Source organism: Anopheles marshallii, chromosome 2 (genome assembly GCF_943734725.1).
Source record: "Anopheles marshallii chromosome 2, idAnoMarsDA_429_01, whole genome shotgun sequence".
In the NCBI taxonomy this organism is placed as follows: domain Eukaryota; kingdom Metazoa; phylum Arthropoda; class Insecta; order Diptera; family Culicidae; genus Anopheles; species Anopheles marshallii.
Window position 1 is genome coordinate 52,563,187 of NC_071326.1, and position 59,871 is coordinate 52,623,057.

Here is a 59,871-nt window from a genome sequence, read left to right on the forward strand (position 1 = left end):
ATGCAGATGGATGACAACATTGTTCATCCATTAAAACAAAGTAAATACGAAGAAAATTCATTATAAGGGGAATGAGTTTGAAATTACATTTGCTCTTTTAAACATCACATCCACCTGCGCACCAGCGTCGGTTCGGGCGGTGCAGCCACAGCATAAGGGGACAGGGCCCTGCGACTGTGGGCAGATCTGCAGATGACAATTTTATGGCTGGCAGTACCATGGCCTAGCAAAACCGCCCTCGAAAAATGCGCGGTTTGTGCTCGTTGATAAACGTCCGTTGATGGAAAATAAAGGTACCGACGCAACTGACAAGCAGGGAAATAAAACCCCAAATCACTTGCCAAAGCATCAACCAGGCAGGGAGGGCGCTGGGGTATACGTGTACATCTCTATGTGACGTGATTTTACGCTTTTGTGGTTTCACTGACATAACTCCACCGAACCAACCTTACACCAAACTCCTCCTTGTCGTGGGAAAAATTTTCTTATCACTAAATCTCGAAACCTTTGCACGTGCTCAGGTTTGGCACTCGATGGTGCGATACCACCATGGTATGCTGGTCATGGTGTATGATTCTTTCCCACCTTAATACCTGCTGCGGACCACCACGGAGCTCTGAAAAAGGGACTAAATATAACCAACAAAAAAAATGGATAACACACCCACTGTCCCGATCCACAACTAGCACTTATTAAGAGAAGTTTCCAAACCCCGGGCTCTACACATGAGATCCGTTCCTATCCGGGTTTTCCAATTCTATTACGATTTCGGAGCGGCGATAAGCGCGTAGAAATTAAAACACGTTCTTCCGACTCTTTCTTTAGGTGCTGTCTCGTTCCGATCCGTTTTGCACGTACGAGTGTGTGTGTTTTTTTTTGTCACTTGCACTCACCTTCTCTGCTGTTCCATTTGTCCGATTTCACTCAAGCAACGTAGACCGATGTGTAAAAAGAAAATTCCATTTCGTGTTTGCCTTTGCACCGATGCTGTGTGTTTCCGTTTCCGGTTCTGTTTCGACACTTTTCAGCAAGGCCGTTGTTAATCGTCCCTTCCTATGTGTAGGTTTAGGTTCGCGGTAGGCTACAGCTTTGTCAACTCTCGCCATGATTCACACACACACACATCCGGCATCGATATCAAAGTAAGTCCCAGAATCAACCCTCATTGCTCGACGGTGCTACAATGTTTCCATTCTGGGAAACCAAGGCAGATGAAATGCCACAGAAACAAAACAACCGAAGAAATTGAAGCCATCATGATCCGATCGTTACCGTTTGTGCGGATACATTAACGCAGGCAAACATTTCTTCAGTGACATTTTTTGTCGATGTTATACACCCTCCGCAATCTTTTACTCTTGTGGTTGAGCAAAAAAAAACACATACACACACAAAACAATAACATCTACTTTACATATATCCTTTCGCGTGGCAACATTTGCAACGGCGAATGAGTGCGCAAAAGGGGAGCAGAAAGTATAAGAGCTCGATAACATCATAACGACACGATGGAGACGCACAACGAATGCTTCATACGAGGTGCTCACAAGACGTAAGATCATCCCTTGCATACGTGAGCGTATCATTGATAATAGCACATGTGTATTTGAGTGCGGAAAAGAGAAATGTTGCGAATTACCGTACAGTGCCACCACACACACACACCCTAGACATTCACGGCCATTATGAGCACGATTCATCGCGTGGAGATAAAAATGGAGTTTGATTCATAAGCTCCCCCAGGGGTAAATTAATCTTCCGCCGCGAACATTGCCCGGCATTATTGTTGGATTCGTCCGACACGGTACCAGGCGGGCCCGGTTCTAGAACGCTCCAGAATGGATAAAGTTTTCCTTTCGGCGTGGAGAATGCTAAGCCTTTGTTCAATATTGAACCTGCTTCCGGCTTTCACCGTACGAACAAACAAACAAACCAACCCAGGCGCTTTGAACTGCTGGATTTCTTCTGGCGCTACCCCGGTGTGACGCTCCAGCTTACTCGGTGTGCCGTGAAGCTATCCGGGAAATTTCATTCCATTTTTTTTTCATTTTTATTCTCACCATCCACGGGACCCCGAGTGCATTTAACGCCAGCGGAACGCGAAAATGCATAAGCAACCGGGGCGACTCCTTCCTCAACGAGCTCCGACGATCATCCGTGCTTGCGCCCGGTTAAGATCTCGCTCGACCGGCGTTAGAGAGACAAAATGATAGGTCGGTCGGTTGGTTGAAATTTAATTGATTCCCAAAGAAGCCACATGGAATTAATTTACATACTTAATGTGCGCCTCACGAATATGTCGGCTGGAAGAATGAGAAGGCGACTCCTTTCATTCCTGGTTGTACAGACCCCCGTTACCCACCGTTAGCTTCCGATGCTCGAGCCCCGTTCGTGGGTTGGGCGAAAATTTAAACACCCCAAACGCGTCCGGAGCGTAATGAAACGTAACGAGCCGCCGCTTTCAACCGGAAGCGCTCGATCGGGTTTTGGCAGCTACGGAGCAACCTTGTGGACGTGGGTTTATGATGGAGGGAACCACTTGATGAAACAAATGAAAGCTGGTACCTTGGTTTTGCCACAAAAGACCAACTTTCCATTCCTACCTTTTCCAGTAACTAATCTCGAATACCCACTGATGTGCTGCACCCCTTAATACAGGGGAAGATTTGTGGGTAATCATTCGTAGCTAGGTGGTGCCCAAGAGGAAAGGGAAGGAAAGAGGGGGTAGGAGTGTGAGGTAAAGAGCAGGACGCGGTTAAATTTTAACTATTTCTCCCACTCAACTAAACGGTGGTAAGTAATACCGACGTCGTACCCGGTTTCGGTACGACTTCATCCCAATCCCCAACCCAGTCGGGCTAGATTAATCTGCGTGAGGTGATGGACGGCGTCAGCACAGGTGAGCCAGAGGCAGCGGAATTATCCTTTCTCCATATCCATCTACTAATAATGGTTTTCCACCGGAAATTTTCCGCCCGCCGCACCAATGAAACGGTAAAGCAAAGGAAGCTCTAGCACAGGTTGGTTTTGTTACAATACATTCGCCCGACCTTTCCGCACACCCTGTGTACCGCTGCCCCGTACATCATGGCTGCTGCGAACTAACACATGTGTAATTCGTCATAGAGCGCCACACATCTGGGGCGCACCCGGAGTTCTAGCGGAGTGGGTGTAGCATACACCGGCGCGCTTAAACAGAATGGCGGACCGAGTACCGACGTGCGTCATATTCACAGGGCCAACAGGTGCTCAGTGTTGGCTGAAATCGAATCACTCCCAAATGCCAGCAAGGTGTACGTTCTGCGGGGAAAGGATTGTGCGCGCACCCGCACCGGACGGCGTAATGATGATGGTTTTGTGTTTATGCGGAATGAGATGATATTATCTTAAATTTCAATTACTTTCGTTCGCTTGCAAGTTGGCGGCACAGTACGGTTGCGCGGGATGGATGTGCTTATCGCACGTTCGGTCGTACTATTTTAAGAGTTAAATTCCGCGAAACAATCGGCAAGCTGCGTCCCCTGTGCCATTAGTGGCTAGCTGTGTAGCGCCATGGTATTTAAACGCTATGCCAGCGTGTAACTATAGTCCATTTTCATCCCTCTTCACTCTTGGCTGTCATGTGCTAGAAGTTCGGGCAACCGCTGGCAACAATTGGCCGACACTGCCTACCAACACCCTGTGCTGCATTCTTTCTTCTGCACGATGTAATCCCACGATGCGTCACAATAATTAATTTTCCACCTTGCCACCGTTTGGCACTGAACAGTCCGTCGGGTGGCGCTGATTGACATTAGAATGGAATGGTTCACCAGTGGAGCTTCTGGCACAGTGGCACGGAGAATGAAAGACGTTCCCGGCTGGTCGTTCTCCAGACCGGCCGAGGACACTGCTGCTACCTATCAATTTACCCCACAGCACAAACTGTGAAGTCAAGTGCCAGAACCAGACCGCTGGTGGCAAACACCGTTAGTAAACAGTGAACAATAAATTGTATGCAAAGATCCTCGTTTCCACAAAACTTCGTCCCGTCGGGACCGTTTTTCGAGGATAAAAGGACTAACGAGACTGTTTCGCTTGGTTTTTTTCTTCGACCTTCGGTCTATAAGTTATATAATTAAGACTGCCATTTTGCAATGCAAATGGCCTATTAACTGTTCATTTAAGCTAATATTATGGTAGTCAACGAATTAAAAATCGGGTTCGGTACGAAATTCAGCGCTCATGTCCGGTAAGTTGAAACGATTATTGTTTAACATTTACCGATGTTATGTGCATTTCACAAAATGTCCAAATAACGTGTAATAGCAAATGGTATAAATATTGTTTCACTTTCCACCAATCTTATTGGAGAGTCTCAACTAGAACAATTATAAATTAACTAACTAAGTATCTAATTATTTGCCATTAATTCAAATTGCGCGGAGTTTCTCATCAATTTTTTTCAGAGTTTCCAATTAAAGTTATTTTTCAAATGTTTCAAACCAAAATTTTGAAATACAGGTTTATCTCTAAAACCATGTAATAAATACAGATGCCAAGAGTGTACAAATAAGGTATTTCGATAAGATTACTAACCAGGAAAGCAAATATGACGCCCGGAGCAGTTGAAACCGTTTTACGAAGGTATTCAAGAACTCTGTTTCGTAGATTTCCCAAGACAGAATAGAAAAGTCGGTTCCACTTACGATTCAATCGTCAGGAAGCTAAGAGAACATGTTACATGACATCCTTCAGTATCAGTAGGAGATATTTTGGGGTACTTTGTCGAATAATGTTATGCGTGCCAAGGGAGGAATGAACTAGGAGAGTAGCAAATAAAAATAGTCAAAAGCAGCAGGCTGGATTCGGCTTTTAATTGGAAGAGACGCAAGTAACATGACAAACATGTGACCAAATATTGGGGTTTTCTGATTGTGGATGACGAAACATACATCAAACAGGGACCAGAGTGTGATATCGTCACAAAGGGAAAAGATTTTACCGCCAATTGTTCAGTGAATTCAGTGCAAAACACGAAAAATATGAAAGATTGTGATGGAGTAGCAGAATATCTGTGCCTTTGAAAAACTATCAAACTCATTCATTGCAAAAGACTCTCCGAATGATAATATTGACATTGAGCAGCTCAGAACACATTTAATAATTTTTAACATTTTTTTTGTACTGTTCTTGCGTGAAGCGAAAGAGTGGCGCAATGAATCATTTTTGTGCGATCCAAGCTGAATGAACTAAAGTAGATAAGCCTTATCGAAGTATTTTAGACGTTTTTTTTTCTCTGGCGTGCCTTATCCGTATTACTCGGGAAATGACCGTAATTTGATCAGTTAAACATCAATTTATATATTTACGACAATCGTCATTGTTCACGACCTTTTCTCATTCAGGAGAACAACTATTGTTTTCCATGGGGTCATTCCAGATCTCCATCGTCATATTTCACATATTTTCGTGGAATTATTGTCGAAGTTCCCAGCTCAGTATTGCATCCCAGTACAACCAAGCGCAGATAAGGTATCATTTATTGCATGACATTCACGTGATATGTCACTATTTCTTATCACACGTGATGGTACGGTATAAACTGCAGGTTGTTCAGTAACCAAACTCGGCTATGTATATAACCCAGCGTAAAAAATGTATAGTTATTCTCCAATCAATTAGTAAATATACTAATCATCAATATAACCCCCGAAACTGTAATAATATTTCCCCCATCCCCCATTTAAGATTCATTCGTTTATGTATTTTATGCACCAACCACTAACCGAGGAACGAAGTAAAGCCATTTAATATTTATATGCCGTTGGTGGTCTAAGATAAAGTAACATAAATTTGTACTTATCGCCGTACCACACCGATGCGCATACTTTGAATTCATCCTTCAAAATACGTGTCTCAACAAGAATTTGATTAAATACATGTTTTTTACATGTAACTCTTTATTATGCTTATGTTATGATGAGATACACTTGTATGAGATTTACATTGCAAAATTGTGCTAATAAATATGTAAAATCCAATTCTACGCAAAAATAACACAAACGAAGAGATATTTTTTTTAAATCCAGTAGAATAACCAGACCAGTACATCTTGTTCCCCAAGTGAGTTCTTTATTGAAGCAAAGCTAAGCATTTAACCTTATGTTTTGTTAAGATATTCGGTTCAGTCGTCCTTCTGTAAACAATAGTATTAACCTTATATGCTCGTTTACAATTCCGATTCGTTTAAGATAATTCCTCTTTTCTTTGATATTTATTCAATTGTTCAATAATAATGCGAATTACGCAAATTAGCAGCTTTCTAACTGTTTAGACAATCTTCATTTCCAGATCTCTAAAGAGCCTTTGAAAAAGACTTTAATTTGGTGTAACCGCTGTTACAGAAGACTCTACATTTTTACTCTCGTTTGATAACAGATAATTTGTTCAGCGCAAATTGTGTATAACATCTCTTTTTGGATAGAAACGACATTTACAACAAAGTCGTATTAAAGTGTGTGTACTTTTTTAAATATTTGCATCTCCCAGTAATCACCAGATCAAATATAATCAGTTTGCTACTATTTAAGGGATTTATTTTTCCACGGTCCCTTGCGCAACGACAACAATCGCTGGGCACGAGGCGATATGTGTAAACGTAACAGATTGCGCACAAAGCGCGGAGAGCAGGTGCCACGTTGAACGGGGTACCCCGAGTACACAAAACCACCGTGTAACCTCAGGAGTGTTGATCCTCACCTGTCGTTTCGAGAGCATGATTTCCCTAGGACCTGCCCAATCTATGCCAGGTGCACAAACACTCACCTTTCGTTCAGTGTTGTTTTTGGTTGCCCCGGTATGCTTTCATTCCTGGTTGTGGCGTTTCTGCCAAGTGCTGTTGGACAGCTTCGGGAGGACTTAATCGTGGAACACGTTTCAAATCGGACGGTTCGAAACGGTCTGCTGAAATGCCTTTCTTTCCCAATCTTTCCGCACGCTTTTGCACGTGATCGACGAAAGGTTGATTGGATGGTTAGTAAATTGGACACAGACGCGGGCACGTGGATATGTGTGTGTAGGTGTGAAGCGACAAAGCAACAAATTTGCTTCGTTAATTTTGTTTCCCATCGAAAACGGTCGATTAACAGGGACTTCCTAGAATTAGTGCAAAACTTTGAAAGCTTTCCCGTTGAGGTGACCCGAAACGTTGGGGATGTGGTGTTTGTATCGGTGGAAGCCGGGAAAGCGCTGGAAGGGAAACACCCATCTACGGTTTATTTTAGCGTGAAGCTCGCATGAGGCGCACCCATGATGGTAGGAAAGTCAACGACAACAGATGAGACATTTTCTCACAGCATCCAGCATCGCTTGAACGCTTTGAGCAGTGGTGTGGTTTTTGCCCGTCCCGTATGCTATACGGCACACACATGCGCCCCAGCACACAGCCCTACACTGTGTGTGGGGAAAATGGTTTCGGGATTCAGCGTGGGACTGGGTGCGCGTCAGATCGCACGGTTTACCCCAACACATACCGAACAAAAGTTTCGATCTAGAAAGAATTCCTAATGAGGCATACAACACCGCTCGTAAACATCTAGCGGTGACTTTTCAGCAACCCTCGCACAGCTTTTTGGGATAAACTGCGGGAGAACGGCACTGGAATGGTGTGGCCTGAAATTGTTTTACAGCGCAGAGTAACAAGTGTAGAAATTATAAGCTTCGTACCCATAGTCTTTGTCGATGGCAACGGTCTCATTAGTGAACGAAGAAGCCCACCCAGTGCTGTGCAACATAAAGCAAGTTTACGAGAAAGGCATGCTCGTAATGCATGGAAATATTGCACTCCCCTTGCTTCTAATAACAATCTATTCACGCTCAGCGATGAATTATGTATCGTCCCTTACGCTGCTGCAGGGTTCTCTGGAGGAGGGCGACGTTGACTGGATGAATTCGAGAGCTAGTCGTATAATTGATTCATACACCCGGCTCTGCGCAGTAACGTAAACCGACAGGAATTGTCGCTCCTTGGAGTCGTCCGAAACCCCCCAGTGACACTCGAGATGAGAAGATCCAGGATCCTCGGGTAGGGGAGCCTTGTGCCGTCAGCACCGCCAATGATTGCAACGTGGCATTGATGGATCCACACTGCCGAAGAACACGTGTTCTGCCTTGTATATTATGGACGAAATATTAATGCCGGAGAGAGCTTTTATCTGGAATGTGCTATGCCCAGGATTGCTATCTTGCATCCATTGAATACCCGGCCTGTGTGTGTTCAGCTCTTGTGTCCGCAAGAAAGAAACTAGCGGAAGCTGAGCTATTATTCATTACGATTCATTCCACTCAAGCGGCGGATTCGACCCATCCGCTGTTTGGCTCCGCTCTGCTTCGTAATGCTAACTCTAATCGCTTCGGTTCCGTTTTGCCGTCCCGGCGCGATGTCGGACGGTGAAGCTGCGAGGCTCTACGTTTTCGGCTGCTACAGGCCACCATGTATGGGTGGGCCAGACCAGGGCCCAGGAAAAATTAACCTAGTGTGGAACAAATAAATGCCGCTGCTAAATCGCCTCACCGTTGTTGCGTCCTGCTCCGTTGCGTTCCGCTTACGTGCAAGAGCTAAATGTTCCCAAAACAGAGAAAAGAACTTTAACTAAAGTTGTTGAACTTTGCGACCATTTCCCAAAGCCCCCCCCTCCAACACCGTTTATCGGTTCGAAGGCAAGCGAGTAAAGTGGTTAGTGTTTGTCCAGCAGCTCGAAAAGAAGGACGGAAATTATCGATCCGTCCCCGCGCACTAATGGACAATGGCGCTCTTGTTTAGCCGGCAAGAGCCCGCACAGGGGCCGATAAAGCTGTTAGCTGCGGGTCAAACCGCAAAACTATTCAACTTCGTTGATCGCAAATTAGAAATGATTACCCCAAATTTGGACCACTTTCCCCCGGGGTGGTAATGTGGGCGTTAGTTCCGGGTTTTCCTTCTCCCCCACCCCCCGCACAGGAGCATCCAGTTGTCAAACGTACTACCACGAACCATTCCGAAGCCATAACCGTCCGCAGTCTTGTAGATCTTAGGAAGTTTGGTTTAATAAAAGCCTAGAGCCAGGGCAATTCTCGAACACGACTGTCGAATCAGACCACTAACTCAATTTTCAGTCCGCACCACACCGCCAAGTGCAATCTACGTTTTGCTTTCCCGCATGAGGAGCTTTTCGGGAAACGTTCTACGGTTTCCTAGATCCCTCACAGTTAAACCGTTTTATACTTTTAAGTTTATACGCTCTCTCTCTTTCTTTCTCTCATTTAACTCCCTGCCTCATTTAACTTACTGGTTCGAAAGCAAATATTAGCAAACGTACAACCTGCTCGTAGTCCGAAATGGTCAAAATTTCCCGAAGGAACATAACCTTAAATACTTTTTCCTTAAAATTTTTTTTCTTGTCTTTTCTTTTATTAACTTTCATTTCTAAGGATTTCTTTATTTCGTTTGAAATTCCTTCATTTGCTCTTGCTACTCTCCATTCCATTCCCTTCTTCTTTGTCACTTTCTTTTCTCCTTCCTTCCCATTAGACACTCTAAACATTGTTCGCATACTTGTTGTAATGTTTGCTTACGTCACGCGCTAGAGTGTTTCGAAGACACAGGACGCGAGATCCGATGCTGTTGCTACTATTTGTGGCCTCGTTTTGATTTGGCAAACACTGCTGCCCAGAACCCCAAATTCTCATCTCAGTGCGCACACCGCGCTTGAAAGCACCAAATCACTCCCAGGCCATGATTTTATTGGGTTTTGCTACACTTTTTCTGTTTCGTTTTACTTCGTTACATCCACATCCGCAACCTGGTTAGGCCACATCCGATACTACCGGTACTTAACAGCCGCAGCAGGACCACATTCGCTTCAGCTGCTGCACTGCAAGAGATACGTAACCCGGTTCGGTAGGCAAATGTACCCGTCAATCCATCTCGCTCCTGCGTCATCCTGCCGGGCCCCATTGCGCTGTGTGTGTGTGTGTTCTGGTGCGCTACCCGCGCCATCCAAGCGTTTCTTTTTGTTTTGCTTTGTTGTGAGCTTTTCCCTGTTCGGAAGTGGTACCGTGTGCCGTACGTGTGTGTGTTTGCGTGGTGGTGCGGTTATGGAAGCAGCGGTTCTGTCTGCATTTATCTTCATTTTCAATTCCGACGCTGACGAAGTCGAATTATTACGCTCATGAATATTTAAGCAGAAGCATAAGAATTGCTCCTCGCATCCTGTGCAGCACAACGTACCGGCGGGGGCAAACCGGGAGCGGGAAAAGAAAACAAAAACGCACAAACCCACAGGAGAAGGCGATTGCTAACACGTACCCCTAGCACGCTACCGGTGGGGCTTTTTTCCGCTCGATATAAACAACCTGTCCTTCGTGCCAAACTTGTCTACCTGGGGCCGGCCTGATACCGGGCATCCCCGTAATACCCATCCTCTCAATCTAAACCGTCAATTTATCCACCAGGTTTCTCAGTCATTGCTCAACAATTTGGTTTACTTGCCTCTCTTTCCCGCCCACGGCTACTGCGGGGTGGAAAATCTTTTTCACTTTATTTCTTGCTCCGCCCGCCATGTTCCCACCATTATCCCTATTCACGCCATCCGAGCCCATGCACCACACGTGAGCAGAATAGGTGGAAAAGCAGAAAAGTTTGTCTTCTAGCCGCGGGCCTGCCCCGGTGCAAAGAGGCCGCCTTTAATGGGAACAAATCCAAGCTTCTAAGAAGAAATCCGCGAAGATGTGCCTAGATCAGTTGGCGTGGGATGCTGGAAGATGGGGCAGAAGAACGGTAGAGAGAAAAGGAAAGGAGACGCCACATCCTTGGCATATCCGTGCACGGGTCGGCACTTTCCATCCCAGCTTACCGTATGCACCTCCACCTTCCAAGTTGGCAGCTTCCCAGGACTGGAATCTTAAGACGTTATGTAAAAACGTTCCCCCTACCGGTGAGTGGGATGAGCAGCAGTAGCAGCAGGACGGTGGACGGTAGGTGCTCGTTTATGCCGGAGAATATTTCATGCAACTCTGGCCTCGGTTCTGTCTGTTTTTCTTTATATAACAGTAGTGTTATGATTACCATTATTACTATTTTTATCATTACTCCCGTCTTGCCGCCCCGCCACCCCGCCGCCCCGTTGCGTTTGCTCGGGAATGCGGGAATAAGGTCATCGAATGCTCGCTCGTTGGTAGTGGTTGATGGTAGTACACCATAACGGCAATCAACTTCTACCTTAAGGACCTTCCCTTTTTGGCACCCGCTTCGCACACGCACACACGTCACGCCCGCCACGTGCCTATGCTGCCAGAGCCGGGCTTTCTTCATTCTCGTTGTGTCATGGGGATATTATTTTTTCCCCCTTTTTGCAACCAAAGACGGCACGTTCTTACTCCTAACTGAATTATTTCAGCCCAAGTGGAGTGCTTGTGCCCAGTGCTGGAGGTAATGATATTTCATATTCACGATTGCTGCACGATTACCATACAGTTCTCTGACGGCCGTCCGGGGTTTCGTGGGAGCTACCAGCTTCCAGTGCTAGGCCTGCCACAACATGGCCGCGGATTGAGCCAATTGAATACATGCAGGGGCATCGAATCTCAGCAGGAAAAAAAGGCACCGCTCCGGAGCACGAGATTGAGCGCTGCAGGAAGTGAACGGGAACAAACCACCAGGAAAAGACTCCGCCGCAGAAGATAAGCTCAAATGGTCCCAAAAGATGCGTCGTCTGGTGAAGATTATGCGCTGTAAAGGTGCGGAGAGCGACGAGATTGGCGTATCAATTTTCTGGATCATTTACTTACCTACCGACCCGACGGTTGGCCCGGACCCGATATTCCTCGGTGCGTGTGTGTGTGAGACCTTTGGTGGCGTGCTGTGCGCCACCGGTTGGTATGGCTGGAAGGCAGGAAGCCACGAAATCAGAGCATCAACTCGATTGCCGATAAGGACGCATTCGTGATACATCATGCAGCGAGCTGGAGGCTATCGCCGAACCCTTCTCGTTCAGTTTCAGCGCACTCGGTGCCCGGTGAATGTCGGAAATGGATGAATGCTTTCTGGTGTAACCCGAGAAGCCATTATTGCACTTCAATCATTCATATTGCACTGGCTTCGTTTTGTACTGGTTCTCCGTCCGTGGCAATGGAGATACGCGGCACCGTACCGCCAGGTGTGTATCCTTTTTCGCTCATCGTTCGAAGCGAAGCGTCTGTCTGGCTTACGGCGGATATTGTGCTTTTTCTACACCATCACGAGCTCTTCCGGGGTCGATTTTCCGCGAGTTCTGCTTACCGGTGCCGTGTGATATTCCGCCCCTCGCATCCGGGTTTTTCGCTGCTCGTTCCGGTTCGATGACAGCCATGTCCTTCCGATTGAAAATGCATAATTTGTCACTACACTGCCGATTCTTCCCGTCCATTTTCCTTGCTACCCTTTGGGCGAGATTCACGTGTTGTAGCTTGGGGCTCGCCCGGCAAGGATGCTATTTGCAGCCGATCAAACGTACCGTGAATCAGTAACTGGGCCACGGAGCGGGCTGGGCTTCCGTTGTAAATAAATATGGCAAAACCCCCTGTTATAAATAGCACAGTCCCCCCATCCCGTACACTCGAAAAGTTGTCGTGCGGAGCATTGAGTTAGTGACTTCTTGCAAAACGGTTCTGCACCGCTCTGTCGTCCCGGACAGCCAACGGGTAACTTCGGTTGTAACAACCAAACGCAAGGTTCCTTTTGGACACACACCATACACTGAGTGAAGTGCACGAGTTCGAATGAATGGCAAACACTGTTTGGCAGTGAAATTGTTGTTGTTGTTGTGTCCTTCCGATCCGGGGCTGGCCTTCCCCTGTGAGGTTCGCCCTGGGCTGTTACAGAGTGTATAATTGCAAAGCAGCGGAAATGCCAACCGAATGGTCCGTATGTTCGTTCCGTGTGTCTTTTACGAGTTTTGCTTTGTTGGATTGGAGTTTTTTTTTGTGTTGTTTTGGGTTCGCTCTTTGTCCTATTGCTCTTCACTTGTCATCGAGGGTGTATACCCTCTATAAAACGGCAAACTGCTTTCGTACATTTAGCGTGCCCCACCGTCCCCAATTCGTCCTTCGCCAATGGGCTGCGGAAGAACAAACAATAATAATGCTAATAACTGGGTGACGGCGGTTCCGCGGTAAGACGACAGGATATAAAGCTCGTGGCGTACTCCCTGGTGGTACCCGCACCACCCGCACTGTACCGTATCTACCATTCTGCGCTCTTTTCAAGGGCAATGGTGTGTTTATGAAATTTATTATCATTTGCCCTGCGCGGCCACCTTCACTTAGTCTCCTACGCGCGCACGGCAGCAGTACAAAGCGCTGGGGGACTTTGGGTTTGGGAGAGTTTTTTGGGTAAGTTTCGGTCGCCCGGAATTGGTGGAAGATTCAAAATACCTTTTCATGCCGGTGCCGCTGGCAGCACGGTCGCTTCGGCCGCGAGTCCCCAACGTATTCATTCCGTTGTCTGCCGGTTCTGTCGGTCGGCTTGTTGGGCTGAGGGTGGTTTCCAACTTAAAATATGGGCGACCTTTGGCATTGTAAGTCCCCGAACATCTCCGAAAGGTGGTCGAAATGCTGTACACTCACGGTGGTACAGTTTGTTAAGCAGGAACCACACAACCATCCCGGAAAGATGGCTCTTTGCCGAGCTTTTGGTTCCGATTGTACGCCTGCCTCACTCGATCGGTCCAATGTTTTTGTTTTTTATTGTGCTTCCTGCTTCCTGAAGCGCTCGGAGGCCCCTTTTCAACTTGTCGGGGGTTGGTTTTTTTTTTTGGTTTGTTTGTTTCGCTCTTCCTCGGTACGGTAAGCGGTATGTCAAATTCCATTTTGACCCATCCGAACGGGGGTCGGTGGGTGCTGCTCGCAAGAATCCGAAGTAGGCATTTTTTTGCGTTTTATTTGCTTGCCCGTCCACGATCTCCCGCCCATGTTGTTGAGTTCCTTTCGCAACATCCCACGGCGAGTGGACCTTCGTTTACCATCCCCGTCCTGCAGCCAGCTAATCGGTGATATTTGAATGTGAATTACTTTCTCACAATTAAACATTCGCCCGGACTGACATTTCACAATGGCCGAATGAGAAGCATCAACAAAAAAATGGATGGAAAAAGGGAGTAGAAATCTGGGTGAAATGAACGTCAGGTTTTTTGGTTTTCCGCGTCCATCGTTGATTTTATGCAGCAGTTTATTTCTTTCCCCTTGTGCACTGCAGCTGTCCTATTTTCTCACGGATGTTTTGTCTTTTTGTTGTCCTTATCCCGGTGTGAACAATTTCATTTCACTTTCCATTATAGTGGTGGGTTGCTTTTATTGCCGAACTTGCATTGGTTTTGTTGGCGACGGTTTGCAAACGGATTTTCATGTTTACCACCTTTACACCGAGCACGACATCATAAATCAAATCAAAGACACTCGGAAAGAAGCATAACTTTGGTCGGCTCGGCTGAGCGTGGGCGGAAAGCATGAATCGAGCTGGTATGAAAATCATTTGACAGATAGAAGCAAAAAACAAACGTGTACATAAAAACTCTCAACCAAATCCGCACCAATCGAGCAAATGCAAATCGGTTGATAAGTTTCGTGTGGCGCTAAAATTCAGCGTACAGTTGAAAACAGTCAAACGACGCACAGAAAGGCCTGAGCTTCGGTACCGCACTACCCGCAAAAGCTCGTCAATAAAACTAGCTCCCGTACGCAGAGTCGAAATTTTGCAGCACATAACGTCGAATAACAAAACGGTTTGATATCGCTTCTGCTTCCTGACTTACCGGGCGGAGGGATTTCGTTTATTTTTTCTTTCTTTCTGCCGTTTGTTTCATACTTCGGTGCGGGAAATCGATTCGGGCAGAATACTACCGGGATGCCAGTGGTTTTAGATTTGAGAAACCGTTCACAGCAATAAATCGAACTAAAATTACATAAAACAAACCCCACTCCCCCGGTGGAAAACCGCGTGGGGCGTGGAAAAAAACCGGGAGCAGTACAAACGGCAGGGGTCAGCAGCATCGCGCGCCCGATTGTTCTGCTTCGAGGGTTCGGTTTTCGGCGGTGATGGCAAAAAGAAAATGAGTGCCGTGCCGTGGTTGGTGGGCGGTGGAAGTGTGTAGCGTGCAGGTCACATCTACCCGGGCCAACAAACCAGCACGTGGAAACGATGATGGTGCTTGGAGCCAGGAGTCATTTATTATTGCCCAGTGATTGGGATTTTGTTGAGTTATTTTTGCCGGATTTGTTTTGTTAGCTCCTTTTGCCCGCTTTTGGCCATTCGGCCATTCGGATTCTTGAAATATATTTGGGGGACGGTGAGATATTTTTGTAGTGGTGGAAAATTTGTACAACAGCAATACACACACATACACACACATGCATGATAGATTCCCGGTTTTGTGGTTTGTGGCAAGCCAACGCTACCCAACCCACTGTTGAAAGCTTTATAAAGCTCTCCCGGAAGTGGAGCACCAGTTTAGAACGAGCTACATAAAGATAAATGCATTATAGATGTCCTGTCGTCAAATTTGTGTCACATTGTATATGAAACCCCATGTCAGTGGCATTATTCGCAAAAATCCCTCTGGCTGTCGTTGTTGCGGTTCGGTTCAATGCATTATTCAGCGTCGCTCCGTCCACGGCACGCGAATGTTAAGTAAAATGAACCCTTTTTTCCCGCCGGTTTCCATTTGAAACGCTTGCGACGTGTAAATAGAAATTGTTTGGTTGGAATTGGAGTAACAAGTGGTCAAATATTTTAAAAAGTTACTCCCTTATCTGTCATCCACGTGAGACACACGAATGATATGATGTTTGTTCACATCTATTACGATTAAATAATAAATGTCATAACCTTCACACGTTCACAAAAACAAACCCAAAAGAGGTTTCAGAGGTTAAAATATACCAAGACAAATGTAAGTTTCAACTTTGACTTCTGATCAAATCAATTATGAAGTAACGGACAATAAATTAAAGAAATGGCTCGGCATAAAAGGAGTGCAAATAAATAATAAACAAACTTCTAATGTTACTCCAAATGTAATCACTCGGAAATGTTATACTTGTAGCATGTTCTGCATTACGTTCCCTTGTTATATTAGGACAATTATTGGATGCAAACATCAATTGACTCCGACCTGCCGACATAACTAGTAACCGTTATCGATGAAAAACGACGCGGAGAAATATGTACTTTAGGAGATTCCATTCGTTAATTGCATGAATATATTCATTCCAGTATTCAATATCACAAACAGATCTTAATTAATATTTTTTCCCACGGAAACCAGCCAGCTCATGACTTTGATGAATATTTATTTCCCCGTACAACGCCCAACATGCTGTTCGCGGCAGATCGTCCTGCTGCAGCATGCGGTACCGTATGATATTTTCAATATCCTTTCAAGAGTACCAACTGCGAATGGTTCGCTGGATCGTGACGGTGTGGCAAAGATGCGCACAAAAAAAACATACACATACACACACACATACAGAAACACTCGCCAACAGTCAATCATAGAAAATTGAAATCAGACTTAACCGTACCACCCAGTGTTCGTAGATCGTACCATATGCCGTGACGTGACGGTGAGAAATTTCCGCAGATGGTGGATGAAAGCATTTGAAAAATTGTCGATATTACTGATGAACTTCATTTCACTGAACTGATGCAGCTTTCCGGGAATAAAATACACACAAAAAGAAATTAAAAAAAAAACTGTTTTCTGTGTTCCATTTAGTCATGCATTGGTGATAAAAATCAACTGCTGCTTCCTGGTTGGGGGAAGTACTTCAATGGTTGGTTATGTAATTGAAACACTAGTGCGTAACAGTTTCAGCTCATCCAATTTAGTTCCAAAATTCGACCTTGGTAAATCAAATCACACATATTCAATCAAATAAGTTGTGTTTCCCAAAAAGACATTTTCATGTATGCATAAAAAAAAGAAGACAATTAAATTTTGTTCAAGCATAAAGCAAATTTTCTAATTAAGTTACATCCTTTGAAGCAACGAAGGTGAGGTAGGTGTAACTGATAGATTGATCTATATATCTTTTCTCGCTACGTTTTTTTATTTCTTGTTTGATTTAACAACGCATAAAGTAAGTAATGATGTGAATGCTATGTTAAACACATAAATGATCGCTAATTTACTAATATTATTGCTAACATTACCATTTTTATGAAAATGTCTAATTTTGGAAAGTTAGTTTTTAGTAACAAAAGTAAAATAATATGTATTAACTGTTCAAATATTAATTACTGTAACAGTTAGTAACATTTAAAACTAGAAAAAGTGAAAGCGTGTTTGTGTTTAGCCGCAGACCATGATGTGTTTTGTGTTTAGTTTTTATCTAATTTAATCTTCAAAAATTTCATTCCGTATCTCAACTCTAGTATCCGTGTGTGCGTAAACAACCTGGCCGAATTGGCATTCACTAAATTGTGCACGCGAATCCATATCCAGTGTTTGCGATACCGTAAAGTGTTTCACTGTCAATCACACCGTTTTTTTCTTATTCGCTTGCGCGATTCAATAAGTTGGGCTCGCAACTTATTATCTGTCGCCAGACCCTGTATTTGTTTGTGCTCCCCCGTTCTGACAATCCGGCTACGTGGCAACATTAGGTTAATATTAAGCCAGAATAGGACCTTAGAAGGTCGTTACATCAAGAAGAGAGAGTTATTCCTGATGTATATTTACGACCTGTCAACGATCCTCCAAATGCTGCAGCATGTGTAATGTAATTATTGAACTAGCTAGAGCTACCTGTGAGACCCAAGAGTAAAGCATCAATTTTATAATACCTCAATCAAAGATTTAATAACAACCAATAGTTATTCATTGCTGTTCGTTATTCAATGCCAGTTTAGATGACATAGTTGCATGATTTAGTTTACAAAATTGGACCGCTACATGAAATACGGGTTTACAAAAAAGGTTTTAAAATACGCATTGCCCATAAGGTAAGCCATTTTAATTAGAAATAAAATTCGTTTTATCATCGATTCATTTCAATGGTTTTAGATTATCCTGATGTGAATATTTGTAAATATTTATGAGGAAAATTTTATGCCGGAAAGCCCACCTTTCACCTTTCCCCAAAACCGAACGGGTTGAATTGAAAGTAAAAATGTTTTGCATCAACATTTGCGGAAAGTTTTCCACCGTTTGGCATACACATCATCCGGAATATATGATTGCGCGATCGGTCTGAGTAACACCGACAGTGGCATCACGTGTGGCATCGCTTGCAAAACCTAAAAACACCAAAGCAGATAAACGGTGGCCATTGGTGGTGGTGGCTTTATGTTGCTTTTACCTGTTCCGCGGGAAGATTTATGTGTTCATGATGGATGATTTTCGACGCATTGCCCCCCACACACATCCGGGGCTATCCAACGCGTATTTGGAAATAGATCCCATCCAAGCTGCTGCGACCGCTGCGCACACCTGTCACCTGTACCGCGCCATTTTAGCGCCACTGTATTCTCATTTTGCTCCTAATTCAAGCTCGTGGTGATGGATTTCTGTTTTTCTTTTCTATGCATGTATCAGATCGACTTGCTTGCCCGGCAGCATACGACCAGATGATTGCTTGTTTACCCCATCGGATCGATGTCGGCGGTGCCGGACGACGGCGCGGCAAGGCAGGCTAAGGGCACCGGTGGAGGCGTGAAACCCAATCACTAATGTACGCCCGGCGTGTGAAGCAGGGCGGTCGGAAAGCACACCACAAATCACGCACACAAGCATCAACAGCAGCAACACAAAAAATCGAAAGCAAAATAAATAACAGGACCCCGCGCACCGGAATTCGGGTCCACCGCACTCTCGCCATCGAAATTCGTCGCATCGCATCAACGTCAGGCCGCTGTCGCACTCGGCGGACGCAGTGAATAAAACGAAAACCACCTCCGCCCCAGTGCCCGCGAACATAATCCGAAATCGATCGGCCACGAAATAATAAAAAGGCAAGTTTGGCACGGGAACCGTAGGAGCGTGGCCTCGCACTAAAGTACTCGCGGCAATTCGTGTGCGGGGGTGTAGAGATTATCATAAAATTAAATCAAACTCGGCTCAACTTACTTGCTGGTCGGAATCGCTGCCCCGTGGCCATGTATCCGCTGTCGCTAGTGTTGGTGCTGACATTCGCTCAAATCGTGCTGGTGTTCGTGGGGGACCGGGGAGCGACCGGATCGCGGCCCGGCTCCAGCCACCGGCTGGACGTGTACATAGCGGGCTTCTTCCCGTACGGCGAGGGCGTGGAGAACAGTGATATTGGGCGCGGTGTCATGCCGAGCGTGAAGCTCGCGCTCGACCACGTGAACGAGCACTCGACCATCCTGCGCAACTACCGACTGCACATGTGGTGGAACGACACGGAGTGCAATGCAGCCGTGGGCATGAAATCGTTCTTCGACATGATGCACTCCGGACCGCATAAGCTGATGCTGTTTGGGGCGGCCTGCACCCACGTGACGGACCCCATCGCCAAAGCCAGCAAGCACTGGCACCTGACGCAGCTGTCGTACGCCGACACGCACCCGATGTTCACCAAGGACGCGTTTCCGAACTTTTTCCGCGTGGTGCCGTCGGAAAACGCGTTCAATGCGCCCCGGTTGGCGCTGCTGAAAGAGTTCAACTGGACGCGCATCGGCACCATCTACCAGAACGAGCCGCGGTACTCGCTGCCGCACAATCACATGGTCGCCGACCTGGACGCGATGGGGCTGGACGTGGTCGAGACCCAGAGCTTCGTGTACGATGTGGAGGAATCGCTGCGCAAGCTGCGCGAGAAGGACGTCCGCATCATCTACGGCAACTTCAACGAGTTCTGGGCCCGCCGTGTGTTTTGCGAGGCGTTCAAGCTGGACATGTTCGGCCGGTCCTACCAGTGGCTCGTGATGGGCACGTACGGGAACGAGTGGTGGGCGGAGAACGACACCGACTGTTCGGTCGACCATGTCACGACGGCTCTCGAGTCGACGATTCTTGTGGACCTGTTACCATTGTCCACCAGCGGGGACATCACCATTTCCGGCATCGTACGTATTACGCGGCACTCGGCCGTTAACCCGGCCCGGAAGCGACTTGTTGAGCGCTGGCAGGACGCTAATTGCGATCGCGCGATTACCCGGCTGCCTGGTTATGCTCGCTGATTGTTTTCGTTTTCCGCTCTCCGTCACTTGTGTTCTTGTATTTGCAGACAGCCGATGAGTATCTGACCGAGTACAACAGCCGTCGGGGTGGCGAATATTCGCGCTTTCACGGCTACACTTACGATGGGATCTGGGCCGTTGCCAGCGCCATTCAGTACGTGTCCCAGCGTAAGGAACATTCCCTGACACACTTCGAGTATCGCGTGAAGGACTGGGAGGACATATTTTTAGAAGCTCTCAAGAACACCAGCTTCGAGGGAGTTACGGTACGTACCGGCCATCCCGGCTAGAGCATATGATCCTGTCACCCATGGGACCGAGACAAACAAGCTATTGATAGGGGCAATGGATGCACTCATCGTTGACGCGCATCAGGAGCAAATGGACGAAAGAACGGCCACTTTTCAGCGCTACGAACGACGCCCGTACGTCGAATCTTGACGCTAACAATCTTGCCACCGCCATCATGTTTGCCTTGGTCTGGTGTTGTTATGTCGTTTTCACATCCGTTCGCTCGTGCCCCATTGGCGTATCGTTTATCCGCTCCATTGGGCATCCGTTGCCACTTGACCTAACGCTGGCGCGACACGTTCGCGTCTCTTTCCTTCACAGGGACCGGTGCGGTTCTACAACAACGAACGGAAGGCCAGCTTTTTGCTGAAGCAGTTCCAGAACGGCGCGGAGGTGAAGATAGGGGAGTACAGCTCGCTCACCGGGCGGCTGGATCTTAGTTTGGGCCATCCGATGAAATGGGTCGGTCGGAGTCCACCGAAGGACCGAACGTTGCGCATTATAGAGCACAGTCAGGTGAACATCACCATCTTCGTCGTGCTCGCGAGCACCTCCTGCGTGGGCATCATTATGGCGACCGTGTTTCTCGCCGTCAACATCAAGTTCCGCAACCAAAGGTAACCATAAGCGGTGGGGTGGGGAGATGCGCTGCCGAGCGTTGTGCCGCAGTGGTGGTAATTACTTGATCACGATTTTAATGCGTGTGTGTGTGTGTTCCTGACTTGCTCCTTTCCCAGGTACATAAAGATGTCCAGTCCACACTTGAATAATCTCATCATCATCGGATGCATCCTCACGTACTTGAGTGTCATATTTCTCGGGCTCGACAGCGGTCTGAGCAGTGTGGCTGCTTTCCCGTACATCTGCACAGCGAGAGCCTGGCTGCTGATGGCCGGTTTCAGTTTGGCATTCGGCGCCATGTTCTCCAAAACATGGCGCGTGCATTCCATCTTCACCGACCTGAAGCTAAACAAGAAGGTGATTAAAGACTACCAGCTGTTTATCGTCGTTGGTGTGCTGCTGGCGATCGATCTCGCGATCATGACGACCTGGCAGATAGCGGACCCATTTTATCGCGAAACGAAGTACATCGAACCATCGGTAGGTGTGAGCGCTAGCGGTTTCTTTTGCCGATTTTTTTTTATCATTCAAGTGCCATCATTGATTGATTGGTCCAACCCTCCCTAACCAGGAACACCCCACTCTCGAGGACGTGATCATAGTGCAGGAGAACGAGTACTGCCAGTCGAGCAAAATGACCATCTTTATCGGGGTCATCTACGCATACAAAGGGCTGCTGTTAATCTTCGGTGCCTTTCTCGCCTGGGAAACCCGCCACGTGTCCATACCGGCGCTGAACGACTCAAAGCACGTCGGCCTTTCCGTGTACAACTGTGTGATCATGTGCGTGATGGGGGCGGCCATCGCACTCGTGCTGTCCGACCGAAAGGACGCCATGTTCATACTGATATCCGTTTTCATCATTTTCTGCACGACGGCCACACTCTGCCTGGTGTTTGTGCCGAAGGTAAGGCGGGCAACCGAACGCATTCACCCTGAAAGGTGTTCTTTTATCCTGGTTTTATCTTGATCCCTTTTATGTTACACGCTTCTGCCGCCACCTTGTGGCCTTTGCCGTCGCTGTGCGCGTGCAGCTGGTAGAGCTGAAACGCAACCCGAGCGGGGTGGTAGATAAAAAGGTACGTGCCACGTTACGTCCCGTATCGAAAAACCGGCGTGATTCGTCCGCCTGCGAACTGGAGCAGAGAATGCGCGACGTTAAGCAGACCAACTGCCGCTTCCGGAAGGTGCTGATGGAGAAGGAAGCGGAGCTGCAGGCGCTCATCAAACGGCTCGGCCCGGAAGCCCGTGCCTGGATTGGGCTGGAGGCGTCCTCGTCCGAGCCGGACATTAACAAGGAATCGGTGAAGGTGCAAGTAAAAAAGGATTATGCCAGCGGTACGTATATAAAGAGCTGTTATCTTTGTTAAAATTAAAGCATACGAAAAGGACTCACGTTTGGGGGTCTTCAGGTGCTGTAAAAAAACCCCCACCATACCTGGCAGCCATTTAATTAAACGCTTCCCAATGGCGGCTTTCTTAGCAGTCACCGGGGCAAGAAGTCGGGCGCGTGGTATGGTTTGCAATAATCATCAATTTTCCAAATTTCTCATAACATGTCGTTGAACCATTCCTCTGACCTCCAAAACAACCGACATAATCGTTAGGATGTCTAAAAGTTAACGACAACGACGACGTAATGTGTCTTCCGAGTGTTCCGAGTCGCCTACATGTTGGTTAACCTATTTGCCATTTGTATTACTTTATTGTGCTCGAAACACTGCAAATCGCTCGAGAAGGTGGTTTCTTAATTAAATTTCTCCAACCTAGTTGTTATGTCGTTTCCGATATATTTTGACGCGTATTCGTGTGTAATTAATGGCGATATCTTCATTTGGGTAGCTACTGTTCGCACGTCCTATTTAAACTATTTCACCTTTGCGCTGGGAATTGGAAGACATTTTTCATAAAAGTTTAGTCCAAATGTTTAAAGCTTTCGTTATCACCAGAATACTGTTGCTTGAGATTACAAACAAACAAATCATGCACTAGTTGTGTTCCATAATTGCTGCCGCTTCCATTGCGCGTCGTGTTACAGCCGTGCACTGGTACACACCGTTCGTGTGGCATGTGGAGGCGAGCGATTAGTGAAATAAATTATTTATACCATACGTAACTGAATCTATTCCAGAAGGAACTGACTTCACCTCCATCGGCAGCGTAGGCTCCAGCAATGACACACTGGATTCAGCCGGGCCCGAAAGGTAATGGTTGTGCAATGATAAAAGTGCATTCAATAAACGCCCAAACAAGAGTGGTGGTGGTACCGACTGTACAACACACTCGTGCGTGTAGAAAAATCGTTTTAGGAGTTTTAGAAATATTTCATTTTCACTTACTCTTCTTTCCGCCTTTTTCTCCGCCTGCCATCGCCGAATCGTTCGTCAGTCGTAAGCAAAAGAAAACGACCCTGATCCTGCCTGGGGAGGAGGTACCGACGGGTGCGGTTGCAACGTCTGGATCGCGTGCCAATCTGGCGACGGCCATTACAACGATGGCCGTGGGAGCCGGTGCCGGAGTGGCATCTATTGCGGCGGCAACGACTGCCTCGGTCGGGCAGGTGCAATCCAATCAGGCTACGCAGGCTACCAACACCGTGCACACTGCAGCAGCACAATCAGCCACCGGTGCAATAAATAATGCCAAGTCGACTCAGGCAACCGCAGCACAGACTATCAACGTCAGTACGAGCGTGCCGGTCGATCCGAGTAAACCAATGTTCAACGACGTCCGACGGGAGTCCGTGTCGGCCAGCTCGAAGTGGTCACCGGGACAGTCGCTGCATCAAACGCAGCAACAAACGCAAACAGTGGTAAGGGCGTTTCGCTTGTTTCGATTCACATCGCCACGACCCGTCTGTCTGATTCACGGGAACAGTGGCCTGTTTTTGCCGAAACACATATTTATAATTTCATCCCATTGCCAGCTTGTAGCGCTGAGAAAATAATGCATTCTGGGTGCTGGAATCATGCCCAATCGTTTCCCTTGCGGGAAAAAGGGATCAGACGCCGTTTGGCAGGGACCAGTTGTTGCTTCGGCTGCTTATTAATTTCCTATTTCCGAAAGCACATTCCCGCACAGCATGTCGCCAGCAGCAGTAGGCGTAATGCCAGAATCAGTCTGTCCTCATTTTGATTATCCGTTTTAAACAATTTGTCGTTTGTCGACGGATAATGCCGCACCATTGAAAAGCGCTTTGGCAAATAATTATCTGTGCGCTTAAGCAGCCTTAACCTCCCTGTAGGAATCGCCATTTTTAACCCGATTTGAACGGGTCGCGACGAGTGATCATTTGTCTTCGATAATCTCTTAATCTCTTTTCTTCTTTGCTCTGCCACAGGAACAGCATCGGTACTACGAGGACGAACGGGCGACAAACGGTCCTACGTCGGTCGCGAAATTTAGCACGCAAGCGAACAGCAGTTCCACGACCTCAATCACACATTCCAACACGGAACTGAATCAATTGTGCCATCACTCGAAAGCGAGCAGCAAGAGTAGAGGAGGTAATTAATTAACGTTTCGTACAATATCAAAGCTTTTTCTTGAGACATTCACAACCCTCAAGATCATGGTGCGATCAGGTTGAATCATTAACTTTTGTGTTTGGATTTTATTGAATATTTCGAACGGATGGGGGATTTGTTGGTAACTACGCTATGATCTTTGTAAAAATATTGATTGGAAGCGTAATATTCGTAAGTGCATTATAATTTTTAATGTTAGAACATTTATGTCCCAACGAGCTTCACTCTCGGGCTCTCCTAGGCTAATTCAAAGACCGATTCTGCGTATATGAGGCCACATTATTAGGCTTACTATACTCACTTATACTTAAAATAGTTTTTGATTCCCATTGTCGAATGGATCATGTTACTATCAAGACGTAATATGCTTCCACAGAATGCCAAACATGAGAACGTTGGCTGGTCTACACCGAAGAATGTTACTACATATTTTGGGCCAAAAATCCTTTTCCTTTAGCAGCTCAGAACTTTTTGTCTTCGAGGTTTTCTACCACTTGCAGGACCTTTTGGCATGCGTCTAGTACACAGTAGATGTATATGATGTCTAGATGTATATCACCAGCACATAATGGAATATGTATAGACTTCTAGAAGATGCTAACCGAAGCTTCTGAAGCTGATCCCCAAGACTCGGATGGTTTTCCATAATCCAAGGTTGAAGAGTAGATAGGCGAGCACATCTACATTTTCTCTTCATTCAATCTTCATTTCACATTCATGGTCTTGACCTCCAGCAGGAGTCCTCTAAACCGCTCACGGTCGAGCGCCTTCGTCATCCAATCCATTTTCCGGGACTTTCTCGAGGACGCATCAACGCCAGCAGCCCATCGCAATTTGGGCCTCCTCTGTCCTTCCACACATACGGGGTCAAAAATCCTTCTGAGCATCTTCCCCTCCAATGCGGCTAAGAGGGTTTCGTTAGTTTTGGAAAAAGTCCACGTCTCAGACGCTTAAAACATTAGTGATAGCAAAAACTATTGAAATTTTCCCGTTTACCATCATCTTTATGCTTATGCACCTTAGGTTGATGCGCCTGCTAATCTTATTCACTTACTGTTCTACCATCTGCTTTAAACTTAAACCAACCATCATTCCATTTTTTAATTCTCCCTAAATATACAACTTGTAGACATGAGCAGCGACGGATCAAGGCGCGTCAGTGTGCAGATGTCATCCTCGCTGAAAGGAAACTTTGTCGTTTCCCAAAGTGATCTTTGGGACACGCACACGTTGTCCCATGCTAAGCAGCACCAGCGACAATCGCCACGTTCACATCAGGGCTCGAATCGCTGTCCTGACCACGGACATATTAACCAAACCCAACAACAACCACAGCAGCAGCAACAGCAACTGCACGCTCAGCAGCAATACGAATATGACAATAGTGCAACCACCTCCCCAGGGCCGATCCAGCGAAGCGTGTCGGAAAAGAATCGCACCAAGCATCGGCACAAACAGCAGCACAAAAGTACGGCGTGCCAGAGCGAAACCGACAGCGAACGAGAACAGCGTGACTATCAGACCTTCTCGTCGTCCATCTGCTCCACGGCCGCCAGCTCGACGGCAACCGTCTCCATGGTCGGCAGTACGGCCGGTGGCGCCAGTGTCAGTGCTGGCGGGTACGTTACCCCGACCAAGATGTCGTCACGAAGACTGACCAAGTCGCAGCACTCGCATCACCATTCGACACCCAACGTGGCGCCGGGCGTGGAGCGGGCAGGCACGATGGATCGCAAACACCGATCGAGCGATTCACGCGGCACCGCCGATGGCAGTACGGGTGGCCACGCAGGTGGCGGCCACATTAGCAAGCATCGAAAGAAGGACGGCTCCGCTTCGAAACCGAATCTGTACGGTGCGTGTTCCGAATCGGAGCTGCTCGATGGCGAAACGGCGATCCTGCCCATCTTCCGCAAGCTGCTAAACGAGAAGGAGTCTAGATACCGAGCTAGAAATATGGTAGGCGCCAGTTGCCCTAATATATCGATTAAATGTGATATTGTTGAGTATTTGTAAACTTTCCAAAATCCAACGTATGCATCGTAAAACGCTCCTCGTTAACAGTGCACTGAGCCACGAACTACGTGAATCTAACTTCGTGATGGGGTTTGTGGCGTGAGACAGAAAAGACACAACCGTGGTAGTGCTGGCCGATGGGGTCAGAAGCAGCACAGTGTAGAAGTACTATTGCACGGATCCGTGATCCGCATACGACGTTTGTATTGAGGATGAGAGCAAGCAAGTGGTTTGTGTCTTGGCTATGTTCAGAAGAAGATGTGATTTGGTTTAAATCGTAGTTACCTGTGCAGAGTCATTTGGTTTCGTTCTACTTTCTTCACCACTATTGTTGTTCACTGCATTCATCGCGAGCGAAGATTAGTTCATTCGTAGTTGCAACATTGAAGCTATCAATTACAGTAATTTGGCCAAGGAATTGGCAGAAGAAAACGTTAGGGCGCCGAAGGCTCCACCTGTTGATTCTTAGGAATGCTATCTTACGGACACACGAAACGATTAGAAATGGCATTACCATATGCGCGTAGTTGCTCTCGCTAGCGGCCAGTTTGTAAGAAAAGAGGCTTTTATTCGTGACAACCGATGGCTACACTGGCGTGTGCAGTTCTTTGGATGGAAGAAATGACATGTAAAGCAGAACGTAATAATAATGATACAAAACTTTAGGATAGATTGTTTTGATAATTGTGACTGTTAGCAATTTAAAACCCGCAGTGGAAGTTTAGGATAGTTTGATCGTTAGAAATGTGACGGAGCTACTGGCGGAAACGTGCAACGAGACATCAATGCAGCAGGAATCAATGTCCATCGCATGATTGTAAAAAAAAAGGTAATCCGTGTATACAATTTCAAATACAAGTTCAAAACGGTACGCGGGCAGGCAAACACGTTTTTACACGTTTTTGATACTCAAAAGTGTTTTTGTTACAGTTACTGTAGACGGTTACAGTCAAGGTGAAAGACAAAAAAGTGTGCAATGAATCCAGTTGAATTTGTTCATTTATGTGCAAGCATAAAATGACAATATAGATTTAAACAATTAACGTAACGGTGCGCCGTGGGTTAGGTACGGTTGGGTGAGGGTGAGTGTATGTGGAAATCCTCAGACAACATTAGAAGCAGAACGCGTATGATGGTACGCTAGCATGTAATTATTGTGCAACGCTATTCTTTACATACGATGCTGCGCGCGTTTAGAATTGTATCTGAATGGTTTGTTTATTTACATTTTCGGTTTGTCGCATATATGTTGTTGGGCGCTGTTTTTATACAGCTGAACAAGATTTCAAACTTTCATTTCCAAGTTCAACGATCTCCATATCGAATCGATGTTTAAGGCTAATGGTACATTTTCGACAACTTAGAAATAGGCAGCTGAACGAATTAAATATGATAGTGTTGCCCTCGGTCGCCCCCTGAGGTACTGGTAAAGCCAGTGCTCACATCTAGACGATAAGACAAATCAGATCGGAAAAAGGCATATGTGTAGACGCATGACTGGATCAGGAGTAAGGACGAATGATTGGCACATGGATAGCACAATGCGAAAACGAGGTGGCATAGTGTAGTAAAAATAAGGGAAATATTAAACCTAGTCAATACATCTGCAAAAACAAAACGATTATATCAATCAATCCAGACTGTGTTCGTTGAGAGGCGTTCATTACTTGTAGAAACAAAAACGTAAACCCGGAATGCGCAATCGTGAAAGGAAAATGCATACTGCGCCTTGTGAAGATTGTGACAAAACATGGAATGAGAACTGAGAAGATGTAATGTGGGGAAAAGGAAGCAAAACAGCGGCATATAAGAATCCCGATTTGGAGCATGAAACTCTACAAAGCAAACATTGATGAAATGAGTACAATCGTCTTCCTACTACATACACACCTGTACACAAATTAACACATGTACTAAACACATTCAAACAACATCACACACACACACACAAAGAGCGTAACCACATATTGCTGTACTTTTCCTTTTCGTACACTCATTCTGCTTAGTACACAGAAGCTCACACTTTATATCGTGTATATTCACAGTCAATCATCGTGTGCACCTGACGGGGAAAAAACATACTCTTTTGCACCTTTTTATAATACAACATGCATAGGGAAATCAGAAGATTGCAGAAGCAAATGTTTACACCTTGCAGCATAGCCATGAAAAATGTCGGTTGCACGCGAGCAACTACGATTTGTACGAAATTTGAAGGAAATTTGACAATTTGTTTTTTTTTTATTTTGGAGGGACAAAACCCATACACACCCATGGTTTTAGTGCACCGGCACCACAATCAAATGTCACGTTCACGGCAAATTGATCTTCTTTCATCTTTCAATCACTATCCCTCCCTTTCTGTCTTGGTGCATGTTTGTAAATGATTCTAATTAAGTGGGTGAAATAAATCGCAGCAAACCGCACACGATTTCAAGGGTGACGAAAAAGACGAAAAGTGATGCACGAGGATATAATGTGCCCAACGAAGAGGCATTGTTGTATAATTGCAGTAAAACGAGAAAAGTACATAGTTTATGCACTAGCGTTTTATGTAGTGAATCTTTTGACCACGCATTAAAATCTTGCGTCGACTCTCAACATGTTCACAAAACCTCAAAGATTCGTGAACCCACAAAGAATCATGAATCTTCAGCGACTCAAAAATTTCTGGAAAATCGTGATGGTACGCATTTGTTATGTCTTAACTTCTTAAATTAGTATTTTTGTACTAATGAAATAAACCAAATACTTTACTCGTCGACCGATTGATTGAATTGATTGATTGATAGCATATTTTCTAATTTATAATTAGTAGACAACGTAGATTAATTTGTAATTTGTTGGGATGGTTTGGTGGTATTGATGGTAAAACGCCGCACGACAGGACCTGTACTATACCCGAGTGGCCCTCACAAATTATAAACGATCGTACGATATCTAAGAATTATATACTACAAAAGTTGCGTACAGTAGAAAGTCTGCCCAATTGTAATACGCAAATAAATAGTCTTATTTGATAAGGTTAAAAAAATCAAATAAGTGCGTAAAACTATGATTTCTGAACGATTGAACGATAGAGGAATTTGTGATGAGCCGTGATTCTTTGACAGATAATGAATCTTTAAAGCAGAGGTTCAGAGTCATTCATTCAGATCAAAGATTCTATTCAGATCCATGAATCTGAATCAGATTCACCCAAGACAAGCGCACGCACATTACACACATTGGTGTTAAATGTGGAATAAATTTGCAATTAATTTTGTTACGGTTGTCGTACATTAGGAGGTAGATAAATACAAACGTTTATGAACAGTTCCATATTGTTAATACAGTTTCGAGTAAGAAAATTCGCGATATTGACGAACGGATATATGGATTTAACTGTTTTACAACCCGAGTCCTCATTTCCTAACCTTATGCACAGTTTGTTTCATTACTTTAGACAAGACTATAGGCATTTCTGCTTATAACCTACAATCAGTACAAACAAACGACGACAAACGTTTTAGTTGATGTTTTGTTTATTTATCAAAAACTGCACAAAAAATATTATGAGATAATTTGATAAGGGTGTGTGCGGAGCAATCGTTTACGCAACGAATTGAAACTAAAATTATACTCGCCGAACGAAATGGGACATTGGCAGAAAGTTTAACCGTAAGTCAACTTAAAGCTCAATGCTAAGCCATGCATGCACTGGACGGAGATAAATGCGAAACACTGGTTCTTCGATATTCAGTTCTTACTATATGTAGTTATGTATAGTTGGAAGTTCACCGACACAAATTGCACAACATGTTTAGCCGTACAACACAGTTTTGCTGTACTGAACGTAACTGATGTAGACGCAACGAAACACCCCAGCCGTGTAGATTAGACCACAAAGGACGAGTGGAAACGCAACAAACAAATGCTAAATGGTAGGTAGGAATACACAACAGTAAAGACACTCATGAAATCGAACAATTCAGCACGAGCTAGACACAGAATACAGTGTGTCCAGTTAGCGCAAAAGTGACTGTAATCGAATGTTTTAGTGTAAGTTTGGAAGATCCTAGATCAATTAAAAGGTTAAGTCGCTAAATCGTAGCGAGCATTCTTTGGGTATCTCGTGGAAAACACGTGGAATGTGTGGGTGCCTGGTTGCACCCTGACGCGAGTTCACATTATTATATCTATGTTGAAAAAAATCACCAGACAGAGCATGAAAGAATTAGTTGAGCGAAAGCTGAACAATTCCGTGTAGAAACAATTAATGAAACCTATTACCAAGTAATACAATTGTTTCGTAGATCGGGCAGCTCAATATGGAAGTAATTGATAAGCGGTAGTTTATAGACGGTTTTCATGGTTTTATTATTGACGCTTGATTGGATGTTTCGATTCCTTGTGTCTTTGTTTGTGCACAAAATCGGCTCGGAAGGCAATTTCGGGAGGAGGAAAATAGGAATCCATCTAGCTAAAATGTTACGAATTAGAGATCCAAAAAAAAAAAAAAACAAGTGCTAGGTACCATTACGAAATTAGCAGAAATAGCCACAAGAGTGAGGTGCTATGTCAGCAAATAATTTAATTAACAAATAAAACCCATTCAAGCATTCACAGACGAACATACACGAAACAGCCAAAACTTTTCAATCATTCACCGAGTGCGTGGGCAGCAAAAGATGCTAGTCAGAGTAGGAAATTCTGTTAGAAACAAAACACGTTTATTCACATACACACAACCACGCACACATGCATCTGCATACCAGATATATACATGCGAACACCTACTGCATCTACTCTCATACCAAGAAAGTATTTAGATGATTAGTCTAGAACAATGTAAAGATTTCCCGAATGGCAAGCTTGGGAACTGGAAATCATGTACTTTTAAACGAAAAAGGACTAGATATACCAATCTGTTGAATTGGTTGCAATGAACAGAAATTAATAAAACAAGCAAAATCATTTTAATTCCGTTTGGTTATTTTTCTTTCCTGGCGGTTTATATATTTAGTCGTACTACTACAATATAGATGGCGCTATGCTGCACAACCCTAGACACATCACCGCAGGCGTGAGAATGAGCGAGAGAGAAAGAGAGAGATAGTGAGACAACACAGGTAGGTGAGAAGATATCTGGCTTTTGCTCAGAAACTGTGCCTGTGAGTGCGTGAGTGTCCCTTCACACGAAAGGAAGCGCTTTCTGTTTCGCTTAGCCGTTTTGTGCTTGCAAAAACTAACTTTTACGGTGAAGGATTCAAAAGGACTAAGTCTTAAACAAATGATCTTGTCTGCAGTTTCCAATTTATAGTTTTTCAATCAATTTTATTATATCAATTTTACTGCAAATGGTTCGGAAAGCTAGCCGAGATTGTAGTAAATATATTACATCTAAAAACTGAACTGTACAGATAAAATAGTCTGATAAATCCGACTCATCCGTGTCGCATGCTTTCGGATAACAGTGATGCAAAAGGGACTAGCGCAGCATTTTTAGTGTCGTAACTTTTATTCGTCACATTGACGCATATCATTAACCTGTAACTAGTACTCAACGATGTTTATGCTGAAAGATGATTATTGGTGTGTGAAAAATGTTAGCGCATCACATGACCATGTTAGTGGTGGCGTGTTTGTTCTCTCTTGCAGCATTTCAGTTATTCCTATCCATTTCATGCGAACGCTTAAACTGATCGAAGCTTTCTTGTTTTGATTTAAATGAGTTCATCTCGCTTAGTGATAAAATTTCAAAATTTAAAACCAATATATGAGTCGCTTTGGATATTTCTCCAATCCAGCACATATTGCTTACAGTATGGAAAATAATTTAAAGTGTTAGGGTTACAATAAATAAACTGAACGATAGGAACAACTAAAGAGAAGGGACATTGAATGTCTCGGGATGTGGTGTTATTCACTCTGTGATTTGGAAACCTCAAGTAATTTAAAGATACTAGGCATCCACAATTAGTTTAATCACTGTGCTGCTACACATTCCTGTTTACCGCTTATAGTCACTATAATAGACTGCTGTTTCCGATCGCGTCTGCTGTTGTTTGGTAGATAACAACACTTTTACCACACCTCTTTATATGACGCTCTGATGATACGTTGTAACTTATTTATTCAACATTGCTACAATTAAGGAAGCGACAATAAATAGAAAAATCCCAGTTTCTCGGAATTCTTAAACTTAATGATCGTATACGTACATTACACGAATTGTGTTGGTGAATCCTGAGCCTTGCTTCCAGCCAGTAACGACGACAATTGGATTACCTGGCTTCAAGAATCCGCGCTCCTTGCCAAACTCGATGCCGTACTGCACGCGGGCATCGACATCCTTGAGCCAATCTTCCATTGCAGGTTCTATAATAGATGAACAAAAGCATACACCGTTAGTGATTGAGCTGGTCAAATCAAATTTGCTTATATCTTACGCTCATAGATGACGGGCAAGATTCCTCGGTACAGATGGCATTGGCGTGCCGTTTGTGCGAAACGGGTCACAGCTATAATCGGACAGCGCGGCCGATACTTTGAGATCAAGTGCGCCGAACGGCCAGAGGTGGTAATGACGATGATTGCGGCGGCGCGACTCTTCGTCGAAGCTTCCGCACCAGCGATAGCGATGGAAGCAGCGGTGTCAAGAGGCGTTGGCGTCGTGTCAACCAGATCCTTGAAGAGGTTGCGGTGCCACAAGGCGGCCTCTGCTTCCTTGCACGTTTTTGCCATCGTCAGCACACACTCAAGCGGATACTCACCCTTGGCGGTTTCACCCGAAAGCATCACGCAATCAGCACCGTCGATGATGGCATTGGCAACGTCCGAAATTTCGGCACGTGTCGGGCGTGGCTTCTTTATCATCGATTCCAACATCTGGGTTGCGCAGATGACCGGTTTTCCCGCACGGTTGCACCGTGCAATCATTGATTTTTGTGCCAAAAACACCTTTTCGGCAGGAATTTCAATGCCCAGATCACCGCGAGCAACCATAATGCCGTCGGATGCCTCAATAATCTTGTCCAGATTCTGCATGCCCTGCTGATTTTCGATCTTCGAGATTACCTTGATGTGCTTTCCCTTTTCACCGAGGATACCACGAATTTCTTTCAACGCGGCAGCGTTTCGGATGAAGGAAGCGAAAATTACATCAACTCCCTGCTCCACGCCAAACACCAGATCCGACTTGTCCTTTTCCGACACGGCCGGCAGATCTACCGGGACGCCTGGCAGGTTTACACCCTTCCTAGAACCCAACATGCCACCATTTTCCACGTTGCAGGTAAGCGTATCGCCCGAAATACTCTCCACAACCAGCGAGATTAGACCGTCGTCGACAAATACATGATCGCCCGGCTTTACCACTTTTACAATGTTCACGTAGTCGACATAGATCTTGTCCTTGTTGCCCTTTTCCAGGTGCTCCTTATCGGTGGTAAGCTGAATCTTCTCACCCTTCTTCAGTTCAACTTCTCCGGTTCCACTGCCCTCGATCAACCCGGTACGGATTTCCGGACCCTTTGTATCGAGTGCAATGGCCAGCGGGAACGGTTTGCCCAGCTTCTTCGAATAGTTTTCAACTGCTTCGCGGATGTTCTTGATCGTGTTGGCGTGATATTCGTGGGAACCGTGCGAAAAATTCAATCGCGCAATGTTCATGCCCGTGGCCATCATTTTCTCGAGCATTTCGGGCGATACCGAGGCCGGTCCAATCGTACAGATGATGCCGGATAGTCGCACGAACGGCGTTTTCGAGTCAATGTCGAGGGAGCAAATATGCTCTAAATGCGAAACCGCCTCGGGATTCATCTTTTGACCCTAAAATTGATTTAAACATAAATAATCAATAAATAACCACTTTGAAAAGAAGCGCAAAAAAATCAAGAAATCAATTGTGTCTGAAACAGTTCAGTTACCGTTCGAGAATTTTAAACCAAAAGTGTAGTGCTACCCTTTTTTTCGAATAGCCTTTAAGTCCTATCTAAGCCTACTGCTGTAAGCCGATAGTTAGAATAGCATGTTTGTCGCCTATTCAGCCAGCAGGTAGTGTATTGGAATGATACGTGTCTAGAATTAGCACAATACTGTTTGGCCATTCATTGATGACTTAATGTTTGTATCACGAAACTAAAGTTAGCACACCATTGTTTATTGTTGATAAGGCAACCAACACATTCGTTCACATAGCACTACGGTACGGAGCTACTACTCTGCTTTGGGTAGAGAGAAAAATAATCAATAGTTTATGTAATCAATGCAAAACACAATGCATTGCGCGTTAGTGTGAATGCATTTTCAAAATATACATAAAGCCAAACGACGTCTCTTCTTCCCAGAGATAGAAATCTCATTAGATTGCACTTGGTTGGCTTTGCAGTGAGTGTTTCCACTAGTGTCAATCTACCGTACAAACGAGACGAAGGGTTACAAGATACTTATCATACACTGTGACGATGATGAGCTAATCTTAGCAAACTAAATAAAATATATATTTACCACCCTTGTACCGTATGTTTTCTGCCATAGCGGCATACACAGAGCGATATACGCGATGTGCAAAACATGATCAAACCTATACACCCAACATTAAATGGGATAACGTCCAATATTTAGACAGCACACACCCACACAAAACGGTACGCCGCGTCTCGACGCAACGATAAAATGGGTGAGTGCAGCGTCGAATAGCCAAACAAATGAGGGAAAATCACTTTTCATTTGTCCTTGGTCAAGGGCATACCGGTCGATTCATACGGTAGTTGTAATAGCACGACCTTTACCTTTCTTAAGCTTCTCTAGTCCTCACAACAGTTTTGTGATAATTGATGTTTCCTTACAAATGATGAACGATCAATGGTGTTACGTATCATTAAATTACGGGAACCATGATGCATACTCTAAAAGGGTGGTACGTATTGTCCCATTGGGCACGTACAATAAAAGGGCTTAATGCAAATAGACAGAGTAAAAATAGAGACATCTAACTTCTCGCATTTCCTCGGCACACTTTTCCTTCGATTTGGCAAAGTACTCAACACACACACACACACACTGGCATTGATGATGACTACGGAAACATCCATCCTTGACCGTTCATATCATCACCGGTTACTTTGGTCGTACACTCTTTTTCTTCCACCCATGGCCAGGATTGAATCATCTGGTTCCGGTTCGATTTATTCTCGAATAATATGGCCCATGCCATATTTGCTTGACCGGCTGGTAGATATTTGTTAGCACACTTTTGTACACATATAATGCACGCCAGGACAGTATTTTAGATGCAGCAGCCCATGCGGATTAGCAGGTTGTGGTGGTATGACTCCTTTAACGCAAGTTGTTCGCTTTTATTCCGCTTACCTTGGGGTCGAAATCGTAGTCGGATACCCACACCATCATCCCTGAACGGTTAAAGGTACTTATCAGTGAGGGGAAATGAAAGAAAGTCCCTGTCGGAGGGAAAAGCCCTATTACACTTCTAGCAGCCGGTAACGGTAGAAACTGGTGGAGCTGGTGCTGCTGCTTAGTACACGTCCTTCCAGATGCACACAGAGCGATGGAATATGGCACTGAGTAGCCTGACGAGAACGTACCACGCACGGTACCAAAAGAGCAGGCGAACCTTCTGACGTGCGGTTGCTTAGCAATCGATAATAAAATCGTGACTGTGGAAACCCCAAGGAACAATTTTTCCCCGCAACTAACAGTTTCGCTGCGTTTCACACCGGCTGACTCCACATGCTGAGCGGCTCTTGGTAAGAGATTATACCTATTCCTTTCGTACATTATACTGCCTTCATGTACCTTCTCGCTCTTATGAGACTTCGTTTTTTCCGCTGTGAGAACACATTCGCAGTTGTTAAAGGCGGCGTCGAAGAGAAGTGCGCGTGTGGACTATTCTAGGATTATTCTAGATTAACCTAGAATGTCGGTTTAAAATGGTTAGTAAACCAAATATAATCGTTCAAGCAACGTTTTTTTATACTGTCTATTCAAAAGTGCACAGGAAACTGATAGGAATAGTATTCTACTGGCGTTCTTTAACGGCAACGGAGCTGGATGTGTGTGCGTGCATGTAGTGAAGTGTTGCAAGGATTTGCATAGTGTTTTGCTATATTGCAAGCGTTCAAAATAGGAAAGTGTTGCTAAATGTGGTTACTACCGGGACGTTTTCATAAGGCACCACTTTTCTATTTTCTCCCAGAGCAATGAGCGGAAATTATACGCGTGGTATAGCAGGACCGCAATAGCCACTCGCGTATGACATACAAGCAGCCGCCGATGGGTCGATGGGCCGGACAATTCTGCTATCCGGCCGACTATCCGGCTCAAAAACGGCCAATTTTTCGCTTCGTGCCGGCTTCGGAACTGCTCCCGAAGGTCGAAACTTTGGCACGATGCACGGTCGGCAGGGAAATTAATTAATGTATCGGCGCGTGAACACTACTGATGAACCGCCGATGAACCAATTGCGACCAGCAGTTGCAGCAGGATTGCAGTCGATGTATCCTTTTTTCGCAGCAGGCTGAATTATGGATTTGTTGGTTTTGTGACAACTCTTTTTACTGCGTGATAAACTCTTTTTATCGAATTGCTCTGAGGGAACGTAGCTAACAGGGACGTGGGACACTGTTAAGGCTCTAGAAGCAAAACTCGTTCTAATAACACTTATTGAAGAATATTGTGGAAGAAGAAAGTGCTAAGGGGACAGTATTTCATTTCCCGGGTGCACTTTAACACGACACCGACCGTTCAGGGTAGAGTGTAGCTTAACAATAAACCACCGGATGCACAAACTTCTGTTGCCTCAGCAACGGAAAGCTAGTATCACAGCTACAAACCAAACTACTACAGTAAATTTCTACTGTTTTACCAAGTATTCTAGTGTTAGTTTTTCAAAATGTCGGAGGCATTTCTCGTGCGTGTTTTTAATTTTTATTTTTCGCTCTCAGTAACCCCACGATCTAATTTCAAAAATAGATCTTTGCATCCTGGGTGACGATTTGACATGTGTGAAGAATACAGTCCCGAACAAAGAGCTAAAAGGAAAAGAGTATCAACAATGTGGAACCCGTCTAGTGTCCCTGGATAAATTCCCGCGTCTAGTTTCCCTGGATAAACTCCATAATCATCTTGCCAAACGGCTTCTAATGGAAAGACAAATAAAGCGCATGCGCGATGTTTACCAAAAGAATTTTTGGTGAAACTATTTCAAGGTCATTGTTTTGATGCACACATAACCTAACCATTAAACTCGAGCGACACTCTTTTGCCTATTAAAATTGAACATCAGCAAAGAAAAAAAAATTTAATTGCCGTAATTTTGCGTGCATAACAACCCCCTCTGACGGATTGTAAAATGTTTGTTGAGAAAAGATATTCATTTCTAATTTAACACAATGTTAAACATTTTATAATAACAATTCATAATTAGCATTATAATTCACATTATTGTTCCATTTCGTCCTTACTGGTGTGTTATAGTACATTATCAATGTTGCAATCGTCAGTGTTCTCATCCGCATCATAACTATCTGCATAAGCTGCACCCTCAGTGTCAGAATCGAAAAGCTACTACCCATGTATAACAACCACCTTAATCCGACTTTGGCCATTTCTTAACTAAAAAGGGGTCGTTATACACGCTAAAATACTTCAGCTTCAATGAAATTTCCACTCCAATCACGCTTCGGTACAAAAACTGTTGCATGTACAGTCTTTTCTCGAGTTACGCGCATAATGGGCGACAGAGAAATTCGCGTAACTCGAATTCTCTTTTTTTTCTTAAATTAATGTTTTTAATATTAAAATGTAATTTATTTTTGAGAAAATTTTAAATTTTAACAAATTATTATTATTTCCACGTACAAAATTACACGACCTGTCATTATTTTGAGATTCACATATCTCGAATTCGCGTAACTCGGGAAATTATAGTAACTAGTTAGTTTTATGTGAATGCAAATTTGATAAAATGACCGAACGTCTTGCTTGAGGTTGAGCAGCACTGATGTACACCGATCATCTGATTCTACCTTCTGTCTTTGTGTAAGTGTTAACATGCAGAAAGTGTTTCTTGTTCGTCGCATTGAAGTTGATCGCAATTACTCGGAATTACCAATATGCACGTTCCGCTTTTGATTATGTATTCTAATTAAAAAAAAACAAAACTAACAAGGAAATATATAAGGCATCTATCGTACCTCCATCGTATTTCCGTACAAGAAACAAACTGCCTAGAAAACACTATTCGAACAACAAACTGGACTTCAGACAGGAAACGGTTTAGTTTTGCACAAACTTCTGAAAACAAGTTGAACACTGCCACAGAAACACAGCTGCTGCCGTCGAACCGCGACCGGGTAACACACCACCGAAAGATCACGCAACGATCGAATGCCAAAAACGGACGCAGACGGCAAGTAGGCACGTGAGAAACTGACTAATTTTTTCCTATGGGATGGATGATCTGCTTCACCGGCGTGTGTTCCGGTGGAAAAAAAACCAGCTGGTACGTCAATTCGTGAGCATATGTACTGGTGTGCGTTAGATACAAAAGTTGATGGTTTGTTAGATCCCCCTAGCAGCCGACCCTATCGTAAGCAACCCAATTCGAAATAGCATGTGTTGTTGTCATCAGCTTGCTTATCAGCTTTCGAATAAATCTTCGGCAGGCAGCATATCTATGTGAAGGTAATTCTTTTGATTCTGTGAATTATCGTATGTTTTTGTTAACGTTTTACTCAAAAACACCGTCACGAACGCCGGTCGTTCTGTCGCGGTCGCACGCACACAGGCGCCAAGCAGTAAAACATGGCGTAATAGCGAGAGTGAGGCACGCGTTGTTCTCTGGACGCGAGAATGGAGGTCATTCAAAGGTCAAACAGTGAATAGTTTTTAAATCACTAATCGCGCCAACATGCAAGCGAATCGCACACCAAACCGCAACTTATTCCTTTGCTTTCCACTAGATGACACGTTCGTGAAACGTTAATAGGCAATCGTAACTATTGGCAACGTTTCTCAATATTTCTTCCCAAAGCTCCACGCATACGCGTAACGCAAAACACACCTAGCGCGACGCTTGTTATATGATAACGATATTTTTAGACGAACGATCGTTTTCGTAACGAAAGTGAAATTACTTACTTTGCTGTTAACTAACGTTGTACTGGGTAAAATGAAAAAATCCTGGACAATACTTTGGGGGAAAACACTTGAAACCAAATTACGGTACACAATATTGTGAACGCTAGTCAGCTTTGGAAGGGCACGTTTACAACTTGCTACGCGGGCTCCAGTCAACAGAATGGCGAGAGCAGCAAGACTCGTTGAGAGTTATCATCGCGGACGCATCTCGGCCGAGGAGTCAGCATTGGCCAAGTACAGACCGGCTGATACGGTGAACATAGAGTGAGAGAATGGAAGAAGGTCGGTTAGGGTGAGAAAGTAGCGCAGAGAACGGGTGGATTGCATCGTCCTCCATGACCTTCCCATGATCACCTCAGCAGGACTTGTGTTTCGTCATTGTACAGTGTTTTAGAATTTTAATCTATTTAGCAAGCATATGATATGTACGGTTTTGTTGCAGCACTCTTAAAGCAAACAATAACGCCACAGTTAAACAATGTTCCACTTTCACTGTTCAATATTTGCTAGTTGCATTTGCACATCATTGTTGCAAATTGCATGACGATTGCATTTTGAATATTCTGTAACGTTGAACATAAACAGTAATGCAATTTCATTACTTATTTGTCCAACGGTTGATCTATCCATTTAGCGCAATAACCTATTATTTACCAGTAATATGGGTAAGAGGCGAATAAGTCCAAAACAAGTCCGTTGTTTGTGGATATATTATGCTTCCATCAGTTTCGATTAAATCAAACAGAAAATTGATGAAAGATATATGAAAAAAGAAATTATCACCCTGAATGTACAGTTAGACTGATTTGAAAGTGATTAAATTGAACTCCCGCAAATCGTATCGTACATGAACAATTGAAGGGAACCCACTCCAACTCTCGCGATATTTTTTGATAACACGGTGTTATTATTTTTGAATAAAAGTAATTATCTGTAATGTAAAAAATGTAAAAAAAATGTAAATGTAAAAAAATAAAAGTAATTATCTGTAATGCAGATAGCATGCCAATTCTTATTGCTGGAATCCACGTACACATTCGAACTGCAATTCAAATTCAGTACAATTATCATTCTGTTCAGTTTCAGTTACAGTTCTGTTCAACATTCAGTTTGGTTGAATGTGGTTGCATGGCTTTCAAATCAATGCATTTTTTTCCATTTTGAACGTTTACAAACTATTTTAAAAATTCTAGCCAGTTTTAATTTTGTTTATTCAAGATAAACGGTCAGGTCGAATTCTAGTTTTTATTTCCATAAATCATAGAAACATAGAATAGTCCGACAATAGAAATGGTTCATAAATCATAGAAAGATAGAATATTCCGACAATAGATCGGTTTCAAACCAAACGAATCTAAAAAATCTTCCCGTATTGTGTGCATGCCCATCACTACAAATCTGCTGTCAGATGAAAATTGAAGGTCACAGCTGTCATCTCACAATAGCGCCAAATATAAACAATCTTTACGAGATGATAGAGCAGGTACCGAAGTCCGAAGACACTATAAAAGTGTATACAAAATGTGTAAATTTTGCTGCTGTGAAGCATCGAAATCAACGTCGGCTAGATGCAGACGAAACGCCGTACATTAATCACCCGATCGGTAAGCTAGTCAGACAAATTCTCCTTCCGAATAGCTCGAGCTGAATGTGCGAAATTTTTCATTACAGGTGTTGCTTACATTCTCACTGAGGCAGGAATATTCGATCCGGAGGTATTGCAAGCAGCCATCCTGCATGATACGGTCGAGGATACGGATGCAACATTTGAGGAGATTGAATCCCTGTTTGGTCACAATGTATGCTCCATTGTCCGAGAAGTAACGGATGATAAATCGTTACCAAAACAGGAGCGGAAACGCTTGCAGATTGAGCGTGCCTATGGCAAGAGCCACCAGGCAAAGCTGGTGAAGCTTGCTGATAAAATATACAATTTACGTGATCTGCAACGCTGCAAACCCAAGAACTGGACAGACGACAGGTGTCGTGAATATTTTTGCTGGGCAAAAAAGGTTTGCGATAATCTTAAAGGGACGAACGAAACGCTTGAATCTATTTTGGATGATATATTTCGGCAGGAGAATGTCAATTGAAAATACAAGTCTCTACTTAACCAGTAAATAGCAAACCGCACTACGATACGACAATAAATTGGAGGCTCCGTAAAGTTGTTAGGATTTCTGGTGATTCTTCAAAAACTCCAGCATATACTGTTGCAAGGACGTTGCTTCCTCGACCGTTACCGCGTTGTACAGAGAGGCACGGATGCCACCGACCGAACGATGACCTTTCAGCTGCTGCATGCCAAGCGCTTCTGCGCCTTTTAGGAATTGTTTTTCCAGTTCTTCATCTCCGTTCGCACCACCAACCCGGAAGGGTACGTTCATTCGGCTGCGTACTTTCTTATCAACCGGACAGTAATAGAACCCATTAGACTTTGCAATCACGTCATAGATCAATTCGGACTTAATCATCGACAAACGGTACATCTCATCGACTCCACCATGACGCTTGATCCAGGCAAATACTCGCCCCATCACATAGATGCTGTTGAAAGAGAGAGTAGTAAATGGGTAAACAGACAAGCGATAAGCGATGCGACGGGCAAACGGTGCATTGATAGCAGATGAATGTTGCAAATACCCGACAGCCATTATCTGCTGAAGGAAATACTCACATGAACGTTGGTGGTGTGTTACTAATTGAATTCGCTTTGGCGATGACACCAAAATCGAAAATGGTTGGAGTGATTGGCATTGCGTGCCCAATTAGATCTTCCCGTACTATTACTAACGTGATGCCGGATGGGCCGATGTTTTTCTGTGCACAGGCAAATACAACGCCAAACTGTGTGTTGGTCAAACAAGCAAGTAAAAAATGATGCACGATTAATGGGCTATAGCGACGGAAACAACTGCATTCTAATACGAACCTTTTTGACATCGACTCTTCGAGATAGCATATTTGAGGACATGTCCACCACCAACGGTACACCGTTGGTTTCTGGCACAGAGTCAAATTCAATGCCACCAATTGTTTCATTGTCACAGTAATAAACGTAGGATGCTTCCGGATCGAGCTGCCATTGCTTTGGATTTGGAATGCCGGTGTATTTGTCCTGCTTGGGTGCTGCATAATTGATCTTGCCGTACCGTGCTGCTTCTTTAGCGGCCGTCGACGACCAACTACCCGTGACGATATAGTCTGCCTTTCCCGTTTTACCAATTAAATTCATGGCAACGGCAGCAAACAATCCTGTTCCTCCGCCTTGCATGAGCAAGATCTTATAGTTATCTGGAACATTACTGTGCGAGAGGGGTTGAATGGAATGGATGAGAATTTATCACCAACCCGGGTATGTTGCGTTATTTGAAGCAATGGTTCGAATACTCACAGCAGTTCTTTGACCAGTGCCAATGTGTCGTTGTGTAATGCAACGTATGCATTTCCTCGATGGGACATCTCCATCACGCTCATACCGCTCGTGCCATGCTCGACGAGATTTTTTTGCACCTCGCACAATACTTCCCGAGGTAACTTGGCCGGACCTGCCCCAAAGTTGATTACCATTGTTGTACTGTTTGCTGTTGCGGGTGAATTGAAAATACTGCTCTTGCCTGTTTGACCCGCCACTGATTTCCTTTACAAACGATCACAACCGCTCAGCTTGTCGACTGTATCGCGCGCCGGACGGTTCCTGAATGTGGTTAACGGTGGCAACAAAATTGCCGTTACGCTCCGCAAATTGACCCGAGATACAGCCGTCTCGACACCCGCCGCAAGACGGCACTATCGGTTCGCCGCAGAAAGATGAGCCTGTTCTAACCGGTTTACCGAACGCAGACAATAACGATGACGACGGCAACGAAGACCCGTTTGTCAACGAGCCAAAGGAAGCGTACTTAACAAACGGTGGAACGAGAGGACAGGAGGGTTAAGCGGAGAGTGACACAGTACGCAAACATGGTGCGCCACCGTAATGCATATTCACTTCGTGAAAGTATTTGCCATCTCACTCGATCTTGGTGCTGGATCGCGCGCTGGACAAGGTCCCTTATCAGTCGTTGTCGACTGGTTAATGTTCGTTTGAAAGATGTGTTCTCCGCCTCATGACGTTGTGGTGTGCTCTATTTCGTCGGTAGGCGAATGATAAAATGATAAGCCCGTAACATAAATATCTCGATGCACGCAATCCCTTACGAAATCATCTTCGCAAACAGATCAATCGCGGAATTGAGGCCTTCGGCGCACAATGTGTGTAGATGGCAACGATCATAAAAAGTATTGTACGGTTGGTTGGAAGATCGCGACCGATGTAAGTGCCCGTGACAACAAGTGTGCAGTACCAACAATCGGTAACAAACAACTTTGTTGGACCTACCACTGCACAGATTAGATTACACGCATCAGAACGGGGTGGATGGATTAAGGGCTCTCGAGTCGCTTGTTTACTTAAATGAGCTTCGGAGCGTAGTGCGAAAAATGGAAGAGGGGTTATTTGAGTTTTTAGCCTGTTATTGAAATATTTGTGTCTCATAATTTTAATTAAACATATTGTACGAGCAATTGATAATGGGGAAGGTGAATACTGTTGTTATTATTCATGTACTTGAAGATCACAGCATCACGATCATCATCAATCTGTAATGCAAGGGTGTCAAACTCATCAGCCTTTAACTACAGGTTCAGTGATTTGGGATGACGAGAGCGAATTATTGTATCGAGCATATTTTAAATTTACTTTTCAGTAGAAGTAGAGATCAATTAAATGATCTTGCATACTTGACATATTTAACAAATTTTTTAATTTTTTTTGCAGACATATTTCAAGAATCAGCTTATCACCTTAAGCAATATGTCTTTGACTCCTAGCCGCACTCCTGATTCATCGATCATGCGCTGAAATGTGTGAAAAATATATTTGAGCAGTATGAAGCGTTTTCACCTCCTAATTGAACCTTGTACCAATGAGAAATATACAACGAGGGAGAGAGAGAGAGAAAAATGAAACCTTCTCGAATAGACCCAATAAAACCGTTGACCGGTGGTTGTAACTTTCGGTCCGTTAGACAGTGAGCTGAAGGTTACTAATGCCCTTGTAGCTTGATCATGGTGAATGCAACTCACCGATGAAAAGTTGAACCGAAGGCAGGGACAGACACATCATTTCAATTTCCAGCAGTTCATTCACCAATTCCACTCCATAATCCATCTGGTAGTGTGCGCACTGTAACAAACCGAAACATAATTGTCTGTCCCCACCCTGTGCCGATGGTAATGGCAGCAGCCGCATGGCACTCTTACGGCAATAGAAGCTTCCCTTTCTTCAGCTCTATCCGAAAGGCGCACGGGAGGGAGATGTTAGTAATATAAAAGAAGTAGAAATGGATTTTTTGAACGTTTAGTCCACGATCGTTTCTGCAGTTGACTACACAGGTCATAGTGCACTAAAGTTAGGTTTGAAACCGCTTGCCATCATGTACCGTCAAACTGGAAGCTACTGCGCGTTGGCATTCATTGCTTGCACGCTGTTGTTTCGTTCAGCGACCGAAGCCTTTCCCGACGGTGCTCCAGCCGATACTTGTGTGAAAAGCCGTACCAACGAGCCCAACCATGGTGCGGCACGCAGCCAAAGCCTGGCCACGTTACCCTATCAGGTGACGGCTAGTGGCAATGTGTACGGTCCCGGTACTCAGATTCAGGTCACGATACACGGCCACCAGGATGTGTTCCGAGGATTTTTCCTGCAGGCACGCGACGCGCAGACAAACGAATGGATCGGTTCGTGGTACGAGACGCCAAACACGAAAACCATCCCGGAGTGTTCATCCGTGACGCACGCCGACAACCGGGACAAGGAACAGGCCACCTTTGTTTGGCAGGCTCCGAAGGACCGCCAAGGGCAGGTGTACTTTACGTAAGTGGCAGCAACGTTACGTTGCCCTTCGCGACGTCTGCAGTACGCTGGCATGGCTCGCTGTGTGATTTGTTCGAAACAAACCTCCAAGATGTGGTATAATTTGAAGCGATTTGTCGTGCGCAAAAGAAACCCTTACGAGTTGCGTGTGTTCCTGTCGGTGCAAAACTTTTTTTTTAATCGTTTATTTATTGAGGCGTTATCGGTGCGAAACGCTTGCAAGCGTGGGTATGTGTGGTGGGGGTGGTGAAAGAGAGAGGTGGGAGAAGAGTTGTTTTCACGTAAATAACTTCAAGATTTTCCATTGCATTGGTGCAAGGCTGTGCAGATAGTCGACCCGTGTGTGGGGATGCGATAGGGAGATTGTCGTGCTTTTAATAGCAGATCAATTTAGGTTAGATGGAAAAGGGACATTAATAACATTTTTAATTGACCGGCTAAACCGGTTCAACTATTTAAAAAAGTGCGGAACGTAACGTACTGTTGTTTGAACAATCTTCAACATTGACTAGAGCATGTTGCTGAGTGATTCAAATGTAGCTTTAAAAAAATAAGCCGATTTTATGAATGGGTCTGTTGAAAATGGCGCTTTGTGGCCTACATTCGATTCAGTGTCTCTACACCATCTCGCACAAGGGTTGTGCAATGCCTTTGTTGCACTCAGGTGACGCTGGATGCAAACAGTTCACTTTGATGCTTGACGAAAATCTACTTCCAAAACGGTCATTGACACGATCAACTCAAACCGCTTCTGATGTACGAGGTGGTGACTACTATCGGTGAAAACTGGTTTCTGCCAGTGGGCCATAAATCATCGTCTTGGTGGCCTATTTAAATACGACTTTGCAGCATTTTAAAGTCAGCACAAGTATGTGCCATTGCATTAGGTGCGTGTTGTTGAAGTAAAGGCTGCAAGCAAATGAGGGACCAATGTTACATTTTTAAGCAGCTTGTCGCCTTTTCGGAAGGAACCGTTGCAAGAAAAGCTTAAATACCTCTTTGGCTCATTTTGTGGTTCTGTTATCCTTGGGTGAATTTTTATTTGTGTGACATTTACCAAAAACTTAACCAAATTGGACGTTTGTTTCGGTATAAAGTTGTATAATGTATCGTGTATTTTATTTTATAATTGTTTTACAGCGGTACGATTGTGAAAAACTACGGTGCATACTGGGCTAGTGTGATTGCTGCTGTACCCGGTACGTCAGCGAGAGGTCATTTCTGAGCCGGTGAAATAAGCAGTACAAAAATCGTGTTGAAGGCGAAAGCCGCTCTGCTTCTGTAAATATACCATACACTAAAATACGATGCCTTCTTAAAAAGTAATTTATTTATGATCCGAATGCAGTACTTGTTTTCTTGTTAAGTTTGGTCTGAATACGCCAAATGGTTGGTTGTTGAATCATCCCATAGCTTAAGGTCCAAGCTAAAAATTGCGCTCAGGTTATGTAGGACTTGCTAAGGTAATAGAGCTACTTTACTACGTCGAAGATGAGTTGTTCAGTGTCGGTGAAACGAAAAATGCTATTACATAGCTTCTGACTCCAACCTTTGTAGCCTAGTGTTAACTTGGTTTAATTCTTGAGTTCCTTATTTAGAGATATATTACCAGAGAATCGATTCGGCTGAAGCTATGCAACATTTTTATATTCACAGCATTCATCTTCGCCTCTGAGACGTGTACTCGATTCGAAGTCGCCGAATATCATGCAGGTTTAGTGTTGTGCTTAATGAATCTTTTGCGAAGAGTCATTCATATGAATCTTTAACGAGGAGTCATTCAAATTAGGATTCATGAATCCTCGGAGAATCATGAATCCTCAAGATTCATGAATCCTCAAAGATTCATGAATCCTCGAGATTCATGAACCCTTAAAGATTCATGAATCCTCGAGATTCATGAATTCTCGAAGATTCATGAATCCTCGAGATTCACGAATCCTCAAATATTGATGAATCGCAATGAATCCTCAAAGAATCCCTCCGGAAATATAATTTTGAGCTTTTTATAATTTTTTTTGCCCGGAATAAGAAATTTTATTCAGAAGAAGCTGTTATTAGCACTGCACTATTATTAGCAGCATTCTTAAAGCTAGATTGCTTAAACTAATCGAGCTGAATTTTATTCTAGTGACTTTGCGTAATTGTGTAATTTTGTGTAACATTGCGATGCCATACAAATTGGCCTTAGTTTTAAATTCCCATTAGGAGTCTGAAAGTTTATACTTTCAAGAATGTATGGGGCGTCAATAAATCCGCTGCAATAAAATTGTAATAGCTAATAAGCTAATGTACAAAAACGCACTGCGTCGTCATTCGCCTATGTTGAAGGGATTCCAAATAACAGAAAATTAGTACGGTATGTGCGTAGAGTAGTGCCACGAGATCAAAGCAACAGATAAATGAGCGCATATGTCAATGTTCTTTGCACTGAAACAAAGATTTATTTAATTATGTTTATTCTTTAAACTATTCGAATATTTTTATTTTCCAAAAACGTATTAACACGTTGAGATTTCTCTAAGGGCAACGCAAAGGTCACTGGAATAAATCGATTAAATCATGAATAAAATCATGATAAAATCAGCTCGATTAGTTTAAGTTGGTTAGCGTTAATGCTAGCAGTATTAATAATAATTTCATCTGTATAAAATTTCTTATTTCGGACGTAAAATAATAAAAAAAAGTTCATCATTATGTTTCCGGAGGGATCCATGAATCTCTGAGGATTCATGAATCTCTGAGGATTCATGATTCTCTGAGGATTCATGAATCTCTGAGGATTCATGAATCTCTGAGGATTCATGATTCTCTAAGGATTCATGAATCTCTGAGGATTCATGAATCTCTGAGGATTCATGAATCTCGAGGATTCATGAATCTTTAGAATAGAGATTCAAATTCATTCATTCAGTTCAAAGATTCATTCAGATTCATTCAACACTATTCAGGTTTTATAAAAAAGAACGGACAATGGAGGAACCGCTACAACGATGATATCTATGAGCTTTATGGCGAACTCACTGCAGTACAGCGGATTAGACTCGCAGGTGGGCTGGTCCGGTCATGAGAATGACACCGGACGACCCATTCCTTAAAGTCATCCTATCCACATGGACTGAGGAGGCGTGGTAGGTCCAAACTGAGATGGAGTGATGGCGTTGATGCGTCCGCCAGAAAGGCCGGGATAATGGATAGGCAGACGAAGGCGCTCGACCGTGAGCGGTTTAGAGAACTCCTGCAGAGCCGGATAAGTAAAGTAAGTAAGTTTATGAAAAAGATAATACTCAGGAATATGTTATACTCCTATACGCGGAGATGGACAATGGAGAGGTCGCCATCACAACAAGCCTTATGGGTTGTACGATGACCTTACTACTAGCAGTCTGATCTTGCCTTGAGAGAGACACCGAACTTGCAGCGTTCAAATTGAGGTTGAGCTATGGTGTTGATATATTTTTTCAGAAACGCAGGTTGTGAAGGATTTTTGCAGGACGCATAGACTGCTGAACAGTTGTAGCACTTGATAATTAAGTAGGAGATAACTGATGCTTTAGAGATCTTTACGTGATCCGCAGTTCGATGTAGCGATTTAGTTTTTGTGGTTTTTGTATGTTGAGAGTTCTACGTGTCAAGATGTTGAATATTGCCCATACCTCTAGAATTGTGTGCTTTATCTCATATACCTCTTTTGTTTGCGAAACGAGGGAATGTATAACAATAATTTGAAGACCTGCTGAAATTAACATTTACAAAAGGAATATGTCAGTGCCTTCCTATTGGTCGGCGGTGTATTGGACCGGATAGGATTTTGGATAGGTGTGAAGAAGCTGGAGGGGGTGGGGGGGGGGCTGTCGTGTCCAAAAAGAAAAAAATTTCAAGGGGGTGGGGGGGGGGGGTATGGACATGATGAAATTTAAAAGAAATAACTGACCGGGGGCTAGCTTCGAGGAGATGAAGCAAAAGGCGTGGTTGGATGGGGCAACAGAACTGTCTCACTTAGGCCTGATTTCTAAAGGCCTGGCTGGCTTTAGAAGGCCTGTTCCTGAACATATTTGATAACTGGTTACTAGGACCCATTAAACATTTTTTTTCGGGCCCCCAACACGGTCCTACTCCGCCTACCGTTAGATCCGCCACTGCCGGCGCCGCTACCAATACACCACCTGGCAGCCCCAAAATAAATAGTATAGTAAATGTCTTTTTCCATTAGAACTCTAATTAGTTATTACCAATTATAGTGTTATACAGTCCACGGATCGCAATGATTTTGATGTGCTTAAAAGCAATTGGCCAGCTTGGCATAAATTTGAAAGCTTTCCGTAGCATCTCAGAAACACCGAAGCAAAAAAAGCATCGCACAACAATTAAACGAGTAACGCATTGGTGTCAACCAACTCAACATTTGTCGTGGCCTACCACATAACCGTTGGATATGGTATGGGTTGGTTGGCTTTGGTACACTACGAGCGATGTTCACGCACACTAGATGAGTTGGGCAAATGATGACTTTACATGAAAGGACAACTCTCTTTGCCATTCATCGCTGCCGACGACGAGTGACTAACTGGGTAAAAAGTGCCCATGACGTGTGGAGCCATCCAGGCGCGGTACGTGCTCAGAAGGAAAACTTTAAACGCATACATGATGACTTGTAACTCGAAATAGCTGCTACCGGGAGGTGCCCAAACACGGGTCAAAGGATACACACCACACATCACTTCGTTGCTAAACAATCAAAACCACCGGATCTCTGGTGCGTGAAGCAGGGGACCGTGGTCGGTTTGATTTTAAAACCGTTTGCCACCATCGGTTCGTGTGCTGTGAGTGGCGAGTACCTGCTGAGTGCTGCCATCGTCATTGGCCACCGAAAGACTGCCGCTAGCGGACGCATGCGTGGTACGGGCTGTTCCTTGTGCCAGCCGTTCGTTTGCTACAGCGCTGCAGTATTTTTACTGCGAAGGCTTCGGAACACGGCGCCTTCAACCGCTCGATGTGGGAATTGTTCATTCAGTCGGGCTTACTGTTTCCAACACTCATGTAGTCGACGTAATATAAGCCGCGGTAAGTTGTCTCTTTGATAGCGCTTTGCCGCAGAAAAGCCAGTGATGTGATTTTTTTTTGTATCTCCGTACGGAGCCGTGAAACAAAGAAACCGTACCCGTGTGGTTTCGTGCATGTATGTTTAGTGCAGTGTAGAAAAGCGTGTTGTTTCGCATTATTATGGAACACACCGAAAGGGTGATGTACACTTGGTAGTAAAAGAACCACATTGTCGTATATACAGTAGGCCGTAGTTATATCTATTGGTTTCGGGAAAGTTGCATCACACAGTGAACCACCGAAGCCTACCGGAACCAACAAGGCCGCAAGCAGGACAAATCGGTATCGGTGCGGTGGAATTATGTCCTGTTGTCTGCTAGTGCGTTTTGAACAACGGCGAAAACGATTCACGATCATGGTAGCATGGTATCGTACTTGTGGTCGCTAGTGACGCAGCAAAAAGGAGTAAAACTGGAATACTATCAAGTGGAAAGCCCAACACGACGCTAATGTGCACCGAACCATTTCGGCCTGCCATGCGAACTGCGGCCAAATCATAGAGTGCAGGGAAACTACTAACAGAAACGGTAGCCAGGATACTTGCCTTGCTTCAGGAAGGATACTTCAGCTTACTTTGCTGCAGTGATTAAACTCTGCAGATGTAAAGTATTTCGATGTGTGATTTTTCGTTGCCTGCTGCTCCAATGAGCACCTAGGGAAGGTTTGTTGAGTGCGAGTGCGTCCTGTGCGATAGCGGTGATAGTTCGAGGCGTTTTTGGGTTACACGGTTGCGGCTTTCGGCGTGCGGCGTATAGTATGTAACTCATAGTTCTAGGCGTAGAACAAACACAGTCGCAGTCCCATTCTGAAGCACCGTGATACGTTGCAAACGGTAGAAAACCAGTTCCCAACAATATGTATTTGGTGTTTTGTTTTTGGAGACCGATCAATTTGCCTCCTGCGAGGGGCGGTGAGTTACATGATCGGCAGGATGCATTGTTGTCGAAAGTCGAGAAACAATAAGTGTAGTGTGCGTGAGAATATTATGGGTTTTTGTTGCTGTGGTTGGTCAATCGGCTACACTGCTCCATTATCCTTCCGCCTATATATTAACTCCATTTCACTTTATGGCCTCCGAAATATCAGCAAGTTATGGAAGCATATAACTAATGATATAGCCATTCGAGCTTATTTTATTTAATTCATACTTCGGGGTGGTTGTTCCTTGTCTTACACGATTTCTGTCTGCTTTTCCTATCCACTTCTGAGATACTTCTTCGCTGGCACTAGTGCATGGAATAAAGATTGAATATTTGATTGTTCGGTTTTCCTTGGCAAAAGCTTCAACGTATTTTCCTATTTTTAGTTGCAAGTTGTGACCTCTGTGTTTTGCGTTTTGACATGCCTACGTTTGAGTGTGTGTATCGTTGTGTCCTGTAGTGTGACGAGTGGTTAGGTATCACTATTAGTGTTAGTGTCGGTATCAAGATAAAGCGTGGTACCAATTGCGATCAGGCGCCTCCATTAAGCCGTTAGTACAAAAAAAAACAAAAACACACACACTCAGCGCTCACTGCAACAAAACATTGGATGTTCTTGAAGGTAAGTCTACCTTCGACGCAGTGCTGTTAAATTCGGTTCTAATGCCTGAAAAATGGTTGTACTTTTTGTGTTGAAGTAAAGCTGTTTGCGTTCAAATGGACGCTTTTGCTGTTGTTGTATCTTAAAAGCCGACAAATTAATATTGAATTAAATGTCCCAACTTTTAGCGTGGATTCAAACCGACAGATCCTTCTAAAAATGGTTAATTATAGTTAATGGTTAGATTAATTATCGCATATGCTTAATACACTATGGATTACACATACTTTCGCCCAAAATGCTAGAAAATATAGCAAAATATATAAATGCATAATTCAGTATGACACACTTTTAAAACTTCAATAGATGTTTTTTTCGAAAGTGACAGCTACTAACCATTACCTTTTGATATCCGTATCAAAATCGTTAAAAATAAGAATTTACCGCCTAAGGCGATAGTGCGTTATGCCACAGTTTATGTGCGTGCGATGAAGTGATGAAAACTTCGGGTTTAACTATGTTTTTACGGTTGATTGGAATCCAGGTTCAATTGGTTTTTCCCCTGTCCAGCGCAACGTAATGGTGAAATGATCGCAGTTGTGTGCCATAGTCTTTATTTTCGTGAGTGAAGTTATTGAATCGTTTTATGGCCGTTTCTGGCACTCGATAGATTATCTGCAATGCGTTCGAAGGCTTCGGCCAGAGACAATACACAACCGTGCATCGACTGTCCATTTGCAATCAATGCCAAAACTGTCAAACGGGATTTTGCATGTAAGAGTTTAAGATATATAGAGTTGTATAGTTGTAAGAAAGCGTTTGCAGAGGGTACTTTCTTTGGATTTGGTGTAGTTCAGCAATTTAATTTCGTAACTATACAGTAAACGAATAGATCCATTTTATTGAAATGAAGTAATAGTAAACTTGTGCGAAAGTAATTACAGCCATTTCGCAAATAACATATCAACATTTGAGTACGATGCGGTCCCCACATAATCGGTGTTTGTGTTGTCAATGTTTATACGCCCGTTGGGAGTAGTTCCAATCTGGGTTGACTTTATTGGGGTTGGTTATGAAAATTATAGCCTCTATGTTTCGATAAGATTTCCCTTTCAAAGCATCCTTTACATAACTTTTCATTTTCATGTACTCCATTGGGAAACATTAGAGGGAATTTGAGGATCGGCTTTGGTGGTTAGAAATCGAAGAAATCCTTACATACAATCAAATACAAACATACCATCGCATAAGACCATCGCTCCATCGCATAAGAGGCGTATCAGGAGTGACACTCGTTTGGATCGATTACATGAATATTGATTTACATAACTTTTATACAACAGCAGCAGTATTCAATATTTTCATCAGTAACGCATCATCATAATCCTGCTCTGTTGTGATTTCTTCCAATGAATGCACATCGAAAAGCAGTAAAAGTTCATCCATTCTCGTTAAAGTCTGCTGTGTGTGATAAACTTTGCTCGAAAGCCTCGTAAACGGGAAGCCTGGCTTTGTACAGCAAAGGTTAAAAAAGCATCCATTTGGACTGCTAATTGCAGCCAAACATTGGGATGCCAGAGAGTTGTCATGCACAAGCTATGTACATGAGGTGTTGAAATGTTGGCAACATTTTGGCTCCGAAAAGCGGCACCAGCCGAATTTCGGTAGTACTGGGAATTGGCTCGAACATCGAACATTTCCAACCATGGATGTCATATTTATGTGCTCTACTCGTTGCCAATGCGTCTTCTTACACACTTATGCAAGTCGGTCGCTTCCGCAGGGCTGATACTGTGCGTGAGTTGTACATAATGTACGCTAAGTAAGTTTCCCAAATGGATATAAAATTTAACGGTGAAGTTGATTAGTTATCATCTGGTGCGGGGGCCCATAAGTACGCCATCGAACAACGATTACGTGTGTCACGAATTATTGCAGAATTAGTTATCGTTACTCACGCACGGGGACACGCAGTTTTGCACGTGGTGCACACCATTTTTCACTGGTCGTAGGGTGATTTTATTTCTCTTACATTTGCCACGCTCAAAGTGCACGCGAAAGTGCGGCTGTTTGTTTGGTGGCTAGCATCAAGAAAGCAGGAATGCGCCAGAACATAAATCACTCCATGGTACCAAGGCTGAATAAGGTGAGAGGTTAGGTGTTAGCATGTTCGTTTTGTGCATGTGTATCAAGTCTTTGGCTTTCTGGTTGATCCAGGAAATTGGGCATAAGCACTAAACCGAACACTGAAACCCTTAAGGCGCGTCAATTGAAGCCGCTCGGCGGTGGCTGCTCATCCTAGTGTGCGATGATTTCTATCGAGAAGCATTTTTTTACGACCTCAATTAATCCTCTTATTGAGCCAAATTTCATGTGACGCATCAATTGAAATGAAAAACTCTCCACCCATGTTTGCCATTGAAAAAAAAAAAACAAACAAACAAACCAATCGATCGGACCGGAAGGAAATTTCTCCATTGGGTACGCGGCTTGGGTGGCTACATAGCTTGGCACTACGCGTGAAATTGTGACTCGCTATAGGGGAAGAATTCTGGCGCAAAACCGAAAGACTGAGGTCAGGATTTCTGCTCCAACACAGTTGGCACATGGTTGCACATGGTTATTTAATCGATACCCACGTACTAGTGGTTGTGATTTAGAGCCTTGCCGGATTGCGGATTTCCTCGAACCGATGCAAAACGTCAAAGCTTTTCGCATATAGTTGCACTGGAATGGAAGGGAGCGATTGTTTTCATAGTGATTGTTTAGGTCTTTGTCTACAAAGTTGCGAGTGTAAAAAAATCACCAAAATTTGCGGTAACTTGGTCTGTTTTTTTTTTTTAATTTGTTGAATTATAAATTATTTAAAAATAATAGTACCAGTCTAAAGGAACTAAAGGAAATAATTCGGTGACCATAATTCCTAACACTAAGATCGATATCGATTGATTTTTATGGAAACTTATGTAATCTTTAAAAATATAGCTTTGAAAGAGAAAAAAATATCATAAAATAACAAAATAACAACATAATGTAATAATGCTTGAAATATTATGCCTTTTTTATAGAATAAGTAAAAACAATGTAAGATCAAATATTAGAATTACGTTCTTAGTGTACTCAGTGAAACGCCAAAAACACTGCGTTTCGCATCGATGATCTTATAGAAATAGAAACATTACTTGCATTAACATTATTAACATACAATAACATACTAAAACAACGACATGTCGTTTTGACTTTTACTACATCCATTTGAAAATCTAGTGGCAGAACATGATTTAATGCCATGGCGTGTTAAAACAAGCGCACGATATTACTCCAATTATTCCACTACTGATAAAGTTGCATTGAGTAGTGGTAGGAGTGCACACGTCCACTAACAGCGGTGGCAGTGTTATGCAGTAGTGTCCCTGTGGATCCGGGGATCCCTAGAAACACGAGCCCGGATTAGCTCGTGTGTGGGTACTTTAAAATGCAACCGCATAAATTTTGGGCCGCTTGTCACCGCTCGGTGACGCTACCTACAAGCTGCTGCACGTCTGTCTCAGTCGGTCAAAGTACTGCAAGAGCGGGACTGAGGCTGTTTGAGGATTGCCAGTAACGTCATACGATAAATGGTACCTAGCCACCCTGTAGCAACGGCTATTGAAGGTTTAGCATGCGATTTTTTGTTCTTTTTTTACAATCTTTTTTCTGCGAGGGCAGCAACCGCAAAATGAAGTCCTTTGTCTTCCTACTGCAACCTTCGTGGCATTAAAAGTTACCGGTACCGGGTTAGTTGATAAAACCGCAGTTTTCTTTGTGCAAGCAATAACAGAATAGCTTAAAGGATGTTTAGAATAACTACACTCTGTCAGAACTCACATAAACCAATGAGAGTGTATCAAGCTCTGTACGCGATACAATTGTTTTTGTAAAGTTTATAATATCCGAACCCATTGGGTTGCAGCAAATCATGTTGCATGACATGCAGAACTAAGCGTTGCTGTCATATGCCACCATCGATTCAAAATAATGATCGGTGGAAGTTGAAAGTAGTATGGACACTACTGTATTCTTAACTGATCGATATAAAAACAAACGACAAAAAGCAAATTGTGAAAGTAGATATTAAAATGGCGACAAACAGCCGACAAATCCCAACAAGAAACAGTAAAATTGAACGACGCCAAAGAAAATGAAAAATCATTGCACTCGAGGGGAATTAGAATACGAGAAAAGTAAGAAGTTTAGCAGCACATTGTTGATTGGATGGTCTCGTAGAACAACCAAACACACATACAAGCCACATCGCCAGCGTTGAGTGTTCGGCCCATTTTTGTATGATTGAATTCCCCTGCGTATGGTTGTTTTGCTGTGTTGTGCGTGCTGTTTGGGCCAATGCCATCCGTACAGTGTTGAGACACGGGTCAAATTGGTGAAAATACGTGCGTTTCTGTGATGATTTATGGTGACGCGAGGGTAGGGTTGAAATTAATTTTTCATTACCCACAGGAGATGTCACACCAGTTTGCACACTATCGACATCGCTAAATATGACCGTGGTTCTGTTTGTTTGGTATCGAAATAATTTCCACCGAACACATAGTGTTTATGGTCAGTTTTTGATTTTGTGTAAGAATATTCGTTTTAGAGATTACCAGGAGCAAATGTTGCATTAAAACATTTACTGGAATTTCATTCCATTTGGTAGTTAAGTATTTTTTCTTTTGGGGTTCAACGAAGACTTGGATAATTGTTTAATTTCTACCACATAATTCTGAAAAGTCAAAAAACCTAAATGAGGAGATCATTGCAGATGCGATTCAATCCACAATCTTTGTTGTATCAGACCACAGTACGAATCCATGGGACATGCCTTTCTATTTGGTGTATAGCCTGTTTATCCAAATGAGCTTTGCTACTGCACTGCCGACTTTTTTGGGTACTGTTTAAACAAAACGGAACAGAAATATTTATTCGGCAAGTTGGTCAACGACTGTAAAGCCACAAACACAGAATACGATTTATCACAATAAACAGGATCATATCTGCTTCACAATTAACAATTTGCAAGATTTTCGATGGTAGATACATTTTAAGCGCGAATTAAATACCGGTTTGCTAGTTGGTATCACACATGTGCTACCTTTACTTTCGTTATGACAGTTCCAAGTTGGCAAGCAAAACATTCACAATTTGGAACAGTATCATGGGTTATGAATACCGACGATAGTATGAAATTTTCATTCCAATTTGCTAATCTTACCCTTAGCCACTGACCTTTTTGGGGACGTGGAAAATGTTTCCAACATTCCAGCAGCATTATATATCGTCTTTGTGTTTTGGCAAGGTGCTTTTCAAAATCGTTTTCGCAGCTCGGCCGAACTTATTGTATCGTAGGCATAAAATTGTTTGGAGGGCAGAGATATATATTTTTGGTTTAGTTCTTCCACGTTCACTAAAGCTCCCTGAGGTATAGCGAGCTGAGGGATGCAGAGAATCAAACTTGACGCTTTGTATGAAGCGAATGGAAACCGTTTTATTTGTTTGCTTTTCATGAATACCAAATATATGGCCGTGCAGTCGCCTACGCATCACGGTTCGCGGGCCGGCAGGCACAGTGTACACAGTGGCTGCTTCGAGCCTGTGCCATGCTGAGACACTTTCGGCCCCAGGAAACAACGGTGACAGCAGAAGGTGCCAGTTAAGTGACAGCTTTCTTAGGGAAACGACAAAGTGTGATGCCGATGGGAAATCCACCAGTAAAAAGCAAATGGTTATGGTGTTGCAACAAAGAGCGGCATGGGTCCGAAAATGCACGTTGGCGCTGGTGAAACGTTCATTTTCTATTTTCAACTTGTGCCTCATGGAAGAGGAAGGAAGAGAAAGTTTAGAATTGGAAATACTCATTGGTAGCACAGCACAGTGTCCAAGGCAAATTGTCTGCCATGTATGAGGCATGGTGTTCAACGGTTGACAAGTTATTTGTTGCATTGTCCACCACTAAAAACTGCTTCCGAATGTGATTCAGAGATATTGCTTTCTTGACCTTTGCATGTAATTTTATTTTGCGAAACATTTCTCCTTTAAATTAAGTATTGAGAGGATTTTAAAGTTAACGCACTATTTACTTTTATGCATATAGCTTGGCCAGGTCGTGCATTGCTTATAACTATTGGAATCTTAATTTCAGGTACAATGCACATTAGTTTTCCACAATTCTTCTCACACAATTCCTTCTCCAAACGGTGAAAGGGCATCTTATCCCGGGTGTACTCGGTCTAAAGCTAACTCACTTGTGCTCACATTTTTTTAAAGACATTTTAACTAAAGAAAAATTGTTTTTGACAAAGTTTTACATTTGTCTTTTTTATTGTTAAAAATTACAACGAATGCAAATTGTTGGATCGTGGTCATTGGGTTTGAAAAATGGTGGATGAAAAATGAAAAACTTAGCGTTATTCATCGAAAAATGCTATGTTTGTAAAAGTATCGGCTGTATGTTTTTTGTCATCTGTTTCTTATTACCGTTCTACCGTTTAACGGCAGATTTCAATTTTCAACAAATCAAAATTAAAATTATGTTCAAATTTAGGGTATTGTTATTTTTCAATGCGAACCATGTCCGGATTCTTATGTCAAAATGTTTTAAAATAGCTTAGCACATGGAGATATTGCTTTAGTTTTCGTCGGTGATGTGGTGGAAACTGGTGAGAAACTAGTTTCAGAAGTCGTCAGCGGTCTTTATTTTTGAATAACCTAAAGTTTACTTACCTTTATTTTCGTAATAATGAAGTTTTATAATAATGACCTTAAATTTAAGAAGTTTTGTACTTTTTTGCACGATCTTCGCAAGCAAAGTTTCGCTCATATGGTATTCTAGAAAATTAGCTAATCCTTCGAGCTTCGAGAATTAACTTCAAGTTAATTTACCTTCCCCGATTTTTTTTTAAATTAAGAAATGATCGAAGATTATGATCGAAATTAATATGTTTTGTCATGTGCAAACTCGTGCACAGTATTTATATATGATTTGTTGTCACAATTAAACACAGAAAGTGGTATGCGGAAACATAATTTGAAGCATTGCACACGTTTGCATCATTTTTTCCATGTTAGGAAATTAATATATTTTGCTAAAAAACAAGTTGTTTAAATCCTGTTTAAATGCAACATGAATAGTATAAAAACGGTTGAAATATTTAAACACGCATCTTTTATTCCTAGGTTGAGCAAAAGGAAACCTCCGTGAGTAAGCGTTCGATGGGCGACTGCGTGTGGTAACCCAGTTTGAATGTAATGTGCGGCATAGGTGCGTGGTTGCGTGATGAAATGCCATTTTCACCAGTCGAGAATCGGTTAATGCTCCATTATTAAGAGCTACGCTGACTAGTTCCAAAGTTGCTTGATCTTTCTCTGCTTTCAAAGTTTTTTGAGAAACATGCAGTGGCACGCACCTTTTAAATGAGCGTATCCAAAGTGCCTTGTTTGGGACAGATTCCGAAATAATAATGAAAAAAAAGTTATGGTGAATGTAGCAACAAAAAAACAGT

At 43.7% G+C, this 59,871-nt stretch overlaps 5 protein-coding genes across 5 annotated transcripts; 3 read left to right on the top strand and 2 right to left on the bottom strand.

Moving 5' to 3' along the window:
• The first annotated feature begins 19,150 nt into the window (after positions 1–19,150).
• Positions 19,151–26,649, top strand: LOC128710195 (gamma-aminobutyric acid type B receptor subunit 2). Its single transcript, XM_053805239.1, has 10 exons — positions 19,151–20,080; positions 20,242–20,460; positions 20,807–21,102; positions 21,223–21,586; positions 21,678–22,013; positions 22,141–22,444; positions 23,238–23,310; positions 23,495–23,918; positions 24,447–24,612; positions 25,763–26,649. The coding sequence occupies exons 1-10, from the start codon at positions 19,151–19,153 to the stop codon at positions 26,647–26,649; spliced, it is 3,999 nt and encodes a 1,332-aa protein (XP_053661214.1).
• A 5,967-nt stretch (positions 26,650–32,616) lies between these two features.
• Positions 32,617–34,317, bottom strand: LOC128718130 (pyruvate kinase-like). Its single transcript, XM_053811802.1, has 3 exons — positions 33,081–34,317; positions 32,842–33,009; positions 32,617–32,684 (listed from the first exon to the last, which is right to left on the bottom strand). The coding sequence occupies exons 1-3, from the start codon at positions 34,315–34,317 to the stop codon at positions 32,617–32,619; spliced, it is 1,473 nt and encodes a 490-aa protein (XP_053667777.1).
• Positions 34,318–41,263: 6,946 nt separating this feature from the next.
• Positions 41,264–41,885, top strand: LOC128718131 (guanosine-3',5'-bis(diphosphate) 3'-pyrophosphohydrolase MESH1). Its single transcript, XM_053811804.1, has 2 exons — positions 41,264–41,396; positions 41,464–41,885. Exons 1-2 carry the CDS (start codon positions 41,264–41,266, stop codon positions 41,883–41,885), a joined length of 555 nt encoding a protein of 184 aa, XP_053667779.1.
• Positions 41,886–41,963: 78 nt separating this feature from the next.
• LOC128719097 (probable phosphoserine aminotransferase) lies at positions 41,964–43,365 on the bottom strand. The gene is made up of 4 exons (XM_053812718.1): positions 43,187–43,365; positions 42,725–43,097; positions 42,470–42,639; positions 41,964–42,339 (listed from the first exon to the last, which is right to left on the bottom strand). Exons 1-4 carry the CDS (start codon positions 43,360–43,362, stop codon positions 41,964–41,966), a joined length of 1,095 nt encoding a protein of 364 aa, XP_053668693.1. The 5' UTR covers positions 43,363–43,365.
• A 1,904-nt stretch (positions 43,366–45,269) lies between these two features.
• LOC128718132 (putative defense protein 3) lies at positions 45,270–46,934 on the top strand. The gene is made up of 2 exons (XM_053811805.1): positions 45,270–45,709; positions 46,850–46,934. The coding sequence occupies exons 1-2, from the start codon at positions 45,270–45,272 to the stop codon at positions 46,932–46,934; spliced, it is 525 nt and encodes a 174-aa protein (XP_053667780.1).
• The last annotated feature ends 12,937 nt before the right edge of the window (positions 46,935–59,871 follow it).

Coding starts and splice junctions, on each gene's coding strand:
- LOC128710195 (XM_053805239.1), top strand. CDS start 19,151: ATGTATCCGCTGTCGCTAGTGTTGGTGCTGACATTCGCTCAAATCGTG. Junction 23,311..23,494: donor GATTCAGCCGGGCCCGAAAG/GTAATGGTTGTG, acceptor ATCGTTCGTCAG/TCGTAAGCAAAAGAAAACGA. Junction 24,613..25,762: donor GAGCAGCAAGAGTAGAGGAG/GTAATTAATTAA, acceptor TACAACTTGTAG/ACATGAGCAGCGACGGATCA.
- LOC128718130 (XM_053811802.1), bottom strand. CDS start 34,317: ATGATGGCCACGGGCATGAACATTGCGCGATTGAATTTTTCGCACGGT. Junction 33,010..33,080: donor CTTGCCCGTCATCTATGAGC/GTAAGATATAAG, acceptor CATCTATTATAG/AACCTGCAATGGAAGATTGG. Junction 32,685..32,841: donor TCGTGTAATGTACGTATACG/ATCATTAAGTTT, acceptor ACAACAGCAGAC/GCGATCGGAAACAGCAGTCT.
- LOC128718131 (XM_053811804.1), top strand. CDS start 41,264: ATGATAGAGCAGGTACCGAAGTCCGAAGACACTATAAAAGTGTATACA. Junction 41,397..41,463: donor GTACATTAATCACCCGATCG/GTAAGCTAGTCA, acceptor TTTTCATTACAG/GTGTTGCTTACATTCTCACT.
- LOC128719097 (XM_053812718.1), bottom strand. CDS start 43,362: ATGGTAATCAACTTTGGGGCAGGTCCGGCCAAGTTACCTCGGGAAGTA. Junction 42,640..42,724: donor GAAGAGTCGATGTCAAAAAG/GTTCGTATTAGA, acceptor ACCAACACACAG/TTTGGCGTTGTATTTGCCTG. Junction 42,340..42,469: donor AACACACCACCAACGTTCAT/GTGAGTATTTCC, acceptor CTCTTTCAACAG/CATCTATGTGATGGGGCGAG.
- LOC128718132 (XM_053811805.1), top strand. CDS start 45,270: ATGTACCGTCAAACTGGAAGCTACTGCGCGTTGGCATTCATTGCTTGC. Junction 45,710..46,849: donor CAAGGGCAGGTGTACTTTAC/GTAAGTGGCAGC, acceptor ATTGTTTTACAG/CGGTACGATTGTGAAAAACT.